The 64,695-nt window shown below is 54.4% G+C and overlaps 13 protein-coding genes across 13 annotated transcripts; 5 read left to right on the forward strand and 8 right to left on the reverse strand.

Annotated features, from left to right (window-relative positions):
* Positions 1-1,799: 1,799 nt before the first annotated feature.
* On the forward strand, positions 1,800-4,489 carry CORC01_13500 (uncharacterized protein; the record flags this gene model as incomplete). Its single annotated transcript, XM_022625117.1, has 5 exons — positions 1,800-2,356; positions 2,416-2,688; positions 2,738-3,586; positions 3,687-4,275; positions 4,340-4,489. 5 exons carry the CDS (start codon positions 1,800-1,802, stop codon positions 4,487-4,489), a joined length of 2,418 nt encoding a protein of 805 aa, XP_022468362.1.
* A 7,241-nt stretch (positions 4,490-11,730) lies between these two features.
* On the forward strand, positions 11,731-13,545 carry CORC01_13501 (uncharacterized protein; the record flags this gene model as incomplete). The annotated part of the gene is made up of 1 exon (XM_022625118.1): positions 11,731-13,545. One exon carries the CDS (start codon positions 11,731-11,733, stop codon positions 13,543-13,545), a length of 1,815 nt encoding a protein of 604 aa, XP_022468363.1.
* A 4,177-nt stretch (positions 13,546-17,722) lies between these two features.
* On the forward strand, positions 17,723-19,483 carry CORC01_13502 (kelch domain-containing protein; the record flags this gene model as incomplete). The annotated part of the gene is made up of 1 exon (XM_022625119.1): positions 17,723-19,483. One exon carries the CDS (start codon positions 17,723-17,725, stop codon positions 19,481-19,483), a length of 1,761 nt encoding a protein of 586 aa, XP_022468364.1.
* A 377-nt stretch (positions 19,484-19,860) lies between these two features.
* On the reverse strand, positions 19,861-20,971 carry CORC01_13503 (NADH-ubiquinone oxidoreductase 24 kDa subunit; the record flags this gene model as incomplete). The annotated part of the gene is made up of 3 exons (XM_022625120.1): positions 19,861-20,235; positions 20,418-20,708; positions 20,846-20,971. 3 exons carry the CDS (start codon positions 20,969-20,971, stop codon positions 19,861-19,863), a joined length of 792 nt encoding a protein of 263 aa, XP_022468365.1.
* A 1,936-nt stretch (positions 20,972-22,907) lies between these two features.
* CORC01_13504 (AMP-binding enzyme) lies at positions 22,908-24,665 on the forward strand (the record flags this gene model as incomplete). Its single annotated transcript, XM_022625121.1, has 2 exons — positions 22,908-24,533; positions 24,588-24,665. 2 exons carry the CDS (start codon positions 22,908-22,910, stop codon positions 24,663-24,665), a joined length of 1,704 nt encoding a protein of 567 aa, XP_022468366.1.
* A 668-nt stretch (positions 24,666-25,333) lies between these two features.
* CORC01_13505 (uncharacterized protein) lies at positions 25,334-26,858 on the reverse strand (the record flags this gene model as incomplete). The annotated part of the gene is made up of 4 exons (XM_022625122.1): positions 25,334-26,052; positions 26,108-26,219; positions 26,277-26,566; positions 26,624-26,858. 4 exons carry the CDS (start codon positions 26,856-26,858, stop codon positions 25,334-25,336), a joined length of 1,356 nt encoding a protein of 451 aa, XP_022468367.1.
* A 717-nt stretch (positions 26,859-27,575) lies between these two features.
* CORC01_13506 (Spc97/Spc98 family protein) lies at positions 27,576-30,343 on the forward strand (the record flags this gene model as incomplete). The annotated part of the gene is made up of 2 exons (XM_022625123.1): positions 27,576-27,721; positions 27,799-30,343. The coding sequence occupies 2 exons, from the start codon at positions 27,576-27,578 to the stop codon at positions 30,341-30,343; spliced, it is 2,691 nt and encodes an 896-aa protein (XP_022468368.1).
* Positions 30,344-32,129: 1,786 nt separating this feature from the next.
* On the reverse strand, positions 32,130-35,809 carry CORC01_13507 (uncharacterized protein; the record flags this gene model as incomplete). Its single annotated transcript, XM_022625124.1, has 2 exons — positions 32,130-32,894; positions 32,948-35,809. 2 exons carry the CDS (start codon positions 35,807-35,809, stop codon positions 32,130-32,132), a joined length of 3,627 nt encoding a protein of 1,208 aa, XP_022468369.1.
* A 5,878-nt stretch (positions 35,810-41,687) lies between these two features.
* Positions 41,688-43,784, reverse strand: CORC01_13508 (uncharacterized protein; the record flags this gene model as incomplete). Its single annotated transcript, XM_022625125.1, has 2 exons — positions 41,688-43,343; positions 43,401-43,784. The coding sequence occupies 2 exons, from the start codon at positions 43,782-43,784 to the stop codon at positions 41,688-41,690; spliced, it is 2,040 nt and encodes a 679-aa protein (XP_022468370.1).
* A 1,572-nt stretch (positions 43,785-45,356) lies between these two features.
* Positions 45,357-47,697, reverse strand: CORC01_13509 (KilA-N domain-containing protein; the record flags this gene model as incomplete). Its single annotated transcript, XM_022625126.1, has 3 exons — positions 45,357-46,683; positions 46,746-46,878; positions 46,935-47,697. Coding segments are annotated over 3 exons (2,223 nt in total), but the record flags the coding sequence as incomplete, so codon positions are not given.
* Positions 47,698-48,020: 323 nt separating this feature from the next.
* CORC01_13510 (uncharacterized protein) lies at positions 48,021-49,391 on the reverse strand (the record flags this gene model as incomplete). The annotated part of the gene is made up of 4 exons (XM_022625127.1): positions 48,021-48,265; positions 48,340-48,420; positions 48,591-48,612; positions 48,843-49,391. The coding sequence occupies 4 exons, from the start codon at positions 49,389-49,391 to the stop codon at positions 48,021-48,023; spliced, it is 897 nt and encodes a 298-aa protein (XP_022468372.1).
* A 4,873-nt stretch (positions 49,392-54,264) lies between these two features.
* On the reverse strand, positions 54,265-54,480 carry CORC01_13511 (uncharacterized protein; the record flags this gene model as incomplete). Its single annotated transcript, XM_022625128.1, has 1 exon — positions 54,265-54,480. One exon carries the CDS (start codon positions 54,478-54,480, stop codon positions 54,265-54,267), a length of 216 nt encoding a protein of 71 aa, XP_022468373.1.
* A 9,241-nt stretch (positions 54,481-63,721) lies between these two features.
* CORC01_13512 (uncharacterized protein) lies at positions 63,722-64,054 on the reverse strand (the record flags this gene model as incomplete). The annotated part of the gene is made up of 1 exon (XM_022625129.1): positions 63,722-64,054. The coding sequence occupies one exon, from the start codon at positions 64,052-64,054 to the stop codon at positions 63,722-63,724; it is 333 nt and encodes a 110-aa protein (XP_022468374.1).
* Positions 64,055-64,695: the final 641 nt, after the last annotated feature.

Below are 64,695 nucleotides of genomic sequence, written 5' to 3' on the forward strand. Positions count from 1 at the left end.
GGGTGGTGGGGGGGGGGGGGGGGGGGGGGGGGGTAAAGTGTCGTGGCCAACATGTCGCACGTAAAACTGTGCTACAAGGGACAAGACCGCGCTCAGCAGAGCGTCCAGTAGTCGCATATGTAGCCTTCCATGACTACCGGTCTTCGAGTGAATGGTTGGTCATTGGAAGTGAATATGCGAGCTTCGAAAGATGTACTTGGTGAAGGATTGTACCATCGGAAAACGACATAATAGTGACATATCACATCCATCCCGAAGCGCACACTTGTTTTCTCTAATGTCCGTCCAGTCTCGGATTCGTTCCCTCAAGTGAGAAGTCGCGGCCCAGTATACTGTGCAGTTTGCTCGACGAAAAGCAGAAAACAGACATACGGGGAAGTCGGAACTTGCTGTGAGGGAGGGAGTCTGAGCAAGGCCGTGTATACGGGCATTGTGGTGCTCGTGGTCGTCAACATGACTGTACTGGAGACATTGCGGCGGCGTCATGGATAAGGGAGTGCGCACTTGCGCAAAACTTTTCGAGCAGCTTGGTCAGCTTCAACGCTGGATAAAGCGGCAATCGAAAGCGCAGCAAAAGTGTTGCAACAGCGGGAGGCTCCGGTTGGCGGACTACATCAAGCAGCCAATAGTCCGCCGAGTAGTAGATGCGATGATGCCCAAGACGGCTGTTCGGGTTCGTGAAGCTCGCTCACCTACCTAGGTACTTTCATAGCTATGCAAGCGGAGGCTGCCGGGCGAGAGACCAACATTGACATCCTCGATGCCGCAGAAGGACGAGTATGTAGTCCATATCCTAGCCGTGGTATTCCAAGCTTACATAGTAGGTACTTTAGGTGCTTCTGTCATGGTCGGTTGTGGCCGTGGTGGAAGTGGAAAAATGGCGAACCATTTGCTTGGGACGCCTGCTGGTTGCCTTACTGGTTGCCTCGTGTGGTTGCCTGCATTTTCCTGGCTGCTGATTGGATGGAATGAGGCGACGGCGTGGTCTGCTCACCGAGAATTACCCAAAAAGCAGGGCGGACAAGCGAACGACTGCGCCCTCACGGGTGCCTCATTGGCCCAGTCCCCCAAGCGATCCCCCAAGCCGCGACTTCCTCACATCAGGCACGCCCTTCATCCGTCCTTTGCCTTTCCCTCTTGTTTGAATGACTACAAGTTGTCTCCTACCCGTGTCCATGTCGCCTGATTGAAACCTTCGGTTCTCTTCCATCTTGTCGTCCTTCACCCAGCGATTTGCATCCTGCGAAACTTCGCCCGCTCAGTCGCCCAGCTACCCATGTCTTTCTAGGTAGTCCGGCAGTGCTGTCCTCTCCCGGCTCCGACCGACCCACTACGGACCGGTAATTGAACTGCATCAACCTGCCCCCTTCGCTCGGTCGTCTGGATTCCTCTTCGTCCAAGAACGTCATCCCAGACGTCAACGTCCCCATCTGCGCTGACGTCGGGCCTTCACGGTCGAGTCACGCCTTATACTTGGTGGACCCGATCGAGTCAAGTGCCTGTTCGCCAGGCCTTGAACATCGTAAAGGCTGTTAGGTATCATTTGGACCGTCCTTGGTTCTGACTCGAGTTAGTCACCCTCCTCTCCTTGTCCATCAAGTTCTACCTCGCTCCAAGATTGCAATGAATTCGGGCCAGTGCCCCTTGACTTGATAAACATACCCACACGTTCATCTAGTCAATACATCATGGTCTGACGTACGAGTAGTTGCTAGCAGTAGTCACTAAGTCGAGCCGGCTTCTTCACATTCTCTTCCGACCTCCGATTGGTGAAGAACTGCCTCAGACTACCTACAGTTATGGATCCTACGAAACAGAGCCAGATGGCTTCTGTGCATGGTTCAGAGACCCGAGCCAGTGTAGGAAAGTCGACCAGTCAAGGCTTTGCTCCTCAAAAGACGCCAGTGCCATGGGCGTTGATGAATTTCTACGGGAATGACACTTCCTCGCCTTGGGTTCCTCAGGGAATTTTTGTAGAGTCTCAACAAGGTCAACAGGTGAATGTTCCAGGCGATTCGCGGCGACGCAACCAGGCTGTCTTGAATGGCCCATGGAGAAGCCCCCTGCCTTCAGACTGCGGTACCATTCCACAAGGCTATTTGCCTTCAGACTCTGGTTATGAGAGTAGGACCAAGCACAGTGTTGAGAACGCATCTGTCTTTAACGATGTGGATCGAAGCCAGGATACTCACAGTATCTCGGGCCAACTGATGGACATTCAATTTAGCGGAACGCCTACCGAGTCTCAATGGAACTTGGCGACTCCGTCAATGTCAGTGACTCATCATGGCGCAGTCGATAACAAGCTGGTTTGTCAGAACTGCGGTGCTTCTTGCAAGACCAAGTCGGAGTTGAAGTGAGTATTGAACCTATCTGCTTCATTTGAGCCACGCAACGCTAACCTTCCTTGTGAAGCAAACATCATCAACGTCATCGCAAGGCCTTCAAGTGTGAAGTTGAAGGATGTAGCCGTACAGAGGGTTTTGGCACCACGAATGACCTCGAACGGCACAAGGGAAGCGTGCATCCCGAGATCTTCAACCCAAGTCTGCGATACCGCTGCCATATTGGATCATGCCAAACTAAGGACAAAAAATGGCCTAGAGCTGACAACTTCAGGCAACACCTGAAGCGCGTGCATCATCAAAATGTCAACTCCGAGGATGACCTCAGCGATTTCGTCTTCCAGTGAGTGAACAATTGTGTGCAATTGGTCAATGCGCCTAACAGATTGCAGACCTCCTGCCCAACGGTCATCAGGGCCAACTTATACCCAAGATGCACAAAACGTCCTCGAAGGTGTGGGCGTGGGATCAGAGTTCTATCAGGCCAACTCCATGACTTGGGATGGCCCATCGCCAATTTTTGAGGATGTTCAGCTCTCCCCTCAGGAATCAGTCGGCGGCATGGAGATTGTACTCGTCGATCCGTCCCTGGCGCGAATGAACGGCGCAGTGTCCGGTGCCTGTCTCGAATCGCCCATTGCCGACAAGGTTATTTCCAACGCCCAATTGCACGACAATGATTGCCACCCGGTGTGCGACAGCTCTCAACCCCGTCAGCAATACGTACAGCCCGGGGAAATTTCGAAAGCGCCATCTCCAAGGGCCATGACTGGAACACGAAGGGGCCAAAAATCTAGTGTCATTCGCGAAGCCCAATCCGCGAGTGCTCCTGCCGCCGTGAGCTTGAACATCGATCCCAATGCCAACAAATTAAACAGCACCCGCAATGATACATTCGAGGCCTCCCCAACAGATGTTATGGATTGTGAGGTCACTAGCACTACCCCGATCCCTCGCGCGTCGGACGATACAAGTACTGGCAGCCAACCTGCCAACGAAGATCCAGCTCAGGGGGAGAAAATTTTCCACCATCCTATTCTCTTGTCTCCAAGCAAGGGTCCGAGTGAGAAGACCATGCTTGAATGTCTTTCGAAGATGCCTAGGAGTATCATCGAAAGATTCATGAAGACTCAGAAGGAATCAAACCTCGAGGGATCTACACCAACGGCAAACAGCAGTGCTGACAGCCAGCATCAGTGCTCCAGCTGTGCGAAAGTCTTCAACCGCAAGTGTGAACTCAAGTATGTATTGCTACTCTTATCTCATATATTCAGTCCGTTAACCAAGAGATAGGAAGCATATGAAGCGTCACGAAAAACCATATGGATGCACGTTTGCCAGTTGTAAGAAGAAGTTTGGCAGCAAAAACGATTGGAAACGTCACGAGAACAGCCAGCATTTCCAGCTTGAGGTGTGGAAATGTCACGAAAAACGGTCTGAAGATGACAGTGAGAATTGTGGCAAGGTCTGCCATCGCCGAGAAACTTTCCGAAGCCACCTTAAAAATGAACACAAGATGGACAACATGTCCAATATTGAGCAGACCCTCGAGAAGTGCCGCGTCGGTCGGAACGGAGAACCGAAGTTCTGGTGCGGCTTCTGTGGCGAGATAGTCGAAATCACACGCAAGGGTGCCAACGCCTGGGCCGAAAGATTCGATCACATCGATAACCACTACGCTGGACGTGGCGGCTTGACCAAGAAGGACCACTCCGAGTGGGCAGCTGTCGATCCCGACACGGCAGACGTGGACCCCACCGGGTCTCAAGATGACTTGAGCGATGCAGAATCAGCTGATGATGTAATTGTTTCCGGCTCGCGGAAGTCGACGAACAACGGCAAACTTGTCAATGGCCAGTCGAGAAAGAGAAGCTTGGATGACGGCGCCGAACCTGACCATAAGCGGATGAAGACATACATGTGGTCCTGCGTGAGTTGCTCATAATCACCCACGCTTTGACTTGCTTAGGAATGCTAACATGGCACCTGGCCAGTGCTCGTGTGAGTGTTTTGCAGACTATACAGTGCATTCGACCTGTGTGGGCTGCTATCACAGGCGTTGTCCTCAATGCAGTGGAGAGTGGGTTCAGATTCAGGAAGATAGGGACGCCAAAAGCACCGGCGGCAACTTGAACCACGTATAGAGGTATTCGCTTGCCAGGAATGCAATTGCCGAAGATATTCCGTTGAAAGCATCCTCTGTACCCACGTTTCGCTAAGGAGGACATGGAGTTATGATGGACGGGCGAAAGATGACATGATGGAAGTGCTCCACGAAGGGACGATGATCCCCCTTTGCTTGTTTGGATTTATCTTTGCTACAGAATTTGCGGCTAGTCCTTGCCTATATTCCGATTTCAATATTCCTCATCAAAGTAGAGCAAAGAAAGAGAAAGGCGGGCGTCTCGGGCAGCGCCTGTCAACAATGATATCCTTCCCACAATGCAAGTCCGAGATCCACACCCTCGGTGAAAGCAGTTCCCTCATTACCCCTGTCAAGTGTTGCGCCCATCAACACCGTTTATGTGTCTTTAGGGAGTGCCTGACATCTCTTGATATGATATCCACGTGGGTGACGACGGCGTGTGTGTGTGTGTGTGTATCCCTGGCAAGAACTCATAACCATGTGTGTAAGAACCCCCGGAACCAGACATTGGCTCCTTTCCACGATGCCCTCCTTGGGTCTCTTCCGGACCCGAATCGCACGAAAGAAGCGCAAACAACTCTATAGCCACCCTCATCCCGCATCGGGGTAGAACAACTCATGGGCTAATAGGCTGGGAACCAGTAAAAGAAGAGATCCCGTAGAAGGCGTCGGCTCTTTGACAAGCACATTTCTTCGACGGCAACCGTCCCAGGACCTGGGCATTGGGTAAATGGTGTTTGCTTCCCTTCTGGAAGCCGCTTCAGAAGAGTTGCGCCATTGACGTGGGCGCCACGGATATCGGGAGCCACTCATGAGTCTGCTCCGATTCCGTAGGACTGGTCGGTCACCCACCATCGGATCAAGTTCACAGGCACCCCCTCCATCTTTGTAAATGATACGCTTCTTCATCTGCGTATTCTCCCAACTCTTCTTCGCCGTCTCCTTTCGCCTCCCTCAACCTTCCAGGCATCCGTTCCAGCTCCTGGGCCTCCATCTATTTTGGGGTCGCAAGACATGCCGGGCCAGCCACAGCGGAAGCAAACAACACAGTATTGGCCCATAACCCGAAAGTCGAACCATTACCCTGTACAGAGGGGTGGTCCACGTTGTGTAACGTGTGGAAGCCGGGGGGGGAAGGTAGGCGAGGCATGGCTAGGCAGAACAGGGCAGGGCAGTGCAAGGTTGGGCAGGCGCAGGAAGCAGGAAGCAGCAAACAACGAGGCAGGAAGGTAACGCAATGATGTGCATGCAACACGCCTCGTGGAAGATATGTGCATACTTTCTTTCTCATCTCCTTCGAATCTTCTCAGCCCTCGGCTTGTATCCAGAGGGGGTGTGCGTGGTTGTGTGTGTGTGTGTGTGTGTGTGGGCGTGTCATCTCTATGCTTCGAGGTGGCTCGAGGGTCTTGTGGGAAAAGGAGCCGCGGAATTTGAGTCGACGGAGAATGTTGCGTGTGGGAAAACGTATTGTCAGGGTTCGCGTCCTGCATCATTGCGGCGAGTTGGATCCGACGGCTCACCTTCTCTCTGGGGACGGGTAGCTGCTGGGAAATTGGTCGGTCATGGGAACAGCTCCGGGTTATGAAATGGACCAACCATGATCGCGGTGATGTTTCGGAGAGCCAGACAACAGCTGGAAATGAGTGAACAGAGTCTTTGCAGGAGCTTCAAGTAGTAGACCAGGCTACGGATTAATTAGCAAGATGAATACGCATGCCGGTCGACCTCCTAGACCAAAATTGCAACCCTGAGACAATATGTGATCGGGGTATTCAATATCATGCGAGGCTTGGTACTGATTTATTGCTTCAAAACCGGTCCAAGGCGGTCTCAGGAAATCTCATTCTCCAACCCATTAATATCATATGTACGCTCTTGTCATGGGTTCCGCCGATTCACATCCAACAAACTCAAACGATGACGACGATGATGGCTCTCCTCTCGCTAATGTCCCATTGCTGGGTCAATGAGCAAACTACCCTTACTCTGTATTCCGTTATCTACTGATCGTTCTTCTTTAGCCATAAAAAGAACCAGACGAATCTCAATCCCGTCAGCAACGCGAATTCCGAATGTCACGGGGGTCTTGCTTTTGATGGGCCTTGAGGGAAACACCACAAGGTCAACTTCGGTCAGGCCATCTACAGGGTGCCAAAAGGAAGGGAACCATAAGGCGATGAATTACCCTTGAGAACGGCGATGCAGAGTAAACACGAAGGTCTCGATCTGGATCATCTGTTGAAGCTGTTGTGGACCAACAAGCTGGAACCACCGCGGGCGTGTTGTCTCTTTTGGGAGAATCCTTCTCCGAAGATGCTTGCAGATCGTTTCATGGTGGAATATTTGATGCAATGTGACTCCGCCTTGCCGAGGAGAAGTGACTAGAGTTATCCAAGATCTATCTCAATTCCGATCTGCCGATTCTATGGGCAAGGGATTGTTGAATCGAAGAAGCAGGTCTCAGAATCCAGATGCCTAATTAGCGAGAGCCCCTGGAGAGGGCTTTGGCGTTATTGGCGTGAAAAAAAAAAAGAGCACGTTCAGAAATAGAACTGCCGCGCACTCCGCGCGGGTTCTACATTTGTCTCCGCGCGAGTTGCGCGGTCCTCTAAACTCACGTGGGCAACGCTGCTAGACCCGCAGACATTGGGGACGTGAGACACGTTTTCGTGATCCGCAACCTGATAGACCTGCGGAGACAAACCCTGGGTGGACCGCGAGCCCTCCAAGGATCCATTCATCCAACAGTCGCAGAACTTGACAGAGTTGGCTGTCCATGCTTGCCTCTCGTCTTGCGAGCGTCGAGGTCGAAGAATGATGCGTGCTCGATTTTGAGATTTAGCAATCTGTGCAACGATCCGAAAGCAAGGGTTCAGCGGAGTTGGCTCCCGGCTGGCGTGGTTGGGACTCGAAATGGTTGCTGTCTGGGTCGGATTTCAGCGGTTTAGTGATTTCTTGTTCAGCTTTGGCTTGGCCAGCCAATGAAGTCTGTGCCGTGTCATACCTGTTCTAGATGTTGGGGTCTGGATTCTGGGAAAGGAACCCTTGAGCCCCGGGAAGAGAGATGAAGCCACTAACAACAGAGACCCCTAACCTGGCATTTCCCTGTTGCCGTCCCGGCAGGCAAGTACTAAACTTTTACGGTGCTCGTTCCGGGCCACACCTACTACGTACGAGGAAGTTGCGAGCAAGTGGTCGCCTGGGAAGGCCATGATTGAAATTGCGCGACGGAGCTGGAAACCGGCAAAGTACCTAGTAAATATGGCAAAAGTCACATTGATTGGCTGGCTTCTGTTGCTGAGATAGCACGTCCGGGCTAATTAAGGAGGAAACGAGCATCGGCGCGCCATCGTGCAGATAAGTCCGAGAAGAAGCGCTCTGAATTCGATCGAGTCTCAAGTGTAGCAACCTACTCACTCTCGGCGATGTCTGTCGAGTCCCCACGAGTGATCGACAGGCGAGTCCGAAGGAGCCAGGGTTCTCGATCCCCCGACGCTTCGCACATTGCCCAGTCGGTACCGGGTGTGTGCTACTCATGTCCAGAGGGGTGTGTATGCTATAACGGACTGTCTTCAGATAATCGGCGTCCTAGGTGCGCGGATGCGCGTGTACTGTACCCACAAATGGTAGCAAACCAATTGACTGGGTGAAGAAGGCGGGACGAGGGCGGGAAAAAGAGCGAAGGAACGATCGTTGGACGGGCCTTTGGACCTTGCGAAATGCCAAGATTTGCTATTGCTGAAAGGAGGAGAGGCTTGCTGGTGCGTAAATGGATTCACGCCATCATTGCAGTGAATGGGTGTGTGAGCGCTTCCCCAAAGGGGTTCGAAGCCGTAGTGGATGTGACGCGTTGGGATACTGAAGCCGGAACGGAGACACGGCCAACGACGTTCTCTTACTGGGTCGTAACGGCTTGTTGGCAAGGAGGAGCCAGTGACCGGGGGTGATATCGGGGGGTTCCATTTGCTGTGATTCCAAGTACAGATAGTGCAGCGTATGGATATTCCGAGGTGTATCGATGGAGGAATCCATCAGCCAGCGCGCAGGGTTATTGGCAATATCAATATTCGGGGGCCATCGGGGTTTGTGGAGCATAAAGTAAGTCCGAATATGTGCGTCTCGCTCTGTTTTAGCGTGGCTCCGTCCATCTGTCAGTTCGTCCGGTTTGCTATATCCGGGCAGATACCTGGACCGCGTGGGACGTGGAGACGGCTTCAAGGCGCAAGCCAAGGGCAGCCGGCACAGGGGTACCATGGCCTGGGAGTAGTCCCAGTGTAAGCCCGTTGGCCGAATGGCTTGCCTTAGACGGCAAAAGCCGCTGGGCGTGGTGACATTGTGCATGGCAAGGTAGTTATGGGCCGTGGCACGGAGCTTGTTGCGGGACGGTCCCGTCCTCGATAGCGAAGTACCTACCTACCTGGTGCTCCGCCGTAGAAGTCGAGGGAGTGGACGGGAGGCGTGTCGATGACAGGACGTTACACAAGCACCTACCCATCCTTGGCAAGATGTCGGATTTGTGTTGCGAGGACGGGAAGTGAGGGGGAGTCAAGTCGGAATTTGATTTTTCTGCCCAGTGGCTGACCACCTTACATTGCTGGCCCGCGCCTCCTGTCAAGCTGTCACGCTGTGTAGCATTTGCTGAGCTTACCTTAGCTCGCCTACCTTGCCTTATAGGTGAAGCCCACCGCGGGACTTCTCACGGTACCTACAATGTAAGCCAACACTGCAGGCAATGAACAAACTTGGAGTCAAGTTGCATCGAGGAGGGCGCCATCTTTTACAGCCCTGGAGGTGGGAAGGTACTGATACAATTAGATACCTCCCAAGGTACCTGGCCGGTCGAGGTTGTTGGTGCCTTTTCCCCCTTGCTGATGCTCCTGCACCCGCGCTTGTTGCTCGATGATGGTTGACGCTTCATGTTCCATGTCCCTGGAGCCGTCGACCGGACTGGTGGGGTCGGTCCGTAAGGTAATATCTGGAATTCTGCTCGACCGGGAGTCTCTTCTGAGTCTTCTCTCGAATCTCTCCTATCTGGCTCCCCACCTCACCAGTCGATACTAACCTTAGGTATCATGCCCAGTCCTTTTGCGACTTGCGCTAGTCAGCCTGTGGCTGCCTTATTCGGGAGTACGCCTCGTGGGCCGACGAACCAATAGCAAGAAAAGACGTCGAGCTGCATTTGCTGTACCTGCTATACTTGCTGCGCAGATGCGCGATGCGATACGTCGTTTTCCCTTCCTCTGATACCTTGCCTGGGTACCTCAAGGTAGGTATAGATACGTACCTGTCCAAGATTCGGCTTCCAAGCTGGTGTCTTTCCTTCTCTCTGTCTCTCCCGGGTCCCTCTCTCTTCATCTCTCGCAACCAGCTCCGTCCGTCCCACCGTCCCTCTCCGTCTCTCCTCCCTCCTCCACCCATCAACTTCATGGTGCTCTTGGGGTCCTGTCCGCTCCTCTCCACCACAACGGAGCCCCAGCACTGCGTGATCAAGTCTGCCAACCGCGGCCTTACGTCCTCACATTCTCCGATCTGCGCGAGTGCGCGCTCCCTTCTTCGCCCACCGTCTAAACCCCGGACGATCATTTAGGCTTGTGTCAATGTACCTTTGCCTTCTGCCTTTGTCACTGTCAAGGGAAATAGGCACATGGCATGCCTCCATGCCGTGTTGAGACCTTAGCTCGGCTTTCATTTGACCGTCCACCTACTCAGTCAGGGATGTATTCCAGTTGCAGAGGAGCCAAGTATCTCGGCCGACTCCTCATTCCTCATTCCTCAGCGGAGTACCCGGCGCACACCTTCTTCGCACGTCTTCCTTGTTGAACCCCTTGGACGCCATTCAAGCAAGCCAAGCAGCTTGTCGGCCTGGGCTGTGGAATCGAGAGGGTCTGACGCTACGTGGTACGGATGGATATCTTACTCGACACGACCCAAACCCTGGCTCGGTCTTGCTGAAATGGATCAACTATCTGGATTGCAGAGGTCCGACTTATCACGTTCAATTGCCAACGTCAAAACCCATAGCTGGCCAGCATCCCCAGCAAGGATCATCAGCGACGTCTGCAGTGCGTTCTTGACAGACATCACATCTTTGTGGCGGCGGCTGAAGCAGCCAAGAGAAGGGGTAGACAGCATGTCTCTCCTCCGTCGACGCACCTGTCGACTGCCGCGTCGTCGAGTTGATTCGACTCGCATGCACCGACACAGCAACTCGATGATGAGCCTTCGTGATGACCTTTGAGGTCATTGCCCATTCGTCAGAGACAAGGCAACCCGGGTAAGGCAACCCATCGGTATCTGCCTAGAGGCGACGGGAGCCACGTCTAAGCCAACCCATCAGAGGCTACCTCAGAAGCTGTCCGTCCCGTCGGCCGTGGAGTAGAAAGACGGACCAGCCGCAGCCGCAGCCCTAGCGCCTCCTCTCGTCTGCCCTCACCCACCACCACCCTCCAATTGCCCCCCTGACCAGACAGTGGTGCGCGAACCGGCCCCCAACAGAGTTGACCAGCCAGAGCAGACCTGTATAATTTTATACAGAAATACACATCTGCTGTAGCCACTAGAGACTAGGCCCTGATGGTGTGCCAGCCCACACCACACATGTTCCCTGCCACAGTCTTGAGGCTTCAGGGGTGTGCATATGCGCCTGATGATGATGGCCCTCCACCGCACATCCTTGCCTCTTCCTTCTCACCTCTCAATCTGCGCTCGCTGGTCCTCTGTGCCCACATGAGGCTCTGCAAAAAGTACGTACCCGCGCTGATGGGGGTTCTCTTCTGTCCCCCAGAGCAGAGAGCTCTGGGGAACGCCTGGGCGACTGCCCTGGCGCATTCCATGTACTACCAGTATGTTCATACACCTCATGGGTTTATATACACCAGGCTCCGCCTCTTTGGTAGGTGTTCGATGACATTGTCGTGTCTCTTGCTATTCAGACCAAGTATGAAGACAGCGAGTCTCTATATTCGTACACTTGTCAGATTGTCCGCTCTCTTATAACTGCCTCGTCTTTTTGTTTAAGTCTAGAGCACATCCTCCAGCTTTCCAACATCAACAGCCCTTTGGTTTGGTCCTCGATGAAGCCCTCATAACTGGTCGGATCAGTACTACGACGCCTTTCCACCCGGACAAAAGCTACCAGTTACCCTTTCCAAGGAGACTTACATTCGGGGTGCTCCCCTGACCCGTTGGAGCAGACTACCACCACTTTATCGAGCCTTCTACCTTGAGCAAGCACACAGCATGGCCTACTACTATGAGGGTGTCCAAGGAGGGCATTTCTCCAATGATCAGGTGTATTATGAACAGCAGAGTTACGGCCAGATGCCCATGGCCTACCTCGAAAGTTCAACAACCTCGAGTTCCCCGGCACCAGTCGATCCCAGTCTTGGACCCTTCTCCCATTCGCAATGCCAAACCCCATGGCCGGCGCACCAAACCCACCAGATTCAGCAATACATGGACGGACCACGGACAGCCTTCTTCGTTCCTGACCATGCCCAAGGATTGCACAGTCTGAGCCGACCTGCCAAGGAATCAAACCTACTTCCTCCAGCTTCGCAGAGGAGACACGGTTCTCCGTGTTCTCAGCAGACGCTATCCAGCAGTGATTCCCACAGCCCACCCACGGAGAGTGATGTTCTCCCTGCAACTCCCCCGGACTATTCGGCCACTTCTCCTTTCTTGCAGCAAAAGCAGTACACCGGAGATTGGGAAGCCCAGTTCCAGTCTCACACGCTGCTTGGCCTCGACATGCGGAATGCTTGCGTCAACCCCCACGAGGTGAACGACATGTTTGAGAACGAGATAGTCCCAACAACCTTTGACAGCACGGCAACCTTTAGTAACTTCTGCTGCTCAGAGTCTGATGATGCAAGTGTTGTCCAGCACTCGGCTTTCTCGTCACGGCAAATCACCCCAGAGCCTGTTATCAAACAGGAGGCGTCCTTCGTCGAACTCCCTTTGGAACCAAACTACCCTGACCCTGAAACGGGCGATACAAGCATCTTCGAACCTGAGATCAAGGCCGAGCCTCTCGCCATTGACGACGACAAGGACTTAGACTACAAGCCCAAGCATTCGAGGAAACGCTTCCGCAACACCACGACGAAATCACAGGCTCGCCCCTCCGGTTCGTCTCATGAACGAAAGCGATCGAAAATCAACAACAATTCTGGCGGCCTTTCGTCAGCTAGACTGAATGCGACACTTTCGTCGATCAGGACTCCCAAGATCCTTTGCAAAGAGTGCAACACCCCCTTTTCAGACGAGAGCACCCACCAGAAGCATATGAAGCAACATCATACCCGCCCCTTCGTTTGCGTCTTCAACTATGCTGGCTGTCCATCCACCTTCGCCAGCAAGAACGAATGGAAGCGTCATGTAAGCTCACAGCACCTGGCTCTCCAGTACTGGCTCTGCATTCAGGACGGCTGCTGCAAGACAACCAATCCTCCAACCAATCGACGTTCCTCCTCCTCTTCCTCCTGCTCTGCCACGCCGACACCCCCGGCCCTGCCAAACGGCGCCATTTTCAACCGCAAAGACCTCTACACGCAACACGTCCGCCGCATGCACGTCCCACCCGACGTCCGCAAGGCCCAGAAGCAGAAGAAGTCTACCCCTGAATGGGACGATCATCTCAAGATTCTCCAGATCAAGGCAGAGAAAATTCGCTGCAATCTGCCGCGTTACATGCGCTGCCCAGCTATCAACTGCGGGCACGACTTCACCGGACCCCAAGCCTGGGACGAACGCATGGAGCACGTTGCGCGACATCTCGAGCGCGCCGCCGAAGGAAAAGAGCCCATGGTTCACTTTGGCGGAGAACACGACCCAACCCTCACACAATGGGCCTCCAGCGCTGATGTTTACGTTGTCCGCCGGACAAGGAACATGACTGTTCAATGGGAGCTCATTAATCCGCTTAAAGGAGAGGTTGGACCTTCCGCGGGGAACGGGAAGGGGGGTAGCAGCAGCAGTAACAACTCAGTTCAAAAGGAGATTGTCGTTGCAGTCTGCTCCGACGAGGATGCTGAGGGTGAGGATGAAGAGTGATTAACTCCATGACTCAGTCTCCATGATTGATATTGGTCATATATACGTTACTTTGTCGAGCTGTCTCTTCTGACATCTCGGGAGTTGAAGGCTTGTCCTTGCAGTTTGCCTTTCACTTTATTAGATACCTCTTCTTTTGCAGTCTCTCAACTCGGTTCTTCGAACGTCTCTCATGGCTGGAGTTTATGCTTCTGCAATTTGGTTGATCGCGAAGGAGTAATGCGGCTTAGGGAAAAGACTTTCATTTTTGGGCGGAGATGCAGTTGGTAGAACGGAGCGGAAACGAGAACAGGATATAATTCATAGTCATGATCTGATACATATTGATAGTCCTCTGCATTGATACCAACTTGCTACGCTGAACTTCCAGTTTAAGTGCCTACCTTTGAGTGATAGCACTGTGATGTATCCTTTCATCTATGAAAGGACGCCAGCCTCAGGCCTGCCTCGGCACCAAGCTCTGAATAACATACTACAATCCCGCATGGGGACGAAGCGAATGGGAATAGGAGAGGTATGACCCTTTCTCCTCGTACCATGTACCAAATGTCATACCGGTACAGTTCCGCGCAGTGCAACTCCCAGTCATGCTGCCCCTCCCGAGTCCTCCAACGCGGCCAAGCAGTCAAACTGAGCGCGCTTTCAGACAGGCGAGCCGCCAGATACCTTCTCTTCCGCGCGCCATGTGGCTGATTTAAGATGGCTCGGCTGGCGTTTGAGCTTCATCTTTGCAGGGGCAGCGGCAGCAAAGAGCCGTCCGACTTACGCGACAGCGACCACCACTTACACCACTTACACGTTCACCACTGAAAACCTAGTCCCCGCACCAACAGCAGCGGCCGTCACTGGAGGCGACCTCACCTCGAGCCTTGGGGTGTGGGCAGCCCGCGAAACCCTGAGTAATGCGGCTCCAGAGGTACCGCCCTGGCGTTAATCGATACGTCCGCCGTAAGGGATGGGAGGAAACGAGTGGACGGGGCGCTCAGAGAGAGAATGCTGACCTGGTTGGTTGGTTGGTTGGTGGTGGTGGTGGTGGTGGTGGACACTCGCGCTCTTGCATAAGGGAAGTGTTTTCGGATTCTTCTCCCGTTCTGATGAGTGGCTTCGACGAAGGGGGTATGCCTAGCTAGCTGTGAGGTACAGATAGGAAACCGTACCCGCGTGTCGCCCATCGTTCTGAGTTCTGACACGCATTCCTTCGATTCCTTCATCCCATATTCCGTAGGGCGAGGTAGTGGGGAGACGTACGGGGGATGAGGGAATCGAAGGGGTGTGAGTGGTGTAAGACACGAGACAAATACATCGCATGTCGAGGTTGCCTTTCCGGCGGCCCTCCGAATATGGAAAGAAAGAGGGTTAAAACCTGATTTGCTCTATGTCTTTTTTTTTTTTCTTACCCCCTCTCTGCGCTTTGCATGTTCGATTAGACACCATAGGGTGGCGATGGTGGGTGTTGGTCGCGGAGGCGCGGCCCAGACAAAAAAAAAAAGAAAGACTCGGATCGAGAGACAAGAGAATCGATGGGCTGAGGCGCAACCGAACCCGTCAGCACTAGTACGCGTTGGACACCGGCCGGCCGGCCAGCCAGCTCTCGTCCTGCAAGCTGAACATGAACATGAACAGAGTAATTACTTACCTATCCACACTTTTACCTTTTCCCACCACCACCACCACCCCCCGCACGCCGCAGGTGGAGAGGCTCAGCCACGCAACGCAGCTCGCATGCCGCCAACGGTTCTCCGGCCGGGGGCTGGGACGCAGATTAGCCCAGCAGACCATCCACGGGTTTGCCCACACACACTCTCCGTCCCGCGCGCGAGGGCGGCAGCGAAAAGAACATATCCCAATTCCAACAGGGCTCCATCGGATTGTGTGCTGCAACTTATTGGACTGCGCCGCGGCGGCGGCTGGTGGGTGGACACATTAGCCGACGGTGCAGCTTGGAGGAGATGGAAGGGGGTGGGGTTGCTTGCGTCTGCCTGCGTCTGCCTGCGTCTGCAGCGTTTATCTAGATGTGCTTTTCGTGGCAGTGCCGCGAATGTGTTTCTTCTTGAGGCAGCTTTCGCGATGGGACGTTGCAATCGTGCGTGATCATGGCCCCCAAAAACATGTGGTGCCAACAGGCTGGATCTATGACGACGAAGGTTTGGCGGCAAGCGTCATTTTACCGCGCCTGCTTCAGATTGGAAAGCCCGGTAAGTGTGTTTCACGGCTGAGGTTGATCAGAGGCTCCCGAGTTGTCAGTCAGTGGCCTCAGCATTGCACTTTTGTTGCGCTACTGTACGCCGCCTCGTGTTCGAGCGTAGGAAGCAGCTCTCGTTATTCCTCTCCTCTTGGCCCTCAGCGACGACGGCATTCGCTAGTAGCTATTTCCAATCGAAAAAAAGTCGATCTTAGATGCTATTCTAGATAACAGCCCAGCAGGCTTATGCGTATGACGGTTCGTATTTCGCTACAGCTGAGTGCTAGCTTCTTCTCCAACAAGCCGTAGCCTGAAGAACCACAACGAGATCGTGGTGACCTAGGATTGTGGACGGAGAAGCTGAAAATAACTCAAAAAATTCTCTGCACATTTGAAGGAAGTGGTAAAAACGCCTACGCAGGTAGTCACGCGTCGTTGAGACAGCAGGGGGTTAAATCCAGCAGGATCCTTTCCGAGGGGAGAACGCGATAGTGAGCAGTTACTCAAGCTGGTGCCCTTGGTCCATCGGGTGGCTTCTGACGCTTGCTTCCTGGAATGGTATGCTGGCCGTTGCCACGGCATGCGGTCGCCGTTGTATTCATCGACTCCGTGAGTAGTACGGCGCCGGATTGCGGACTCGGGCCCGATGTGGGGCCACGGGGCGCTGGATTCGCGGGGCCGAAGTCGCCCCGACTGGAGGACCGATTAACAGGCAGTCTTCAGTCGTCACTGCCTAGGTATTAAGAAGGTAGTAGCCATTGTGTGAATGAGGCGCCTAGCCGATAATCGCCTAAAGTAAATTACCACCTCCATCAAGGACTTCTTTGTAGCTCCCCAAAGAACAAGTGCTGAGATCATGGCCAAACGTTGAGAGGCACAAGGCGACAGACAGGTGAGGCCAATGCCCGATGGCTCGGCGGCTTCGGTATCAAGTGCCCTGCAAGTCTCGAAAGCGAATGCAACGAACGGGTAACACAAGGATTTTGCATCTACAAGGCATCTTGTCGCCTTTATCAACGGGATCGGCTCGTGATTGGGCATCATCGACTCCAATGTACAGTTTTGGAGGGGCCAAAGTGGGATCATGCTGAGTCGTGTCCGAAGGGGGATGCTGTGGCACCATCGTTGTCTGCCAGCCTGTTGTGCCGCTGTCAGTTGGCGATCAAATCATTGCCCTGGCCCCTTAGCTATAAAGCTTGCGAAGCGTGATTTGATAATCGTGTTCCCCCGGCGACGAAGGCCAAGAATCGCTGGGTCGGAGCAGGTTGTTGGCGGACTGTATCCATACAGTCTGCAGGTTGGCTTCACGGCAACAAAACCAGGGTCCTCTCCTCTCCTGACAGTGCATCCCAAATACGGGAGGTCCCTGCTAAGAAATCCGGCGACTAAACTCCACCGACAGCACCGCCGACCACTAAGTGCCTGGCCCCGTCCACTAAGGTATTCCGCAGGCGTGCATTCTACATCCCTGATAGGATGAACAGGACGGGAGCTCTAGGGAGCCTGCGCCCGCCCCCGCTTCCCTCTGCAAGCTGAGCCATCCTCATTGTACACAGCCGGCGCCGCTGGCAACAAGCGTCTATGTGATACGAGAGATCGAGACGACAGAGAAATTTAAGGAAGGGGAAAACTTCCTTTGCCAATTGGCTATCTATCTGGTCAAAAGCTGACATATTACCCGTGGGACTAGTCTATGCCCTGCTTTCCATTGCCTTCATTGCTCTCTCCTTCACCCATTCATCGCCGTTTGGTTCGCATCCGGAGCTTGTTATACTGCCCGCTTACAACCCACCAAAGAAACACACCCCCGAGCTGAGCTGAGGGTCCCTTCGCTACGTCATATCATCGAGGCCCATCCCAAACATCACATCAGCAACGCAGTCAGCATACAAACTTGACTTCGTATTAACCCAATTGCGCCCACCTCTTCCCTCCTTCTCCTCTTCTAACTGGCATTCGACATTCCATACCGTGAAACAGCGTTCAGCAGCAATCATGGAGTCTTTCGGAGCTCTCAAACGGCGGACGACCGAGATCCTCCAATCTCTCCCGCAGAATCTACCCAATATGCCCAATATGCCTAATGTGAAGAGGCCGTCTCTTTCCAGCGGCGCTGGCCCCAAGCCCATGAAGGGCACGTGGGAACGAATCGATGTCCCACCCCTCGCTCGCTCCTCCCATACCGTCAACGTTGTCAACGGCTCCGCCTACGTCTTTGGCGGCGAGGTGAAGCCCCGCGAACCCGTCGACAACGACGTCCACGTCATTAGGCTTCCCTACAACAGCGCCGGTGCCGACTACTACAAGATCAAGTCCGCCCCCGCGAAGCAGTACTCCCCGCCCGCCGACGCCGAGCCCGCCGCGGAAAAGACGGAGGAGAAGATCGACGAGCAGCCCGAACCAGCCGGCGACATCGAGGACAAGGCCGCCTTGAAGGAACAGCTCCTCGACGAAGTATCTCTCGCCTCACCAGGCGTCACGGGAGAAGAAGGAGAAGATTACGCGCCCCTCGGAGGAGCCGGCGAGCAAAGCACAAGCGCAGCCACCGCCGTGGGCAAAGGCAAAGGCAAAGGCCCAGCCCTCCCTGAGCCCCTCGCCGCCCTCGGCGACGTCCCGAGTCCCCGCGTCGGCCACGCCACCGCAGTCATCGGCAGCCGCATCTTCCTCTACGGCGGCCGCGGCGGCCCGGACATGACGCCCGTCGAGGAGGCCGGCCGCGTCTGGGTCTTTGACACCCGAACCAACTCCTGGTCCTTCCTCGACCCCGTACCCCCCGCCCCCGGCGTCACCAACCTGCCGATGCCCTCCCCGCGCAGCTACCACTCCGCCGCCGCGACCGACCGCCCGCGCGACTTCGCCCCCAAACACACCCGCGGCAAGCAGACCTGGAGAGCCTGGGCCCAGGGAGATAGCGCCGACGTCGGCATCCCCCAGGCGCCCATCGTCGGCCACGCCGCGGCCAACGCGACGGACGAGGAGGACGACGGGTACGGCACCTTCTTCGTCCACGCCGGCTGCCTCACCAGCGGGGAGCGCACCAACGACCTCTGGGCCTTTGACGTGCGAAGCAGAGTGTGGAGCCAGCTCCCGTCCGCACCCGGCCCCGCGCGCGGCGGCGCCGCCATCACCGTCAGCAAGAGCCGGCTGTTCCGTTTCGGCGGGTATGACGGCAAGGGCGAAATCGGCGGACAGCTCGACTTCATTCATCTCGAGATGGACACCTTTGACGACGGCGTCTCCAAGGGCGAAATCGCCGTTCACGGCCGCGGCGGCTGGCAGAGCATCGCCCAGGGTGCAAGCAGCGCCGGCGAGCAAGAGATCCACCTCGTTCCCGGCCAGACGTGGCCCGGCCACCGCAGCGTAGCGGGTCTAGAGGCCGTCACCGTCGGCGCCGGCCGCGAGTACCTGCTCCTCATCATGGGCGAGCGCGACCCCAGCCCGGACGGCCACTCGGGCGCCGGTGCAATGTGGGACGACGTGTGGGCGTTCCAGGTCCCGCCGCTGGGGATGACGGCCGCCAGCGTGCGCGATGCCATGTTGCAGGCCCTCGGCCGTCCCACGGGCGAAGGCAAGTGGACGAGACTGTCGATGGAGCCGTATGACGACGATAACGATGATGGCGAGCCCGCGCCGCGCGGTTGGTTCGCGGCGGCGGCTATGGGAGACGTGGAAGAGGCCGGTGTCGTTGTCTTGGGGGGATTGAGCTCCGAAAACAAGAGACTGCCAGATGGCTGGATCCTGAGGATCCCCGAGTGAGACGGCGCATTAAAAGCTGCATACAGTGAATATTTTTCCTTCATGTCCCAGGTTTATATCAAACAAAACATATTTCGAGCGGCAATTCATTCACAAGTTTTTAAAACAAAACAAAACAAAAGATCATCACGTTGAACCAAAAAAAAAAGGGAATTAGGCAGATATCCGCCGTCTCGGGGTAGGAACAGAAGACCATGAATCTCTAAACCGATATCCCATGCATTCCGAATACAGCACATTGTGTTTTATATACAAGCCGGACTCCCACCGGCTCTGTTCCATTTCGCTTGGGCCCTTTCGTGGGCTTATCCCGACTTCTGCGCGTGCGCTAATGTTCTCCTCGCCTTCCTCCGCTGTCCTCTCTCGCCACCAAATTCTTACAAATCGCTCCGCGTCGTCTCGGGGCCCCACGGCTCGGAAGTGAGGTTCGTCAGGCCATTGGAGTTTTCGCAGGTTTGACGACCGCTCTTGATTGGGCCGGGCTTTGGGACCTGGGCGGCGGAGGCACCACCGGTGGCAGAAGCAGTAGCCTTGAAGGCGTCGAGGAGCTGGATGGTCGTCTCGGGAGTGAGGTCCTCGTAGTAGTCGTCGTTGATCTGGATCATGGGGGCGTTGACGCAGGCACCGAGGCATTCGACTTCGAGGAGGGTGAACAGGCCGTCCTTTGTGGTCTCGCCCTGCTTAATGCCGAGGTGGTCGGTGATGGCCTTGACGATTACGTCGGAGCCGACGCCGCCAAGTTGGCAGGGGGTCTGTATTTAACATATTAGCTATACTGCCCAATTCTAGAAGATGTCGTATTGGTTTGCATGTTCCCGCAGGCACGGCGTGTATCAAAGACATCGCTTCCCTACTATAGTGTGGCCACGGGAACTTCGGAGAGTGCTTATTGTACAGATCGAATGGATATATCGCAGCAAAATGACGGACTCACAGTTGTGCAGGCCTGGATGAAGTACTTTCCGACAGGGGTGCGGTTGTACATGGTGTAGAAAGATGCGACTTCGTAGACGCGCTGAGGGGGCATCTCGAGCATGCGGGCGACTTCGTTCATGACGCTGATGCTGGTGAAGCCGTGCTGGCGCTGACCAAGGTCGAGGATGGGCATGACAGCGGCCTTCTTATATTGCGGCGGGTAGCGCTTCAGAATTTCGTTGATGACGGCCTCATTCTCCTTGGTGAACTTGAAGGGAATATCGGTGTTGTTTTTCGGGGTGTCGCGGTGCTGTCGGACAGGAGAGGATTAGCGATTGACTTGGGGAAGACATGTCCCAACGACGATTTATGAGTATCGGGGAGCCCTTGTAGTCGTGCTACAAGTGCAATTGATGTTGGGCGAAGGGCGAAAGCGAGGCTGCTTACCACTTGGAGAGTGTCGCTGGGGCGGACGGCTGTGAGGGAGAAAGCGCGGAACTGAGGCCTCGCCGCCCGACACGTTGCCGAGCGGAGGGCTGATCTGAAGAGGAGAGGTGAGAGTCTAGAAGCCATGGCGAGGGACGTGTTGACGGCTCAATTGGCGATGGCGGCGAGGGGTGAGGGGACGGCGGCGCTGGGCTCTGGAATATTGCGGATATGTGCTGTTCGTTTAGATTCGGGAGGTTCAAAAGTCGTGAGCTCTGCTTGGAATATGGATCATTGTGATTGGTCGAGCCGGCTACTGCGTGATTAGGTAATGTTCTGGGTCGGTGGACGCATAAGAGGCGATGTGGACGAGTAAGCGTTATTGAGACTTGCATAACTCGCACCCAATTATTATTATGCAGGGGACGCGCATCTATTCAACGCCGACGGGCCGCTTGATCGATCCTTGGGAAGCAGCGCCAAACTCACTACCTTACCTCTAAGGGAGCCAGGAGCTGGATACTAAGTTCCGTAACAAGCAACAATGCGATACCATATTCAGTACGGCTTACGGCACATGACACGATAATCAGGTGCAATGCCGCCCTCGATCGACGTTTCTCTGGCCATATTGACCCAAAGACACGGCTTGACTGTCTACAGGTGCAATCTCATCGGTCCAAATACACCGATATTGGGACAGACTTCTGCAATGGGTGATGCTACTCTGGTAGAGTTGACTCAATCTCAGCCTTAATTGTCACCAATGCCGCCGATACAGTTTAATACGTCTATCTCAGCAGAGTTGCAAATTGACTCACTTGATTTCCCCTGTGGATTTCGTAAGTAACAAGGTACTCAGACCATTTGCAACGATCTGGCTTAGGCCATTGATCGAAAGACTGGAGAAAACACGCTTGAACAAGCGAGTCGACGCCGACGAAAGGCTAAGATGAACAGCAGAGAGAATAAGCACCTAACTTCGACACCATTTCTGGCGCGCGTGGTTATTCAACCACGACGGAGCCTCAACCTCGGGGAGAGGCGGCTCCAAAGCGGGACATTGGCCGTCTCCGGATTGGTCTGCTCACAAAGATGGAGAAGCTGTCAATCACCCAGCTTGTCGATTGGAACGGCGGCGATTGGTCAATGCAGGTTTGATTCAAGCCTCCAACCTCGTGCGACCACGATAATGGATTACTTGTAAATCTAGTTATACAATTGCGAATACCCTGTTTCACAAAGCGTCCAGGTTTTAGCTTGCGAAGAAATATACGATAGGGCGATAGGGCAGAATGCTGGCCGCTTCTGCCCTCTTACACATCCGCTGGGACGACATCAAGTGGAATACAAGGTGGTAGACATTCGCTGGCAACCCAATCGCAAGTTGAACGAAATGCAAACCCTTTCAGGAAATGGTGTGTCGTCGTCGGTCCGGTCCCTACTCCTCCTCCTCCTCCCCCAACTTTTCCGGTAGCTCGTTTTTACCGCCATGCCTCGGTTCTTATTCCATCTTCCCCAGCTTTGCCCAGTCGCAGAGCTCCGAACCCCCGCATCGACAGGGGTATGATGCGGAGATCTAGCGTCACGAAGTTGCTTCCCCCCAGGTTTGGATGCATCAATTGCGAGCCATAGTCTCGCCGGAAGGACGTGGCCATTGGCCGATAGGAGCACGGGGGGCTCTGGGGTTTCGTCTGGAGCTCATTGCCAAGGTAGGCCTGCAGTGATAATGTGACTAGGAAAAATCCACTTTGGAGGAATTGCCGTCTTCCCCGTTCTCCCCGTTCTCCCCATGATTGCTGGTATATATTTCGACTGGGCTCTGTCGGCTGCTACCAGTCTCGATCCCTCCTGCCTCGTAGGCAAAAGTCGAATCCCTGTACGATAAGGCGCAGCGTAACTTGCGGATCCTGCCCTTTTGACAGAAACACCATCGTGGTTACTAACTCAAGCTCAGTAATATATCATATTCTTGTCTAACCCGAAGAGCCGCGGTCAAGAGCAAGACTGGGATCATAAGAGACGCTCGAAACCTTATTGCGGCAGGCTACCGTTCAAACACACCACACATCTATACTTCAACATGCCTATCGAATCACGGTGGTCGGAGCCCCTTCCGAACTGCTCGTTGCAGACATGGATCTTTGGTTCTTCCAATGCTCCTCTCTCTAATCGAAAAGCATTTTATGACGCCGACAGACCAGATACTCACTTCATCACCTTCTCCGACTACCGCCTCGTGGCGAAGCAAATCGCTCTCGGTCTCCAAGCGGCGGGCCTCAAGCCAGGCGATCGCGTGCTCCTATTCTCGGGCAACAACCTCTTCTTCCCTGTCGTCTTCCTCGGCATCCTGATGGCCGGCGGCATCTTCACAGGCGCCAACCCGACCTTTGTCACCCGCGAGCTGGCGTACCAGCTAAAGGACAGCGGCGCGACCTTCATGATCGCCGCCGAAGGCAGTCTCGAAATCGCCCTGGAGGCAGCCAAGGAGGTTTCCATCCCCGCCAACAACGTCTTCGTCTTCGACACCACAGTTCCCGGATCGGGCAGACCCGAGAAGCCCGCGCAGGGCGGCGCCCGTCACTGGACGGAGCTCATCGCCCCAAAGGCGCAGGCCGAGAAGTTCCAGTGGGTCGAGCCGGCCGACGCGCGCACGACGACGTGCTGCCTCAACTACAGCTCCGGCACGACGGGCGTGCCCAAGGGCGTCGAGATCTCTCACTACAGCTACGTCGCCAACGGTGCCGGTGTCGTCAAGGTAGCGGCGCTGGAGCCGGATCATGAGGCCTCCATTGCCCGTTCCGTTGGTCTCTGCTTCCTACCCCTCTACCATGCCTATGCGCAGACATACTTCGTCGCCAACTTCGCCAAGCAGGGGATCCCAGTCTATATCATGAACGGATTCGACTTTGTCAAAATGCTCACCTACATCCAAAAGTACCGCGTCACGCAGCTCGTCAGTGTGCCCCCGATTCTCGTCGCCCTGACAAAGCATCCCATCACCGCAAAGTTTGACCTCAGCAGTCTTGAGACCGTCGGCTCGGGTGCCGCGCCCTTGGCGGCGGACGTGGCTCGTCAGGCCGAACGCATTCTTAAGAAGCAGGACCTCATCGTTCGGCAGGGCTGGGGAATGACTGAAGTCACCTGTACAGCCATGACGTGGGACCCGAACCGTCTGCTCCGCAGCGCTTCCGTTGGAGAGCTCATGCCCAACTGCCGAGGCAAGCTCGTCGATCCCGAGACCGGCAAAGAGGTCACCGAGGCCAAGGTTCCTGGCGAGCTCTTGATTTCAGGCCCGACCGTCATGCGCGGCTACTGGCGTAACCTCAAAGCCACGAACGAGACCATCGTCGTAGATGATCAAGGCAGCCGCTGGCTGCGGACTGGTGACATTGCTTATATTGAAGAGTATAGCACAGGCGGCCTCTTCCACATTGTTGACCGCATGAAGGAGCTCATCAAAGTGAAGGGCAACCAGGTTGCCCCGGCCGAGCTGGAGGCCTTGCTCCTCGAACGTCAAGATGTGGCTGACGTTGCTGTCATTGGGGTCACCATCAACGGGGAAGAGTTACCAAGGGCGTATATCGTTCGGTCACCCGGCACCAACGCTTCCGGGGAGGATATTGCCAAGTGGTTAGAGGGCCGGGTCGCCAAGCATAAGCGTCTTCGAGGCGGTGTGTCTTTCACTGATGTGATCCCCAAGAACCCAGTAAGTCTTGTTCCTCTGTGTATTGTGTGAACAATAAGTTGACGATGTTCCCAGTCCGGCAAGATCTTGCGAAAGATTCTTAGAGAAAAGGCCAAGCAAGAAGTCGGCGACTCAGTTGCTGCCAAGCTGTAGACAGAGGATGAAAGAGGGATGAAGAGTCTTGTATTCATTTAGTGTATGCAACCAAGAGGAAAGAGTGATTTACATAGCTTCAAAGTGAAATAGCAACTCAGAAAGAACAAAGTCACCAACCTAAAAGTAAATCCCTTCCAGAACTTCCGTTAAAGTTGCATGAATTCGTCTATAACGTTCCTGACTAAAACTACCATTCGCCACCTTCCAAACATGTGGCTCACATGAAGCGAGCCATAGGGTATCGTCCATACTGTACAGAACCCTTCCGTTGCTAAACAACCGAGAACGCCCTGCCCCCTTGTTGCTTTGACGAGAGCATGCACAAATCACGCCGCCCTCCTCTGTCCCTCAATCCAGTATAAAGCACGATGTTAAAATCGACCGAACTTGCCAAATGGCGAAACCCAATGACGCCTTGCCTGATGCCAATGCTTATGCAGTTTGATGCAGGAAAATCTGGTCTTCGACGGTGTTGATGATAACACCTCGATTAGCCCTTTCCAGCCCTTTCCGCCTCTTCAGCTTCGATGCGGCCGACCCGGCCTCTTTGTCCAGCCCCACAAGCGTTCCCAATCTCTGTGAACCGGATAGATACCCTGAAGAAAGCGCTTGGAGTAGACCTTGTCTCTCTTGGAAACCCATGATCGTGTCGGTGGTTGTCCATACTATGATCCAACTGCAAGACAAGAGTCAAGAACAGAGTCAAGGGAGCTCATATCTTGAGGATCTGCACCTTCCCACCAGGCCTCAGAGTCAATTTCCATTGCGTCGACGTGTCCGTTGGGTAGCTGCTCTGTAACCGCCGGTTTGATATCGGAGGTTTCAGTCTTGGTTCCAGGAGGTTCGAGACCCGGGAGCCAGGTGTAGTCGTGCCAGTTCTCAAGTTCTCCTTCACGATAGCCGTATGATATCGCCGTGCTTATGATGGGGAACTGGGCCAAGCCGCTGTCGGCCATCTGCAGGGCAATCCGTACATCCGCCATACCAAGGGGTCCACGCTCACTTGCTGCCTTCGACTCAATAGGTAGAAGGCCACTTTTGTCGCGTGTAAGGTCACCTCGTAGGGCCGCATCCTCCTCCTTGACGAGCTGGTGTCGGTACTTGTGGGTCTGAATCCATTGGGTTCCCGCGCCGAACCCAGCGGTAGCACCTTCTCCTGGGCCATTGCTCTTTGTCTTGGCGAATATGGCGGCCAGCGATTCCTTGATGAATGTTTCAGTCGCAACTGTCATGAAGTGCGGTGCATCCTGGACATGGCCGCTGGTGAGCCCTGCATCGTAGCAGAACGGTAACATCCTGCCTTCGACTACGGGGGCATCGGGAAACTCGCCAGACTCTCCGGCCAAGGGTTGCGCAAAGCGCTTGCGAATTTCCAAATCGAAATCTGCATTTCAATTAGCACTCAGCCTTGATCCATAACAGGCCGGGGTTCCACGCACTCATCTTATTTATACCACCAATGCCTCCTGCACTAGGTGGTACATCGGCCGGCTTGGGCTGTCGTCGGTGGTTGTCGAGGAAGATATTGGAAAGGCTTTCGTAGGGATCAAACTGATGAACCTTGACATTAGCATATCAAACTTCAACAAGCTTCAGGCAAAGACTAACGTCATTTGAAACCAAATCCTTGATACGCCGACGGTCCTTGGTGGGCAACTGCATCACGTCGCCCTTTAGACGACGCTCCGCCGCATCCCCCGATACAGGCTTACTGCCAACGGGAGCGGTGGGCTTGTCATTGGCGCTGACCCAAGGGGCAAGGCCCTGGTCGGGCATCTCCCTTGTGACATTGCCGTATATCGCAGCAATTAGCTGATTATGGAGGTGTTCCTTTTCGCCATTGGGAGATGTGAGGATGGGGTCGATTCGTTCTGAGTACTCGGTCTGATTCAATCGACCTAGACGCAGATGTCAGCTTCCGAAGGATGATTGCGCGGATATCCGGAGTTGCTTACCGATGAGAAACTCTGTGGTTGACTCCTTGTAGATGACCCATGCTTCTGGGCCGATAGCCTGCTTCAAGGCGGTATAAAGCGGTTCTAGGTCAATGCGGGCCGGTATGATCTGACTTGTTTTGGCGGCTTTGAGGGAGCCGGGAGGTTGTACGGTGATGGATTTGGTCGAGAGTGTCGGCGTGGAGAGATTTACTGATGGGCGGCTGCTCAGGGCCGCGGGGTCGATGTCGGGCATTGCGACACGGGATGCCAGACAGGCAGATCACGTCGTCAAGCGTATTAGTGGAGCTGAGCGACAGTCGCGTGCAGCAGCAGCGGCGGCAGGCAGGACTCGGCGCAGGACGGAATATATGTTCATGAGTAGCATAGAACGATAGAGGGCGACAATGCGATCGCAAATCCGGTACTATCTCGATGAACGGGGCATGTTGTGGGCGCAGGCGTGATGGCGAAGGTCGGGAGTGAGGTCCAGTGGTTGGGTCCGGTTCGGTCTCGTACAGTGGAGGAAGACGGGATGCGATTGAGAGGTGCTGCACTGCTTTGTCGATGGAAATTTTGCCGAACTGTCTGACGACAAATGCCAGGGGGAGGGTCGAGCCTGGGGAAGAAGTATCGACAACTAGAGAAATATATGTGAGTTGGCCGGTCGCAAGGGTCGACAGTACCTCTACGGACGCTCTGACCACTTCCCCAATGTGCCCCTGTAGGCTGCTTGCAATTGGCATCAGCAACACTGTGAGGTCGCGTCCGGCGCGTCTCTCACAGCGGGTTGCAATGCTGCGAATACACCACCGAAATCAATACGATACATGACAACAACGGCGCATATTACGTTGATCTCTTTCGAGCCGGACCTCTTTTTCCCCGCCCGCTCTGGCATCTCGTTCGAGGAGGTTGAATCAACGCTGTCTTTGAACCTTGAGGTGGTCAGTGCAAATTTGGCAATGCCATCATGTCGGCCAACCGCGAGCATCGCATTGCTGGTGCCGTCGACAGCCTAATAGCACACTTGGTACCCAACGACCCTCATGAGGACGATGCCGCAGCCCATGAGAGACACGACAACTGTTTCGAGCTGGTGAAGTCAATCTTGGATGCGTAAGTCTCAGCCCAACTCCGTGTTCACGCAGTTCCCGACCACTTGTATGCTATGTCGCTGACTAGTCAACCTACAGCCCCGCGTCCCCCGCCATTTCCTCAGATGTCAACCACGCCTCAGACCTGATCAAGCGGAAGCTCATACAGAGTAATCCAAGCCAGGCGCTGCGCTTCTCGAATCTTTACACTCGTCTTCTCTCTTTACCAGTCTTGGGCCAGAAATGGGCTATCCTCTACCTCCTTTACCAGCTTGGCGACTCGCCAGATCCAAGCGAGCCGCTGCCCCTCGTCCCACCGAAACCTCCTCCACAAACGCAGCGCGACCCATTCAGAAAACATGAAAGAGAACGGTCGTCTAAGAATTCTACGCCGATATCAAGGCAAGAGGAAGAGCAGTTCGACGACGCCTTTGCGCCAGAAGGACTGAAGAACTTCCCCCCGAACCACACCAAGAACAACAAGTCCATTAACGAAAGAGAGAAGGACCCGGAAAAGGAGAAGGAGAAGGAGAAGGAGATAGATGGCGCTGAAATGGATAAGCGACAAGTGAACTTGAAATCCACCCTGCTTGCCGATAATTACGTCGAGATCGACCCTTCTGAGACCGTGCTCTTGCGAGATCTTCCCTTTACTCTACAAGGACTATCTTCGACTACGCTGCCCTTCTCGAGACCAGACACCATCACCTTACCCCCGACTTTACCATCTCCAATCATCTCTCTTCTACACACAGTCGCCGAACCGTCTCTATTATACCGGCGTCTCGATGTCTTTGTGAAGTCCCCCGCCCAGGGCTTGCTAAGACAAAGTATTCGAGCTGCCATAGGCGGTGAGCTACGGTCTTATCTCAGCCTAGTCGCAACCCTTGAGGGTCAAATCCGCAAAGCATTGTCTTCATTGGAAGAGTCTGCCCCAAGAGGTGGGATGGGGAAGGCAGGCGTCACATTGAAGAGATGTGTGGTATGGACGCGGGAAGCTACCATGGGGCTGAGGCTCATGAGCCTCATTGCCGAAGAATCAGAGAGTAAACGAGGTGGACAACTCATCTCGCTCGTACACGGATTCTCCTCTTCGCATGGTGACCCGATGGTTGCAGCTTTTGCCGAACGTCTGCTCGTGCACGTCACCCGCCCGTTTTACGATATTCTTCGTCGGTGGATATACGATGGCGAGCTACTCGACCCGTTCTGCGAGTTCTTTGTCAAAGAACAGAAACAGACGGACGAGCCAAAGACGGGTGGAAACAGTGTATGGGAAGATAAATACGAAATCGACAAGGACATGGTTCCGAGCATTATCACTCAAGACTTTGCGCAAAAGGTTTTCCTCATTGGCAAGTCTCTCAACTTTATCAGACACAGTTGCGGTGATTCGCAATGGGTTGAAGACTACTCCAAGGCCGCCTCGAAGGAATTGCGCTACGGCGACACTGCAACCCTCGAGGCTTGGATTGACGAGGCGTACAAGACGACAATGAAGCGTCTCATAGACCTCATGGCCAACAAATTCCATCTCTTCGAGCACCTCCAGGCGTTGAAGAATTACATTCTACTGGGACAGGGCGACTTTATCGCTCTTCTCATGGAATCCCTTGCTGCGAACCTCGATCGTCCCGCCGGCGCACAATACCGACATACTTTGACAGCTCAGTTGGAGCACGCTATTCGCGGGTCCAATGCGCAGTATGACTCGCCTGAAGTCCTCCGCCGCCTTGACGCCCGGATGCTCCAACTATCCCACGGCGATATCGGCTGGGATTGTTTTACGCTGGAATACAAGGTCGATGCTCCAGTAGACGTTGTCGTCACCGACTGGGGCAACCGCCAGTATCTCAAGGTGTTCAACTTTCTGTGGCGCATCAAGCGTGTCGAGTTTGCCCTCGCCTCTACTTGGCGCAAGTGTATGACGGGCTCACGCGGTGTGCTCCAGAATTCCGACCCCATCGTTGTGCAAACCTGGAAATCAACCCGCGGCATTCTTGCGGAGATGATTCACTTCATCGGCCAGCTTCAATACTATATCTTGTTCGAAGTAATCGAGTCGTCCTGGAACGAGCTCCAGAAACGGATACACCGGGAAGGCTGTACCCTAGACGACCTCATTAAAGCACATACCCGGTACCTCAACGACATCACACACAAGGGCCTCCTCGGCGCGCGGCGCAGCGTCCGACACGTCGATGTAGCTACGGGCGAAGACGACCGCACCTCGTACCTGTCTCAGCTCGGCGACCTCCTGCGCGCCATGCTCAGCTATCGCGATTCCGTCGACGGCCTCTACAGCTGGAGCGTGTCCGACTTCACCCGCCGACAGGAGGCCGACGTGATGCGCATCTCCACACGCGGGCCCCGTCACCAAAAGAAGGAATCCATGCCGGGACCCGACGGCGAGGACGAGAACCTGGCCGTCGCATCAGAGTTCCCGGTCCTCCAGGATCGTCTGCGCCAGCTCGGCACCACGTTTCGCACCCGCCTTCAGATCCTGCTGGGCGACCTCGCGTACCAGCCCGACGTTGACATGCGTTTCCTCGGCGTCGCCATGAATTTCAACGATGTCTATCAGCCCTCGAGGAGGAAGACAAAGACAAACTCGACAGCCTCTGCAAACACTTCGAGAGCTTGAGTGAGACGAGACAAGGAAAAGCTGAACCCAAAGGTTGGGGCCAAGAAGCTGGCATTGGAGTTGAATTAAAGCTGAAAATTCAAAAGATGGTGCAGCTGGAATGAACGCAACTGCTGTGGATAGGCACCACGGGCAAAACGTGATCTCGATCCGCATAGGAAACCTCGGAATTCCCTCGACGAGAGCCAGTCGTGTTCTCCGGGGTGGGGGGCTTTGGGGGCCAAGCGAGGCATTGGAGGCTGAGACACATGGCCATGCGATTTGACGGAACTCCGAGGAGCGTGTTGATGCCTCCTTTAATCGCCAATGGAAAGAGAATCACGTGCTACGGAGTAGAGACATTTAGAATTAGGCGTTTGCAACTTTGCATACCTGGATAGCGGATGGGAAGGCGGAAAACACTTGATTGGAGCTTGTACGCAGAAGAATCCGGAGAGCCTCTCATGAATGACGAACTACCTTACCTACCCATCACCACAACCTTTTCTTACTTTGCAGTGAATCCATCTCCCCTTGCATGATTGTTATTTCTAGTAAGATTTGTATGAGAAAAGCATGATGGCAGCCATGAGATACATACTACCTTAACCTTACTCTTTGAGCATAGAAACGATTTCCCATGTTAAGTAGATTGAAACATGGTCAGACTACAATCACTCTTGGACATGGGGGGATCTTGGATGAATTTTTTAATGAGGAGTTCATAACTATCATGCCATTTCGTCATGGAATCATGAGCCGAGAAAGATTGCAACCTTCCCAATGACAAAGGGAACAGGCGCAGTCTGGCCAGGAGATGATCTATCTGATCCTTGGGTAAACCCGTATGATACGGTCACCATGCAGTATTCTTCACAAGAGAAGAAATATAAAAAACAACAACCATACCCAGGGCTATGAATGCGCTCGAAGGCACATAACAAAAGAAAAGCCCGTTTCCTTCCCTCCTCTCCCAGTCGCCAGCCGATACTCTGACAAAATTACTCATATGTACATGTTGTGATGCTCGCGCAATGCAGCCCGGAGCCTCCGTTTCTTATCGACGCCTTCTTGGTGCCTTCATTTCCCTGCGATGCTTTGACCCAGAAACCTACACGGAACCGCGTGTTTTGAGTCTCTCTAAAGCCCAATTTTCCCCTTAGTTTCCGTTTTTGTTTTCGCACTTGACGACGAGGTTGTTGTGGAGCCGGTGTCTTCTCAGACACCCCTCTCAGAATCCAGATCTAGTTTATACACGAAAGTCTCGCAGCGGCCGCTGCCATGGCAGAAGACCAAGCTCAACAGTTGATGAACCATGCCAACAAGCCGTCAGACTTTCCAACCATCTTCTTCGAAATTTCTCTGGGGATGCTTTGCTAGCGGTGCCAACCGATACACATGCCGAGAGTACCGAGGTTCGCCGCCAAAACTCGTTCGCGGAGTCGTACAGTTCGAAATCGTGATATGCCGCTAAGCGTATGACCTAAGAGGAAGACAAACATAGTCTTCGCAGAAGATATTGCTGAACTCGCCACAAGGATGAACCGTAGCATCGTCATTTCGTTAATGGAACGCCGCCGCAATAAAGTAGTCTTCGATGGCTACCAAAGACTTGGAGACACGAGCTCGCCTTCCAACGCCATCTTTCAGAGTTCCAATTCGATTTCGCTGCATCCACTGCAAGAGCGATCCAGCCAAAATCGATTAATCCAGACAATTTGTCAAGGGCTCTACGCACTCCTTATATCCGGAGCCGTGAGCAAACTTCCAAGCCGACTGGGGCGGCATGTGTATGTGTCGGACGTGTTTAGACGTCCATCATTTCGGTGTCTTCGTCCACAGAGGTGGGAAGGGCGGTGGACTCGCTAGGTCCCCAGACACCTTCGAAGACAGTCGCAGCTGATCTGCGACGTTCCGCGACCCACATCATGGCCGTGGTGGTCAGTAGTTGTTGAATGGTGGGTCGCTCGCCAGGCTCAGGTCTAACCATCCAGCGGACAATTTGATCCAATGAGCTAGGGTGAAAAGGGTCGCTCATGAAATCCGGAGGGGACCTGAGCTCGGTGCGCTTACGCGTGATGAAAGGGCTGCTCTCGTCGTCCATGACCACGCTCACCCGAGTAGGGGCGATTCCCGAGTGTAGGCTGATATCCGGAGCACTGGTCTGACCGAGGAGCGGGTCATCTAGCGATTGCATGGTGGGAACACCAGCTGCATCTCGGTAAGAGGTTGTAGTAGTGGTAGCGCTGAAGGTCAAGCTAGGGACTTCAGAGAGGTCACCAGAACGAAGAGCAACCCAAGTAGGGCCGTTGTCGGGGAGGACGACGTTGGCGGCCATCTCGATCAGGATGAGACCGAGCGAGAAGATGTCTGCAGGCTTGTTGAAATCACCACGAAGAATTTCAGGGCCAATGTACTCTCTATCTCCCTCGGCGTCGACGCCCTTGGCGGCAGGCCACTCAGTAGCCAGACCAAAGTCACCAATCTTGAGGATACCCTCAAAAGTAATGAGAATATTTGCCGGCTTCAAGTCGAGATGAATGAAACCAGCTTCATGAATGCTTTGAAGACCCTGTCTCGAAGTTAGTCATCAGTCCTCACAAGCATAAGGTAAAGTTTACTCACCAAGCCAATGTCGTGGATGACCTTCCAAATACGGAAGTCATCCAGCCGGCCTTTGCGACCCACATTGCTCAAGAACTTGTCCAATGTGCCTTCGTCGCAGTATTCCGTTTGAATGTAAAGATACTGGTTGTATTCCCAGCTGTCGACATAATGAATGACGTGGTCTGCGTGTGTCAGGGCCTGAAGCGCGTGTACTTCTCTGAGCTTGGCCAGACGATCCTTGGGTCCAGTGAATTGGCGGCGGGCCTTCTTTACCGCATAGATGCGATCGGGCTCAGGACTCTCGCGAGGGTTCTTCGTCGGTGTTCCACTAAAAACAGAGAGGAATGAAGCGCGGGAGTATCCGTTCTTGACCACGCGGTAGACAGAGGAGAATTCTCCCTTGCCAATCATCTCTACCTTGTCGAAACGGGAGTAGAGGGAGTCTTCGACATCGCCACCACCACGGCCGACATTGACGGGGGTCATGAGATGAGTCGAGGTGCTTTGGAAGGACTCACGCCCAGATGGAGTGACCGGAGTAGTTGTACCCCGCGTTGACTCAGCCGGGTTCGAGATTGATAGGCAGCTGGCGTCGGGAAGAACAACATGAGAGGAGGGAGTTCGCGGAGAGCGTTGTTCCACAGGGCTAGCTATATGGTGAGGAGCAATCTTAGCCAACGTGTCCATTTGAAGATCACAATTCGCTGTACTGGTACAGAGTCGGGTCCGCAATGGTGAAGGAGCACTAAACCCCCTGCCAGACCTCGAACGACTAAATGATGGCAAAGAAAGACGCTGCATAGGAGACGGCCCGCCGGTAAGAGAGCTAGTAGGACCGAGCGGAGAACTCGGCAGGGGGCCACTGGCACTCTTGTCGTCAGACCGCTCCTCAGCGGTATACATACCAGTAGATTCTCTAGAGATCATCGGCCGCACAGCTGACATGGGAGGGGGAAATGACCTCTTAGCGCTGGGGCTTTCGATGCTCTGCTCGCTCAAGTTGCTCAAGCTGGGGGTGAGACCCTTGCTCGGTGTGAGTCCATGTTTCGTGGGAGTAGGAGGGGCATCGTTTTCAGCCCCAAGGCCAATGTTGAAGTTTGTGTCGAGGGAGAATTTCTTATCATCATCCAAGCTCAAGACACTGCCTCGGCGTGCATGGCGTGATCCGAGTCGCTGGAAGATGCCGAGACCCTTTCCGGGATTGCCACCAAAAGTGCTGCGTGACGGAGCGCCCGGGGCGACAAACGGTGTTGAAGGCATACCGCCAAAAGAATAGCGGTTGCTCTTCTTGATCGCGCTCCCAGGCGGAGGCGGGAAAGTAGCGAAGCCGTTGGTGGGCTTCTTGCAGGGTGTATCGGGCATCGTGAGCTTATTGTCTTCCTCAGGGTTGCGGTTAACCTTCGAAACGAGGCCGGTGGACATAAAAGCACCCGCCCATGGCTTAGCTGCCTTGAAAGGTGTGACGTTCTCATTCTCCTCCTGCATGAACAGTGACCGAGAGGAACCATAAGGCATCGACTTGGCGAAGTTGAGCGGAGCTCGTGGCCTCTCAAAGACGTAAGGGGGAGGCATGCTGTTGTTCTGCTCCTCGAGGCTGTTGCCAGACGTCGAGGTCACCAATGTCTTGGACAGCGGGTGAGGCTGGTGAGAAGACCGCTCAACAGGATGAGCAGAAGGGTTGGGCAAAGGCCCATTGGAATTGAAGGGGCTATCGCGAGGAAGCTGAGGGGGGAGGAACTGATCCATCGATAGGCGGGGTCGGTTCTTGACGTTGGGGGTCGAGAAATCTCCGCTCATTTGAGCCAAGTGATTCGCGCCAGATTTGCGTCCCCACGAGCTTCGATCGTGCTGTCTCTGCTGTAGGGTTGAGCGTCGTAGAGAGCCGGTTCTTCTCGGAATTTGAGGAGGTGGTGTAGGAGAGGGGAGGGGCTCTCTGGGAACGGGAGGACTTGGCGAGCCAAAGAGCTCGTACTCTCGCTCGCGGTTCGCCTCGTCGTGGATGTCAAAGTTGGTCTTGCTGGGTGTGCTGCTGCTGGTATTGTCGAAAATGGTGAAATCAGATGTGTTTTGACCAAAACTGGAAATACCGTGTAGACTTCTTCGCTTCGCAACGGGGCTGCCCAGCGACGCCTGATCCAGATTCATAATCGCGTCGCTGCGCTTGAGAGCGCCCGATCCCGGTGCTCCCTGCGAATCGCCCTGGCCTTCCAGATGCTTGAAAATATTTGATTGCTGAGCGTGACCGGATACGTCGAGATGGAGGCTGTGCCGCGATGATTTTTGGAGGGACGATCGGGAGTGTGGACTCTGTTGTGCAGAAGACTGGTTATTTTCCTGGCCCGAGGCCTCCGAGCTTGAAGATGAGGAAGGAGTGGAATTTACCCCCAATTCTGTTGTAGCGTTGAGCGCGCGTTTGAGGGGGGATTTAGGCGACGTCTTCAATCGAGTCCCCGGCCTCGAGGGGCTGCCGGTTGCTTTTGAGGTCTTTGCCGAGCGAAGAGAGAGTCGGACACTGGGCCGAAAAGGTGTAGCAAGAGTTGGTGGAGAGCTGAAGGGCGTCGTCGAAGTCATAGAGGGAGGAAGCCCTGCTGGTGTTTGGCTCTGGAAGTCTCCAAAGTTGATATTGTTGTGGCTACTGCTGGGAGGCGTAGGAGTAGGAGTGTATCGTCGGCAAGGCGATTGCTCTTGCACAGGAGTGTGAGATCCGCTGTGTGAGCTCTCGGAGCTAGGGGAATTCGTACGCGCCAGGCTGAACTTTGAGGGCGATCGGGAAAGGGACCTTCGCAAGCTCCTAACTGATGATGCGAGCACATCGACATGATGGACGTGTGTGGGGCTGGGAACAGTGAGTGTTCCGCCACTGCTATTGGAGAACGACATGGTGAATGGTGTTTCTTTGTGTCGTAATGATTGGCTGACTTTCTTCTGGTGTTGTTGTTCGCTGTCGAAATACAAAGAGCTGATCCACCTGCAGGATGTGATGTGATTGTAGGCAGTAGGCGTGCTCAACAAGCAATGAATCAATCCTTGTTCCAAACAATCTGTCGCTGTTATTGGTCGTCGTATACTGTTCCGCTGATGACCCTAGGTTGTAAGTAGGTAGGTGGTAGAGCAAAGTGCAGTCGATGGTGATATGCCGTAGGTCTTGAGGGTAGAGTGCGTGATGTTCTGCCGTTCCGTTGACAGTCGGAGGGATGCTGACTACGAGAGGGCAGCGTTCCCAAGGCGCGCAGGGTGGTGTCGTCGTTGTTTTCGGGGGGAAATCCCGAGATGGTGAGAGTACTGGACTTGTGTTTGAGGTCCAAGGTCCCAGGACAGTTTACACGTGGACGAGGCGAAGTGGCCTGGTCAGCCGGAAAGGGCGCCCTCTTTCTTGGTGTGGTGATGGGGGTGGACGCGATGTTGCAGAAGAGAAGGCTGAAAGAAAAGGAGGAAGAGAGGGTCCAGGCAGGAGGACAAGACGAGGCGAGGCCAGAGTAGGTAGGCAGAGAAAGAAGGGACGGGACGGGAGCGCAAGTGCATCTACTGCATGGCGCTAAGGTCTGAGGGGGTTTGGTCAAGCAGGAACGTTCAGGTATGCGTCTTGCTTCGCATCTTCATTCCCCTTCAGTCGCGATTCGTGATCGGCAGACAACTTTCTCAAGTCATCGCATGAAGGGACGGTAGATGGCTTCTTGTTGCGTCGTCTGACAAGAGGCGCGCGCGCGGGTGGCGAAAGACCCTGGGGGAGGTAGGGTGGTTTTTTTCGGGAAGAGGACCAAAAACTTGGAAACGCGGCAAGGAGATGGACGCAACACACAAGACTGGAAGGGGATGGAAGGAGTTGTGAGGGTAGGGAAGAGGTAGGCGCAAATAGGAATCGTAGAAGAATAGGATGCGCGGTGAGTGTGCGTGGGTGAAGTGGGTGGCGGTTGGGTGCGGGAGCGGGTGCGGGTGTAAGTGCGAAAGGTGCAGCGCAGCGCAGCGCGAGCCGGTGGATGGTGGGTGGGCGCGCGGGAGAAAGATGGGCAACAAGAGATCACGACTGGGCAGGTAATAATGAATAAGTGGTAAGTGCAGGCAGGCAGGCAGGTGGGCGGGCAGCAATGGCACGCACAAGCCGGGGGATCGTAGTCAGAATGGGGTCTTTTTTGCAGGCGAAGGCGAGACCTGACTGGGCGCTCTGGAACCGACTGAGAGGGCGTGCAGATGTGGACAGTGGACGTCGCTGCTGCTGCTGCTTTTCGCGATGGCGCGCGTGGCGTGTGTTGTTTACAATATTTCCCAAACAAGCTAGATCAGCACGTGACCACGCGCTTCAAAGTGGACCTGGTCTGTTAGAGCAAGACCGCAGCTCAGGCTGTTCAAGAGCGACAATGTTGCAGATGCAGGCCCGGATGTAGGAAAAACAAATCTCATCACCCAGGTCTAGACATGCAGCGTCTCAACTGAAGAATCCCCAGGCTGCGAATTGTCTTGCTTCTTCGTGACGAAAGCCAACCTGAGCCCGAGTCTTTGTTGTCCTTCATTATCAACAAGCCAACAAATTCACAGATCCACGACCTCTTTCCAACCCTGACATCACTCAGTTCTAACCCAACGGTCTGGCATCCAAATAGACCAGGGGACACCCCAAGACCGAGCCGGGGGGGATGCCTTTTGGAGGTCTGCCAGCACCGCCCATTGGCTGCATCCTTCCATCTACCTGCAGGGTCCCGCACTCGCGTCTGAAGTCTCCTGCAGCCCGAACCTCACCAGAGAGGAAAATATGGGCAAGACAACGAGGGAGATCAACACGCTCTGGAGACGTATTGGACAATGAAGACTGGCAGACTGGGAAAATGCACAATGTGCGGGACTGGTCCATCTCGTCTCCTGTTCTGTGCGTCAAGCGACGTACTATGTACAGCTAGCGTCCGCACCACATGGTCCAACCAAGACCAGACGAGGCTTGCGCTTCGAAGTTTGAAGTTCTCCTACAGACTTAGACTCGTCTGAGAGCACAGGCGCCTGTCCCACCGTGCCACCCCAGAAAGCTTCCAGGATACCCATCTCTTCCCGCAGGACAGCCTCACGCCCATTCGCCTTGACCAAGATCCAGCTTGCCAGGTCCAACATGCAGTCACACGCTCCTCTGCAGTAGTCGCTGCAGTGCCAAAAGCCCCCCTTCCTTGATCTCATAGGTAGCCGCGACTCGACTGCCACTTGTTCACTCTCCAAGGACTCCATCAAGACACAGCAAGGACGCTTCTTTTTCTTTGCTTCTTTTTCCTTCCAACTCGTCATTCCCGGGCTGTACGGTACAGCATCTGCGTCTCGCACATGAGTGGCCACCTTGGTGAACCGCCTGTCGGGCAGCGAGAAAATGTGGGCTCATCATCAAAATAGAAAAGACGGCTGATCTGTGGCCGATGGAGCCAGGCCACTAAACAAACGCGACAAGCCACAGCCGGGAACCAAAACAAAACAAAAACACCAAAACAAATACTTCGTCAACATAACCTTGCGGTACATCGCCTTAGGTACCTTACACACACGCTCCTCTACCTGTGGTCACTACTCTTCGTCACCACTGTTATGACTACCGCACAGGGCGGCAACCATCAACCTTGTCTCACCAATAATTCCCTTCCCAGCTGTCCGGTCCGTTCATCATGCAGCATACCTATAGTTCAATATTCCCAACATATCGACCAGGCTCTCCGCAGCATCGTTCGCAGGTTCCGATCTGAACGGGGAAAGCGGCAGGGTCAGCGATTAATTGCACCTGATATTACGAATTCATGCCCGTGACCGCGTCATCTCGCTTCACTGAAAGTCTGGAGAGAATACGAGGGAGGGAGAGAGTACCACAAGCTGCCCAAAGCCCTCGTTGACGATGACTAGAGATGCTGGAGGGCATCTCGGGGAGTCGAGTGCACGCCGCACGGTCGAGCTTGCCAGGCTAGCGAATCTGGGACACCCTGGAGCCTCCTCCCCGGCCCCTCGTCTGCATCAAATCTCTTTTTTTTTCTGCCCACCAGCCAACGTTGAAGCTCCTGAAGTGTGTGGGAAAGGTCAAACACATTGGTGTGCGGCAGCGGCTTGCAAGGTTTCCTCTAAAAAGAAACTGGTGTTTCTCTCTATTCTTCGTTCTTGCCTCTTATCAGTAAGCCCAACCTGGAGCTCTTCAACGGGCCGCTTTTCAAAATAAAACAGGCGCCCGTGAAGAGAGTCAAGACCACGCACGCCTTCTCTCACCCGGCCCGCAGCCCACCTCAGTCAGTAGTGTACTAAGTAGGGCGGGGGAGGGTCCTGGTCTCTCCCAGACTCCCGCGTGTCGTGGGACCGGCGGCAACTCTGGAACAGAGACAGGAAGGGAGGGCACTCTTCCAAGGACGGGAACAACTCGCCGCTGCAACACAAAGGGACGGGAATGTAATCAAAAAAATCGAGGTAAGGGGGAAGGGAAAGTGTCAGCTCAGGTAACACCAATACTTGGTCTTCCCACAGGAGCCTGAACACACGCAGAACGAAAGAAAAGATGGGATGACTTTTCTTGGGGGGGGGGATTGGGTCAAACCTCTGGTTACGGTGCAGCATCGCAGATTCCGCAGCCGCCATGGTAAAAGCAAGTTGACGACAAGGACCAGCAGACACCCGAATTGCCCGTTGGCGGTGCTGTTTGGCGGCCGCCAAAGCACTATGGGTAAAGATGGCACCCAAACCTTCCCTCAGATCGTCTGAGACGGCTCCTCTTTTTGACAATCTGCAATCTGCGTGGGCACTTCGCGGAGCCATCTAGGTATCCGTACGGATACCTTGGATACCTTGCCCTTCCATCTATCTAATCAAGCAGGCGATACCCGTACCCGCCATGCCTGTCTCCGCCAATTTCCCCCTCCGTCTCCAGATTAATCCGATCTCCCGTCCTTGTTTTGTTTGGGGAACCCGATTTGTTGACTTTCCCATTGTTTATTGACTTGCGTCAACAACAATAATGTCAAATCTCCTATCGATTGGAATCCTCCCCTCCAATGACCCTCTCTAGGGCCCCCCGCCTCCTTCTCGCCTCGCCTCGCCTCCTCTGATCCTCTGCAGCAGCCCAGCAGGCACAGCACAGACTCCCGAAACACTGAAGCAGAAAGAAGAAGAAAAAAATGTGGCGAATGAGGGAATGGGCAGGAAGGGGTTGTGTCAGACATGAGGCTTCCGAGCGGTAGTGGTAAAGACATCACAAGAGAAAAGAAACAGCTAAACATACAATACTCGAAAATTCGACTCTAACCGCCGCAGAAGGCGCCCAATTAGGATAATTGGCAATAGAAAAACTCGAACAATGAGGTAACTTGGTAACCACACTACCGGGTAAGGTAGCCTAAGGTAGCAGGAGAGCGGGGGGAGAAAGCGAAGCCAACCTCCGTTGGCCCCGTCAAGGCAACAAAGCCCCCACCCGGGTTGCTGTGGGTCGTCGACGGCGCCGCCGCCACCCGAGGAAACGTCCCGGATCACCCGTCTCATCCGCCTTGCTTCTTTGATCTCCAAATTCTCCTCCGGTCCGGTCAATTGAGACTTCTTGGGTGTGTATTCATCTTTTTTCCTGTTTGTCTTGACGACCTCTTCTCAGTGTAAGTCCGTATTTCGGGACGAGAGGTTACAACTCTCCTTACAATAGGGTAAGCAAGGCAAAGGATCCTGCATTGTAAGTCAAAGGGAACGAAATAGAAATTGTCGACTCTTCCAGCCCTCCCAGTTTCCTCAAATATCCCCCCTTAATTTTTTTTTTCCCGCCCTATCCTACGATAGCTTACCCCTCGCCCTGCCCTCAAGTCTGATATATTGACTCAACGTCACCCATCCATGTCACTCATACCTCGTACAGTGTAACCAAATCTTGCATCCAAATCATCAAGGGTCTTGCAGTGTCTCGCAAGGCTTTGACGATCCGAACTAGAGTTTACCACTGGCATCCAGTCCATCATCATCGCCCCACCCAGAGCCAAACCAACATGTAAATCCATTGGGAGGAAAGGGCCACCCGGGGGGTTTCGGCACTAGTGTAAAAAACAAACGTCACAGCAGGGCTCTCGGTAAGGCAGCAAGACCCGTCGACCCTGTCAACAGATCACCAAGAACAACAATAACAACAACCACCGCAGCCCGCGCTTAAGGGACTCCCGCCGGGAAGCCCTGTGGCTCTCTCTCTCCACTCGGGATCTCGCAGGCATCACTACCGGCGCACTAAGAGAACAAACGTCATTCTAATCAACCTTTTCTTCTTTCAGCCCTTCTTCATGCATCTCGTGTGAGGTGACTTGAGGACTAAGTGGGCAAACCACTTTAAACTGGTCCATTACACCAAAGCGCTGGTTTCTTCGTCGTTCCCTTTGTTTGGGCCCAACACTATCCTCTTGACGTCGGGCGGCCTAACCAAGGGGCGAAGCCAACCCCGCCGTCGAAATACGACCGACCCAAAGAAACCCAAGACCCAAAGCCTCGGAACCGAACCAACCCAAATCCTGCGTGAAGCTGCATCGTTTCTTTTCCCCCTCTAGCCTGCCTGCCCTTTCCAAAGGTTCCGTGACCATGAAGATACTTGAAGCTCGCTTCCCTGTTCCTTGTCCGCGAGAAATGACGGGTTCAACTTGGGCCACCGTTGATCCCGCCTGGGTATCAATTATACAGAACAAAACAAAAACCCAAAACATGTCCAGACGTCATATGCATCTCCACGTTCGTGGTCTTTTGATCCATCTTTCCCCTCCATCGATCGGATCGATCGTCCATCCGGCAGAGCAGCTTACGACAGGTTCTTTCGGATCCATTCTGCCCAGGAGCAGAGGTCCTCCATCACCTCGAGCAACCTGCCCAAGTCCTGCGGGGTAAGCTGCTTGCCCTTGCCTTTACCTGTCTCCGCCGCGTCGCTGCCGTCGACCGGCACGATGTTTTGTGACACGACGTGTACCACTCCATTATGTTGAATTTGCAAGTCTACGTTGGCCGTTGCATTGCGGAAGGGAAAGACTATATGCAGACCAGCGGAGGGGTGGACCGTCAGCACCACGTCGAGGGTAAGCTCCTGCTCGTCACCATCGTAATTCTTGGACATGAATCTCTCGTACTCGGCCTGCGTCGTCCTCGTATCACTCATCGTAATGTTTTCATGGACTTCTGGTAATGTCTCGCCCGAGATATCAGAGCTGAAGCTCCTCTCTAGTAACGTCGAGATTAGTGCATACTGGCGAAGGATGGGTAGCATTGCGACTAGTTGTCGCGGGTGCGAGAACGACAGTTCGGTCACTGTCTGTCCATACACAGGTTTGTAAATGAGTAGTGTATTCTTGTGTTTCCGGGACGAGACGGCGTTGTCGTCGCTCGGAATCGGAACTCTTCTCTCGCAAGAAATAACTCTGAGCTCGCTTGCGTCATGGTGGCTTCCTTCGGGTATCGGGAAGGATATGCTATCAAACGTGTAGGTCGGCAGAGGCATGGGCTGAGCCTGGGCTCCTGTGAGGGTGTGTAGTGTGTTCCATACCGACTGCGGCACGATTACTGAAGGGGTGAGTGTCGCGACAAACTTGACATTCGGGTACTTGTGCGTCGTGCCATCCGCCTGCACCACGTCGATGCCCGAATCCTTATTGTCGTCTGTCTGTGGCAGCGTCGTAGGCTCCGGTTCCAGCCAATCAAGAGCCGGCCCAGAAGCTGCGACAAGAAGATCCTCGGGTCCAGGCTCGGTCTTCTCGACCTTTTGGGAGATCCAGTCCTCAGACACCCGGACGGGAGGGAACATGTCACCATCTAAAGCCTTGCAGCCTATGAGAATCGACCAGGCCTTCTCCATGTTCTCGCAGTAGCGCGTCGTCTCTGGTGCTTTGGGAATGACATGGCGTCTCTCCGTCCAATACTCGATGCTTAGGCCCACCATACCCCTCGAGTGCATCCTCGGACGACCGCTCTTGGTGCACATGACAGTCGTTTCGAGGAAACGTTCGGGCTTGCCGCTCATGGCAGGATCCTCCCGCAGCTTCGACAGTTCCCACTTGTGGAGTCTTTCAAGACTCTCAAAGATGCCAGCTAGAGCTTCTTGGCAATCAAATCCCGGAACGACGCTCAGCTTGTCGAGAGTTGCCAGGCGTTCAAGATTCGCAGAAAATGCTTTCAAAGTCTTGGTCAGCGGACTCTGGTCCGGGCGGAGTTGCAGATCCTTGAGCAAGATGTTGCCAGCCTGATCCTTGTGTCTTGTGACAATCGGGCCAGATTCCGGAAAGCCCAGCGAAACATTCTCCACGATGTTGTTGTTCAGCTCGATATCAATCGTCAAGGCCTGTCCGGCAATGACCAGCATTCTTGTTTTCCTGCCGTCGGGCGACCGATGCTCGTCCCACATACTGGTAAGACCTGTTCGGAGCGTAAGTCGCTCGAGACCGGCTTCACTCACTCGGCCTGTTGCCTTCTACAAACATATTGATCAGCATCCAGTCACTTTGAGTCACAAATTGCCCTGACTTACTCCAAGAATCTCAATGACAGCATCAAACCTCTTGAGCTTGTCGTCCTCGCTGCCCAATGCCCCCAAGCCACCAAATCCCGCGATCCCGGCATGGTCTAGTCCCATGTCCAGTCCGCCACTGATCCCAAGCGCCCCCATAGCAGCTGCGGCAGAGGGGCTGTCGAAGTTCAGCGCGCCATTAGCTGGGTGGCCCATCAGGGTGGTCGAGGTCGCCGGCGATTTCTTAAACTGCTGAGGTGACGACTTAGGTCCTCTCGGCGAGAAAGCTATATGCGCTTGCGATGCCGAGAACGGCGTCGACACCGGCGGGGTCGCTGCTGTAAGCTGCGAAGGGGTTCTACCCTGTTGAGAAGCCGCATGCTTCATCTGCGTCGGAGTCGCCATGCTGCAAATCGGTCGGTTGATTTCGGAGGTAGGAGTCGTAGAAGAATGCCGTCGCACCGTAATACTATGCCAACACCTTTACGGTCATCAATTGAGCATGCCAATATTTCGTCTCCAGGTTCGGTGGTCGATCGAGAAAAAAATGAGTGCCGCAGATTAAATTGGGAGTTGAAGATAGAACTGTAGCTGCAAGCTCTAGCTGAGCCGCAGATTTCCTGAGCTAAGCTTAGCCAGACGAAAAACCGCGACCGACCGTGTACGTAGCTACCGCTTGGGGTGAGGGGAGGTAAGGTACGGTGCCTTAGCACCAGGGCTGGTGGATTGTTCTGTGATCCGGGTTTTAGCCGAGCTCGAAGGATGACACCGACTCCTTCTTACATACGGATAGTATTACAGCACTCAAATGCTGGCCGCCACAGCCGATGCTTGGACCTAATCTTCTTAACAGCGCAGGCCAAATCCTATTTCTTGAAGTGTCCGTATTTATCCATAACACCTCTCCAAGTACGACGGGTATTGAGCCATATCTTTATCCTCCTAGCTTCCGGTTTGCGATTCCCTGAACTGTATGTACTACCCCTTTTCACGTAGTTATGGGGGCAGAGGGGAGGGGGTTTTCTCATCATACATAGTCCCATTCCGAATTCCGAGTCACCACTACGGGCTTTTTTTTTTTGTGAAAGACTGAGGAGCCGGGAGGCGTCAGACGTCAGATGGCCAACATGAAAGCTATACTCTGCTTGTTAAACCGACATCTATGCCGTTCTCGTACCTGCACCAGCACAATCGTCGCTCAACCTTATTTCCAGTGCTTGGCGTCGTCTCGACTACTTTACTTGTCATATCAGCATAAATTCGGGAAGAATCCTTCTTAATCACAACCAAGGCAATGTCGCTGGATTCTGTAGTTCTGAAGCAGCAGCAGCTTTTTTTATTTCCATTCATCAAGTCATTACCTAAAGAGACAGTTTCCAACACACGTCTCACACTTTTGTGAAAGGAACAAGGGTCGTCATAAGGTCATCATCCTTTCCCCCATCCCTGGCACATATCAGTACCAGATGATCCTCCACTGTATTCGAAACCAAAGCAAAGAAAAAGATGTTGGTGATGTTGATGGTCCGTCCTCCAATGTGGTGTTCGCATGCCGCATTACCCGAGTGTCATAACGGGTTAGCAGGCCGTAGTTTCAAACCGCACCGTGCTCTTTTCGTGTATGTTGTCCCGAAGCTCCGGAAAAAGAAGAATGGTCGAGTCTTTAGGATTACGTCCTCCCCCATGCAAGGCGTCATTCATCAGCATCTACAGCCGTGATGGGCGTTTAAAAAACAGTGAATGAGAAGTCGTCACCTCGTCAGCGTCGTCTCCAAATGGTCCTCGATGCCGAAAAGTCGTCTCGCGAATAAAAGGACAAATAAGAAATTGGTGTGCAAAGAATGTCAAGAAACCTCTCGTAAGAGACTTCAAGATCATCATCAGATGGTTATCATCCCTCGCACCGGGTGTGGCCACAACGCCCACTAATGAAGTGACCTAAGTTTGGGGATGTTATAGTATGGCCGAAAGGCGCTACTACCTTCCTTGCTGCTGAGCCATTACGGGAGGAGCGCGTGCCATCGTATCATACGTGGGAACGGCTGAATTCATGAGCGTCTTTCTCCGCTTCAAGTCCATACCGCCGCCGCTCAGCGGGCGCTGGAGGTCGTCGTCGTCATCACGGCCACGCTTGATCCCACTCGAGGCGCCGTTCATCTGGGAAGGATACCCGTTAGACATGGAGTTCATGTCAGACTGAGGCTGGTAGACATTGTTGCCACCGGCGGCTGCAGAATTGCGGTCATTGCTCATTACATTATAGAGATTGCTTGAAGATTGCTGAGCGACACGCGGGGGCGTACTGTAGCCAGCTTGCTGGGAATAGTAGGGCTGAGGCGCGGCGGCGGTGCGGGGGGTGGCACGACCAGATGCGGGAGGGTGGCTAGGCGAGCCTGTCATCTCAGGCGAAAGGTGTTGGTGTTCGGTAGGAAGCGATCCGACGGCAGGAGCGGAGTAGTTGTATGATCCACGGTTAGCATCGTAGGCACCGCTGTCGTGCGTGTATTCAGCGTCGTGCTCGTGGTCTGCCTCTTCCTCACCGGCAGGCTGAGGCGCATTTGGATCAGGGTGCATGATGCCGTTTGAAGGCTTCTGATCCTGAGAGGCGCTGGAGGCAGCGGGCCGTGCTGACGGAGGACCCATGTCGTTCTTAGCGTACGAATCATTTTGCCCGTATACGGAGCGGTCTTGCGAACCCTGGCTGGTTTGATAAGGGGACTGCTGAGCAGACTGGTTGTACATGGCCCTCGAGTTGTCGTATTGCTGCGTGCCGGTCTGGTACGACTGCATGTTCTGAATAGAGGAGCCGGGTGGTGTCGAGGCAGGAGTTGCAGGCATGGAGCGGGCATTGCTGAGACCAGTGTCAATGGACATCGGGTTCTGGGGTTGCGCGCTGCCCATTCCTTGGGATTGAGCCCACTGGAATCCGTTGTCTGAGGCACCCATGCTGCCACCCATCACGCTAGAAGCGCTAGTTGGGGGGGTAGGAAACGTGTGGGCACGGTCGAGAGTGGGACGTCCCATATTAGCATGAGATGGAAGAGGCTGCTGAGGTCCAGGCAAGCCCATGGAATGGTGATGGTGCTGTTGGATAGATGGTAGTCCGGGGCCGCCGTTTTGGGGAGCACCACGCATCTGGCTCTGCTCTGCCTTGCGGCGTTCAGCGGCAGCCATGACTTGATTGGTGCGTGTTTGATTCGTAGGGTGATAGAGCAAGGCGCCGATGTTGTGGACGAAGAGAGGATAGAGCAGCTCGGTGATCTTCTCCTTGTTCGCGAAGTCCAAAGCCCTCTCAAAAGGGATCCTGTTTTTGTCTCGTTAGACCGTGTACGGCGGCGGGTTCGTCTGGGGATACGTGAAACTTACCACACACCCTTCAGATGCATAGGGCCAATCTTGACGACGTGTCTCACTTTCTCACTCTTGAGAATTCCATCGCGGCGACCGCGGGTCATTCCCGCGACATTCAACAGCTTGGTGCCGTTGATCATGTGATTGTCTAGTAAACCTGTTAGCATGCTTCGGCAACCCTTTTTTTGTGCCAGTTGAACCTACCCTCGCGGCGCGCGACGCAAATGCCCCGGGCCTCGACCTGGAAGCACAAGCTTCCTTCGTCCTCCCACAAAGTGGCTGTTACTCTGGGTTTCATGCCAGGCGGGGCGACTTGGCCGGTGGTGTCAAAACCCTGGAAGCCTCCCGTGTTGACACCCGGGAGAGGCAGGACGTTCTGACCACCCATGCCGTTGTTTACAGGAGCGCTTTGAGGCGAAGTCAGGCCATTGGCATAGCCGTACGGCTGACTATATTGAGTCTGCTGATACTGAGGTAGATGGCTTGGCTGTAACGGCGGTGGCTGGGAGTGGTAAGACATTGCGCCGGAAGTCACGGTCTGAGGCGGTGGCGCTTGACCGGCAGAGATATGTTGCGAATAATACATGTCTGCCGCAGGTTGATTCATGGCGGGGTAATGCTCGTATCCACCAATTGACTGGTTTGAAGATCCAGGAATCGCCGCGTTGATGGGTAGTGTGGGAGAGGGTGTCTTGGGTCCGTTGGAGGATGCGGCCGACGTGAAGGACGACTGCGAGCCTGCGTGAGAACTCGAAACGGAGCCAATGGAGCTGACCCGGGGTGACGAGGTACCCGACGAGTACGCCTGATGGAGAGTAGGTAATGGGAGAGACGGCACTCTCTCGCTGTTCATGTACGACGGCCTCTGAGCCGCGTGAGCGTTGTAATACGACACGTCGGTCGGTCCCCGGGTTTGCACTGAAGAAATCGACGGTAAATCCAGCTTCACGGTTGTTGCCCCGAAGGTTCTACCACCAAACACCAGAGGTTAGTGAAGTCCGGGTCGCCTAGCGAACCTCAGAACTACAGTAGCTGGAGGATTTTAGACGTGCAGAAAGAGACTGAAATCTCTTTCGAAGAGTCTAGTCGTGATCCCGGCTTGAATTTCCAGAGAAGCTTGGAGCAAGAGCAATTGGGAGCAGCGGACAAGGCTCGGCGGCGCAAAGACTGCAATTGCTTCGAGCGGTGAGGATGCAAAAGAGTAGGAACGGGACAATCCGTATAGCACAATGATCTTTTTGAGAAGAAACAGATCAGGACGGTCGTGGTCGTCGTAGACAGTCGTTAAAATCAGACGCTTCTATGTTCGTAGCATCTGGAGTTGGTGTAGATGGCAGTAGGTGGGTGGGTAGTTGTGTCTTGTCGAATTGGCAGCAGCAGTGGGTGCAGGCTGACCGATGGAGAAGCCGTTTGTCGAGGTGGCAGAAGAGGAGACTGTGATGGGTCTCCCTCGATTGCAAGACGGGTTGCACGAAAGGAGCCGAGGATGGTGACGATGCGAAGCGAGGGAATGCCCTTTTCTTCAGAAATCGGGGCTGAGTAACAAGCGGTGGAGGGCCGTTTGTATAGAGGTCTCTATTCAGGCAGGTACCAGACACAGCACACAAACACTCGTGGAGAGCAGGTGGATCGTCTTGGTCGTCCTTGATCTTTGCTTCTCTTTTTTCTTCGTCGAACTCACCCAACTCTTCTAATGCAGGTACATTAGCTGGGAGTTTGGCGTATAAGATGGGGGCGGGTGTGCAGGAGGAGGTGCAGCAGAGGAATGAGAGCGTAGGTAGAGGTTAGGCGGATTGAGGTGAGGAGGAGGAAGAAGAAGGTTGAGAAGGCATTGGAAGCGTAAAAGAAGTTCTAACTTACCGTCCTCGCCTCTTTGGCTATCCTAGGTGGAATATTGGAGGTGGTTGGTGGAGTCGTGAGAGGTAGAAAGAAAAGAAAGAAGACGGGCGTGGGAAGGTTTTGTTTTTGGTGGTGAGAAAAGAAGAGGAGGCAGGTCGAAGTCCATCCATCCACAATACACACCACACACACCCACGCCCATGTCCACGCCCACCCCGGCCGGCGCAAGTGCAAGGTGCAGGCAGGTGCGGGTTGAGAGTAAAGGTACCTTACTGGGGTACTGCGGTATCCGCACTTTGCTCGATGCTGGTTGTGGTACGGCGGTAGCGGTACGGACATGGCAGAGCTCAAGAGAGCATGGGGCAGGGTCCATGGGGCACCGAGAGGTCGAAGCAGAGCGCAGACTCCAGAGCGAGAGGTGCAGATGCGGAGAGGCAGAAGGCAGAAGAGCGGTAGGGTTCTCTCCTCCATCTGTCGCCCGCTCGCTCGCTCGCTCTCCTCGTCTTCCTGACCCGTACCATATGGCGCAAGGTTGTGTGGTGTTGGAAGGCAAGTATAGCGGCGAGGACTGAGGTACCTCACGGCCAGATGATACGGAGTCTGGTAGCGGCGCTCGACAGGGTAGGCGGGCTTGGATTGGAAATGGCACAGGCCAAGGGCCTGCCCCCCTCCCCCAAGGAGCTCAGAGAGTGGTGGGTTTGACCGTTCATTGCTGCTGCTAAGTGGACAGTCCGGCCGACCGGGGGTCGAAGATGAGGGGGCCCCTGGGGGAGGGTGAAGGACGAGCATGCTGGAGGGCGAGGATAAGGCCGAAAGTACCATGGTACGGAGACCGGGGCGGTTTCTACCCAGTGGGAGGGGGAGGAATTGAATGGGATGAGAGGATGGGAGGAGGATGGTGAGCGGAGAAGGGGGGGTGTGGGAAAAGACCGAGTTACCTACCGTAAGGTAGTCCACGGGCAGTAGAGCCACGACTGGCGAAAAGGGTACGTACCCGGGTTTTCTTCCCGCAAGGTATCGGCGGACAGATGAGTGAAAGGTGGAGGTGCGAAGTATCCCGCTACTTCGGTCGATGAAGCACACACACCTACACACATACACACACACACACACACTCTCACCCACGGCACACAGAGAGACTCATACAGCCAGCGCACACGCTCTCCAAAGGAGCGAGCAGAGCAGAATCATGGGCCGACCTACCTATTCTATTTGCACTCGCAGTCGACAATATCGAGCTGGGAGAGCTCATTGTCAAGTCTCGTGTCTAGAACCAAGGTACGGACCAACTGTCTGTGTTTCTTGTCTTGGTTCCCAACCATCATCAGCTCGTTCAACTTCTCCCTTTGCGTTTACTTCCTTTTTGCTCGTATGCCTATTTTACAACGTCTGTCTAGATGGCCATGGGACGTGCACAGTGGTATGCAATGTAGTCGGTACCGACAACTTCTTCGGGGTCTATGTAGTGTGGCCCTGTCTCCTGCTCACACGGCTTGGTATCTTTTGCTGTTTATCGTTTCTTTTTCCCGTCCCCAAATCCCAGGTGGGCTCTGCTTCTCGTGTGTGGACGGAACTGACAATACTCCCCAGTCTGTCGACTTATCCTCAGCTTCTGGATGGAGAACAAGAAGCCTCTGAGAAAAGTGGGGTTATTGACTCGTACCTTGTGTGTTCGCAATTGCCTAGCTCCTCTCTCTTTCTCTCTCTCTCCCTCCCTCTCCCTCCCTCTTTTCCAACAAGCCGTACGGCTACTGCGTCTTGCCCTGTCTTGCGTTCCTCTATCCATGTGGGAACCTCAACAGCAAATCACCTCACCTCACATTGCCTTTCCGTACCTTACCTTAGCTGGCAGCGGGCCTTTTTACTCTGCTTCTGCGTCCGCACCCCAAAAGTCGTTTCTCCCCTCGATAACAGTTCCGACTCCATCTGTCTGTCCCTGTCAGTTTGATCCGCCACTGCATCGGTAAGCGACTCGCCCGCCGGCACTCAACTTTTTTTCGTCTCTTCTTCGGCCTTGACCACTGGGTCGGGCTGGGGCGCAGAGAGTATTCTCAGCCAGCTACCCGAGCCCTGGAAGGGTGGTACCGCCAGGCTGAGCTAACCGTCGCCGTTCGGTGGGTGTAGGGTGGTCGAAATAGCAGGGAAGAGCAGCGGCAAGAATCGAGAAGGGGGGCGTGCTACAAGAGCAAAGGCGTCGAGGACCTCGTTGAACGTGGGCTTCGTTGTTGTTTCCCGGGGCCTAGTCGCTCGAGGGGCGTGGCTGGAGTAGGGTAACACCAGGAGGGGTCTGTTGCCCATGGCCGGGGTGGCCCATGGCCTGAGTTCAAGCCCCAGTCTGTCACGGTCGGTCTGTCGGCCTTTCAGAAGGAATACTCAACACACTGGCCTAGACACACTGAAGCGGACGGACATCGTGGAGGAGCTGGCGTATTGGCGGTGATGGATGTCCATCCAGACATCCAGACTACGCAGTCAAACGCAATCCCGCAGGCCACTGTAGATAATGCCAGGGCATTGCATTGGTATGGCAGCCCGCTAGGCCTAGGGGTTACCGCAAGTCCAAGGGCTCTCACAAGATAAGGTACCAATATCTGTGCGAACATCCTACCTCACCCGACCGCAACTGCGACTGAGAAAGATGGGGGCGTGGAAGTTGACTGCAACAGGCCAAACAACCTCCATCGACCCTACTGTTCCCGCGCTACGGGTCGATGAGACCAGAGCAACTCATCCCCCGGCGAACTGAGAGCGAGGAACGCTGGATGGACGGTGTGTAACTTGCAGAAGCATCAATACCAGACACTCTGTATCCGTACCTCACTTCAATAGAGGTTCCCGACGGAACATCGACGAAGCCTGGCCCCGGGCGAGAGACGAGTCGAGAGAGATGGGAGGAAGTGAAGTGGATCCGATCTTGAGCCTTTCAATCTGTGCTTGCCAGCCCGAGGTGACGACGGCCAGAGACTGATTTCGATTCTATCTATTGTCGCCCCTGCGCTCATGCTCGCGTTGCTTCGTCTTTTCTTTCTCGTCCTTTTGTGATTTGAAGAGTGGCGTCTCGAGTACCTCTCTGCACAAACGCACAAAGCATGACGGCTCAAGAAACTGTCAGCTTTTGTTTGAAAAAGTTTGAAGCCCTTTTCCGTCTCCAGAATCCAATCCGAAGGCAACGGTCGGCTCTGTCCGCTGGCTGACTTGTCTCGTCGATGTGTAGTTGGCTTCTCGTCTCAGTGGCGAGGCTGGCTGTTTTCGAACCGCTCTTGAACCCCCTTCCCGGCACAGCCCCGGGCATGTGGACGGAGGTTGGCGATTCCAAGTCTCCAGCGGCGCAGTGACCACCACTCTTGTCAGCTACCCCAAGCACCACCGCCATAGCTCCAAAGCTCGCTTGAGTCGTCCTCGTCAAGACGAGAGTATGGAAAACTGATTTTCAAGTCCTAGACCTGAGCTTTCGGGACATCCATTTCCTCAGTAACGAACAATACCGGCTTCAACTCACGTCACTCGGACCGGATGGTCAAACCAAGATGAGAGGCTGTAGTGAGGTCCGGCAAATTAGCAAGGTGACCCGAGCGGCTCAGCAATGTAGACGGGGGCCGCAGCGGCAATAGCGGTTGACACCACTGCAACAAGGCGGGCTTAACTGCTGGTTGACACAGTGTTCCACCGGCCGTGCTCCTCGTTCCGTCCTTTTTATCTGCTGAGCCTTGGGCCTCGGACTTGGCGTTGCCTCTGCTTTCTCCTTGACTCATTGGCCGTGTCATTGTTGTGACCTTTGTTGTTCGACCGAACCTCGAAAGCCGTCGGACAGTGGACTGTGCGTTTGGATGTTGAATGTTTCCGCCGCAGCTGCCAATGGAGTACGGCATCTTCAGGGCCCGTTTTGTCCCGGACTTGAGTTCCGTCGCAAAGTGCCGTTCCAGCAAAAATGTCATGTCATCCGGTAAGCGCATGTAGGGTTCGGGTGTCCATTGCTTCGAGGGAAAAGTTTAATGCACCCGACAGCAAGGTAAGGCACATATGTTATTGGAGGCCAATGCCATCATCTTAAGGCGGCTCAGTGTCTCCAAGGGAGGGTAGCAAGCGGCTATTGCTCAAGGCTGGACGCGAGAGCCTCAATAGAAGACGATTGACAACAATGGCCCTACTAGAAGCACCGTTGCTAGTTTCGGACCCGAGGCAAGGGGTAACAAAAGACGAGGGCGAAGGAAGGAAAAAGAAGAAGCAAGCCAATGGCGCATCGTCGTCTTCTCGACGCTTCCGCTGGCCACCAAGCACAACGCCGTCAGTTTAGCGCGGCGCGCAGCGAACCAGGACACAGGAAAGGGTCGTTCGCTATCGATTGCCGAGCCTAAAAACGACTCTGGGCCGGCTTGGGTATATGACCATGCCGCAGTCGGCCCTCCCATGCCCCCCCGCCCCCCATCGTCCGTTTACAATGTACTACGTAGACCAAGGGTTAAGGGTTGGCTTGCCGCTTGATGCATCTCTGATCTTAGTGCGCTGGCTGGGGTTCCCGACGCTCGAGAGCACAGACATGCTGCACTGTGCGGCAGAGGGCCATGCGCATGTCAAATGGCAGATCTTGTAACGCTATCTTGGCTGGCCCTGCTGCTGTCGTTCCTCTCCAATGTCTCCATGTATTCGTACGGAGTGCAGCGTATGGAGCACAGGTGCTGACTCTCCACAGGTCCGTCGTCCAGGTCGTCGCCGGCTTGCCGACGGGGAAGGATCAGGCTGACTGGCTGGTCTGATGAGGTCTGGGTCGGCGGGTTTTGTCGCGTCCTCGAGTCCTGTGATGTCTTGCCTTGCCTTGCGTTTCCTCATCTCGCAGGAAACCCGCTTTGCTCGTCTGTCTCTCGCATGCGGCATGCGGTGTGCGGCGTGCGGCGTGCGGCGTGCGGCGTGCGTCGTGTTGCTTGCTCAATTGCTTGCTTGCCCTCTGTCTTCTCTCGACCCCCCACCAGACCTGCTTTGCGGCCCCTGCCGGCTTGACTGAGTGCACCTACATTGTATGCCTTCTCCGCGCCAGCCCCGCTGCGAACCCTATGTGCTTTGCCTTGCCCTGCTCTCCCTTTGCGGAGCTGGAGTACCTAGTGTAGATGGCGACTGGGGTGTAGAAAACTAACATGTGCAGATGGGCAGGAACCCCCATCGCGGTCGCGGCAAGGTGGTGGCTGGCAGGTGGGCACTGCAACTTCCAAATTGGTCTTTGGAGCAACAAGTGGAGGACGCCAGGGCAGGAAGAACCATGAATGGTTTGTAAGAAACAAAGCCGAGTCCTTAATACCTCAGTTTCCCGCTTACCACCTTATCTACACAGTGAGAAGGCAGGTATACATTTTGCGGTTGTCGTTGGAATCCCTCTTGTTGATTGACCGTCTTGACTTCACGACGACAACAACAACAACTCGTCATCTTGCGACATATTTCTGTGATCAGACTACAATAAGCGTCAGTGTTCTAGTTATGTAAGGCACCTCGGGCATCGTCAGCATTTACCTACTTTTGGAAGTCACCCATCATCCACTCAAGGACTCTATCAGGTAAGGTATCTGGGGTACCTACCTACCCAAGGTGCCTTCCTTCCCGTGTAAGGTTCCTTATGTTACGTGTACGGATATTTCAGGAAAGCACAAAAAGGCCACCTCGGGTTCGAGGCAGCTTCCTGAGGAACCTAAGAAACCTTGAGTCTTTAGCAAGTCCACAGTCCATACCCTTCTTCCCCGGCACCCGATGTGATGAGATTCTTTGCCTCAGGTTCACAACGAGGCCAGTTTTGTCTACAATTTCGCTCCAGTTTCCGTTCGTGACATGGACGACCGCCGGGTCCATCCAGCCCAGGAAGAAGTCGTCGGCAAACCATGTTCCTCCTAGGGTAGTACCACAGATTATACCTCCTGCCTGTCATGGGTAGTTGAAGTATCACAAGAAGCCCGCTGTGGTAAGCAGATGCCCGTCAACGCCTCGACTCTCGAGGATACCTTTGGTGCTGGGTGCTGCGCGTGCATCGCACTCCCCCAGGTATGATCCCTTCCCTTCATTTCAAGCAAGTGCCCTGCTCTGCTCCTCCACCACCCACCGAGAGAGGAGGGGAGAAGGGGAGGGATAATTCCATATACGTACACAATCTAGGCTTACCAGGGTGGCCCACCCCTCTGCTTCTTGATCCTACCATTGTACAATGTAGAGCGGGCTGCAGGCTGGGAGAGTACTCCGTAACAACGACAGCATTGGCATTCAGCCGGCCAGTTCATCAACCACATTTCTTTTTTCCTCGTCGTTTCATTGTCTCGTGCTGCCGACCCTTCTCCAGCCTATCGCACGCCACCACGCTCTTCTGCTTATTAGCTAGACCTTGTGCCTGTCCGTCTCCCGAGCAGTCCAAGACGCGCCTTCTGCATAACGACAACGACAACCACGGCCAGACCAGCCAGACCAGCCAGAACAGCCATACTTGAATCGATTGCCAGAGAATCGAACCAAAGATGGGTCGGTCTACAAAGTACGCGACTTTGGTGCAAGAAATTTGGACGACCGTGGCTCCCTTCACTCTACAGCAGTCCGTCTATCCGTACATTAACCCGACGCCTACCATGTAGACTCCATCCTCGGATGTTTGCAGCGACCTGTCTACGTAGTATTGTCCCCTGCAAGCAACAAGGCAGGCTTGCGTTACAGGGCTCAACTCAAATGAAGATCAACTGCCAGAGCTGCCAGGCATATTGGGGAGCCTCGCTCGATGCCTTCCCGAGCTTCCCGTGGAACGCACTCGGGGCCGCCCCGTTACACAGACGCACCGTGTTCTGGCGCACCCAAGATTAGTTCTGGTCTCAATTTACTTGGACCTATCCGCAAACTGCAAAGCTGAATGAACGTTGTCTAGTTCCGCGGCAAAACACTTACGGATACGCACCTTCAACTGCGTCAATCTCGAACGGCTTGCCCTCCCCAGCGTGGGCCAGCTTGTCTCTGTTTCCCGGCTTGGAGGTCGCTCTCACAATTTTGGCGCATCCGGACGCTCGAGTCCCGTCCTGGCCAAACCCAAGAGAGCGGACTACTCTCAACCCTGTCAGAGTCCCGGGTGCAGGTACGGAAGCACCTGTTACCTCCAGAGCTCCGGTGCCGGGTCGCTCCCAGCCTCCTTGTTCATCCTACCCGGCCCTGCTCCTCAGGCCCCAGCTAGTTCTCACGGATCTCCGTTGTGCCCGAGCTTTCCATCCATTCCTCCCCCGTGACCATACCATAGTACACGCCATGGCGATGACCAAGGAGCAACAAGCTGGTTGCGAATGCCGGCTTAGCCTTTGGCCGGCGAGACATTGTCGTTAGACGGTTAGGCTCAGAAAACACCCACCACTGGTCAACGGATACTTGCGGACGACCGCCGCCGACGACAACCAACGGCTGCCAAGACCTGGAAAAGAAATACCGTCAAGCCTACCCATTCCTTCAGTTCCACTCCCCCACTCTCCATCCGAGGTCGAGACTTCTGGCGCCTGGACCAGGTCTGACGCTTCATGAAAGAAAGCCAATCAGGACTGCCTGGCGATCCACTGTATTTGGCTTGACCGAACAGAGTCGGCCGTAGAGCCACCCTGATTGTCCGTACTTCGTATCTAACCCACCGGAAGTGATTCAAGTATTCCCAGTGCCGACAGCACGAACGAGGTGATGTGTAGGCCCGGCTGCGCGTGGTGAAGTGGATGGCTTGGACAAAAGAAAGCAACCCCAAAGGCATCATCTGGATAGTGAGACCATTGGCCATGAAAAAGTGAGAAAGACTTGACCACCCTGCCTTGCCTGCCAAAGTGTCTTGGCAGAAACTATGTACACAATCTCTCACAAACACCCCACTCTCGAATCATCTCCCACTAGTACCCCCGTCCTCTTTTACGGCATCGTTAGTAATGTTCAGAGAGATCAAATCCTTCGGCAAGGATTTTTCTCTCACACGGAGGTCCACAACTCCATGATTCTCCAATGGCATGTTGAGTCTGCTATCTGGATCAAGTCCAAGGCCGCGGCAAGGGTCGAGTCGGGGCTCGGGGAGGATCCAGACGCCAGACATCGAGAGCCTCCACTGCGTCTGGCAGGGCTGTGAGGAGGCACGAGTCCACGACTAGATGGCTAAAGATGCCCTTCACCCCAATGCCTACCCGGCAACTTGACTCACACAGTACACAATGAAAGCAAATAGGCCAAACAAGGCGATGCTGGAAACTTGGATCAATTGCCGGATTTTGACACCGTTGTAGCAGCTCATCGAATTGAGTTCCCATCGTTGCTTACCCAGGTCTACCTGCATATGAGCATAACTATGAGGTTCGAAGCTTTCTTCCTGGTGGCGCTTCAAGCCATCCACTCCCAGAATTGTTCTGCTTGCGCAGTGTTGGGAAGATTATCTTCTCATCACCCCCGTATCCGAGATGATTGTGGCTGTGATGGTGCACAGCGGCTGCGGCTGCGGCAGCGACACCTCGATTGCAAACTCTATAAGCGCAAGTTGCTCTGACCTGGCAGCGTCACGTTTGCAGTAGTCTTAAGCCGCATCATTGTTGAAGCAATCTACCAATCGGCCAGCTCGCTCCAAAATTCGTAGATAGGTTGCAACGGCGGGCACACTGGCTGTGATTTGTTTCGCTTTGGAAAAATGTTCCGAAGGTCCAGTCTGCAAGGCAAGATTCCTGCAGATGAGGAAACTTTGGGCTTGGTAACGGCTCCCGAGTGTCAAGGTATCCGACGCCCTTTTCGTCGACTCTCTTGTCCGGCCTACGGCTTGCGAGCTCGTATGTTCAGCCTGGCAACCTCGGCGGCCGTTCCCGACGCAACGCTGGCGGGGGCTTTTGGTACGCTACTACTTTGATGACTCTGCTCGCTGATAATGCACATGAAAAGAGCTGGATAGTGCAACGCGCATCCGCCTGTCAAGGCGTACAAAGTTCATGCCCTGCTTCCTGCAGTGGAAGAAGGACGACGGCCGAAGCATTGCAGTAGGGCATTCTACCCATCGTATGCGGTTTGAAGATTGAACGCACGCGAGTATCTCGACTACTTCCAGACACTGCGTATCAAGGGATCAAGAATTTGTATCACTCTGGCTGAATGTGACTGACAAGACCCTCTAAGCTATCCTTCCTCATTACTGGATTTTGCAGACTCTTTCATTACGAGCCATGTGTCTAGTGGTACCGCTCACATTCATCTCCAGGGATGAGCCTCTCCCGAAGCGATCGGCGTTCGTGTCGGAAGTCCAACAAGAATCAATGAGAGAGCTCAGATCTCCGACACAGGCGACAAGGTGGAGGTCGTTCATCCCCGTGGGTGCATGTCGGGCAATGCATGCAGCTGCGTCTATGTGGGTGGTATACTAGACGCTCTTTCCGCAGCAGGGGCTCTTCAGGCATTGCCTTGCCCTTCAACTCATGGTAACTGCTGGGAAGAATCGGATACGATGTATCTGCATTGCGGACCGACTTAGGTGCAAATTGGAGGTGCCACGAAAGCACAAGAGATGTGTGGGTTATCCAGCGATCAATCTCAAGTCTCCCCAGCGACCAAGGGCACTTCCAAAGAGGAACATCTTTCTCTCAAAAGGAGAGACATGATGAGGACCGACACACGCAGGCACGAAGGCGCGCAGCAATGGGACACGCCGGTGCGGGGCAGGCCGCATTAGGAGGGACGATGGATGTGTGTTCCGGTGTTGCTTCTAGCCCGGTGTGGTGCAGAAGCTTGTGTGGGGGGCATGTGCAATCCAATGCAAGATTCCGTCCTGTACGCTGCGGCCCGTACATGAGGTACCGACACTCTTTGCAGGGTCACTGCCACCAAATCGCCTTCTCTAGCAGCGCCATGATTCTCTTCCTTGGAGTTGTCATCGAGGCGGTTCCTCATGCTGGACTCAACTCACAGCCGTGCACCACAGTTAGCCGTTGTTTTCGGCTTACCATGGATTTGGTTTCGATAATACCTCGAAAGCCAGTCAGGAGTGTCGTCGGTGACGCTGGTCTCTGGCCGACCCCTGGCCCCTGATCACCACCCTGCTCAGAAAAGCATCAACAATACGGACACTTCGTACGGATACAAGGACTCGTAAATCGGTCCGTTGGGAGGAAACAGGCAGCCAATCCCCGACTTGTTTCGTTTGAGTCTGCAACCCTGGTAGGGATTTTCGCCAATCCAATAGCTTAGCCACTGCGGGCATCATTGAAAGAGAGAAGCGCAGTCAATGACTACTCACATGTATCGCTGGCGAGCGTTATCGACTCCGGGACAGTTCGTAGTTCTATTTCCCTCTTTGAACTTGAAGCGATACGCCGGAATAAGCGTCGGCCTGCTGGGGCGCCAAAATCCCAACGTTGGCCAAGTTGGGTTTCATCAGTGCGCAGAGGCCATCGTCATTGCTGGCTGGAACCCTGGCCATTGGGAAGTCGTGAGCGCCACTTCCGCGATTTTGGGGCTTGACAGCGTGGCCGGTTTATTCCTCGTTTGGTTGTCGCTTTCGTGGCCGATCCAGACTGGCCAGAGGCGCTACGTGTCACAGCCGTGTGGTGGTCTCATCCGAAAGAAGAGTAAACGGGACTCGGGAGAAGAGCAACGAGTCGCCGTTCAGAACAACCCCACTCAGTTGATTCCCATCCATGCCTCATGGACGGCATAGCCAGCCATGTTTTCAATGGCTTTCCTTCATTGCAGGTCTTTCTTGAGAAAGCTCTTTGTTTCCATCATTGAATCCCTGTATCTGTCTCACTTCAACAGCTTCGAGAGGGAGGGGTGAGACCCGGCAGTGGGGGCGGCGGCGACAACCGTGTTCGAGCCTTAATTAGTGGTGGCAGGTCCTTCGACATCGCACTGGCCCCTCGACCACCTGTCAGACATAACATCAACACCTTTGCTCAGCAGTTGAAGGCCGTTGATTGGATGAAAATGCCACCGTTGCAGCGTCAAATTCTCCAAGAGGGGGGCGCGCGTTTCCCTTGGACACAGCAAGACGGACAGATCCAGCCAGCTAACTTCAGGCACCTTCTTCTACTATCACCTACAGTTCGAATTTCATCATGAAAGTTCATGAACGCTCTCGGCTCTTACTCGATCGGATCCAGCGCGCCGAAACGAGCTGCGACGAGCACTCGGTATCAGTCGGGTTACGACATGGCAGACCTTCTTTTTCTTCTTCCTGTCCTACTGCACCGCGCTTGAGGCACGGCATGCGAGGAGTTGCGGCGTTCCGAAGCCAATGTGTCTTGTGAGAATCACTCAATTCGGCTGGAAGTTGGCAAAGGAAATCCCAACGACGTCTCGAAAGGGTTTCTCGACGGCGTATCAACATCGCCCATGCGGCTTCTCTTAGCTTGGCCTCGGGGCTCGCACCAACGTAGTTTGTACAGGGTATGCAGACCACTGCGTCTTGGCTCGTGAATGCAAACTCCTTTCCGGGGAGCGGAATTGTCGTTCTTCTCGCACACTATTTCCTGTGCCAAGATGCGGTCCAGTGAGCGAGGACTGTGGGGATTCCACCAGCATCTTTATGTACGGATGCTCTGTCTGGGGGCACAGTATCCGCATGGTGGCATTGCGCCCGATAGCAATCAGCACCGCAGCTGACGGAACCCCCCCTGGTCCTCATGTCGTCCAGACCCTGCAGACATCTTAAATTCTGGATGCCAATGATGGTAGATTCAACAGGGGTTAGGGTGTGATGCTGATGTTGGCTTGAGCACTTGCATGACCCAGCTGCGAGGCGGCTAAGCATCTCTAAAACATGGCCAATCAACGACTTTATCTACCGTTGAGGAGGGAGGGGTGCGTTTCAGTGCTTGGGGAGAGCATCCCAGTCCTCTAGCAGCCCTTGCTTTCTTGCTTGTACCGAGATACATTGGTAGCGCTGAAAGAGCCCTCCTAGACGAGTAGAGAGGCACACTCACACACACACTCACACGCGACTAATGCTCTTCAAGGTCCTCTCTTGCTACGTGAGGAAATGGGGAGTTGCTCGCTGAGAAGATCCCCACTCCCTTTCAACTTTGCACCTAGCATGGATTCCGACTCCATTCGCGGCGAAGGACGGGTCCGCGGGCCCGATGTCGTGTTCCGTCACGAAACCATCAACCATGAAGACACAGACAAAGACATAAACGTCGGATCTTGAGTAAGGTTTCTCTATGCTTGAGAAGAGAAGACTGAGAATTCGGCGCAGAACCCCGGGAACATATCCCGAATATAAACTGTCCGGATCAATCACAACTCGACTCGCCCCAGAGGCTTCTCTCCTCACCAACAACCTACTTCTACAGCGACGGGTACCGTAATTAGGCAGGTAGTTGCAGAGTGGACAGTAATTAGTAGCCGTATCCATTGCGGTGCCTTCCCACTCGCGCAGCACACTGCAGAACGTGCTGCGATCTATCCGTAAGGTAGTATACCTAGATACCTACCGTACCTCCACATCGCTTTCCTACATGCGAACCACTTGCCGCTTTTGAGGCTAGCCCACTGGTTTCCGTGGTCTGGCGGAAGAGAGTAGGTATACGTCCTCCGAGCGACATTAGCCTACCCGTCAACTCTCTTTCTCTCTCTGCAAGGTACTGGGTACGTATCATTCGGTCGTCAACGTCTTTCCATCACGACATATCCCTACTCCATACTTCATGTTCTCCAGCCTTTCTATGGTGGCAGGGAATAATGCAACTGTGATGTGCCATCTTTCGCCAAGCAATGCAATAATTGATCGAATAAGGACGCGCCGATTTGGGCGACCCGGATCAACAAACTTCGCGTTTATACAGCGAAAGTTCCGTCGTTTTTGTCTACACTCGGGTCTCGGGAATTGGACTTGCTTCCACTGACTGGTCCAATACTTCAACCCACACAGCACATAACATTTTTCGTTCCAAGGGTCCAACGCAGATTCAGGTCGGCACAAGACTGCGGGAAGTTGCGATATGTCGGTGCGCATTTCATTTCCGAAAGTCCATCTCCCCGACGCAATTGATGATTTGTGTCAAGTTTGTTGCCATCCCTCAGCTTACATACGGACGTAGCATACATAGTACACGGCACAGAAGGCGAGGATACATTGATGGCGAACGTGTAGTCTGTACTCTGTACCTTTGGGAAGGGGTTTTTTGGTTCCTTTTGGCTACCCGGCCGGGGCCTGCAGCAAATTGGCTTATCAGTCCAGCGCCATCATCGCTTCTTTGGCTGGTATAGGAGAGAGTCCCAGCATTTCGAATTTGGGCGAATCACAGCAATCCACGTCGACGGCAGCCACACCATCCATCTACAACAACGCACTTGAACCTACGCCTACGATCACGCCGCAAGCTCGAAGTACCTGTTCCGGAACTCTTAACCTAATCTGGCAACGCGTTCAGCAATTGAACTCGCAATCTGCTCAGAGACGCAGACAAACCTGGCCAGCCAGCTCAACCGGCCGCAATTCAACGTGCAGAATCTCCTCCATGCTCCGTACTCGACGGGAAAATCCATTTGCTGAGCCTGCCGAGCTCTCATCTTCTCAGCGTTGGACGGAGCAGATTTGCCCATTAATTGCATGTGGACAACGTTATACCTTGGCAAGGATTTCTCAGCTTCGCCCTCCGATATCTGTAGGTATACCTACCAACCGGACCGGCTCTGGTGTACAGCAAATAGGCATTACCTTTCATCGCAGACCACGCTTCCCTGCCAACGTGGAGGCTGCCGGCAGCAGATTCCTTGAGGGGAGAAGCCGTCATGCAAATCATATTGCTAGAAATTTGTCTCTGGCTGCTCTCATTCGCCAATAAGCGTGCATGAGCGGACCGTTTTCCGCCTTACATGAGAAGCACGAGGAGTTCCTCCCGCAGCTGTGAGGAAGCCAGGTCAGGCGGCGTGGCGTTGGGTGAGGTCTGACAGTCCCCGTACCGTTCCAATGGGTTGTTCCACGTCGTCGACGATGCTGGTCCAATGGGAACATGGCCGGAGCTAGGGGGGGGGCTGGAACATACGGTCTGCGCGACATGACGTGGGATTGATGCCAAAGATGGTCAGCGATGATATTTTTTTTCTTTTCAGCTACATCAACGGGTAGGGCAATTGCTTTCCGTTGCCTGCTCGAACAAGAATGCACCAAGCCGACTATTATGTAGACATCGTAGTCACCTGTGCGGCTCTCGTCGCAAAACGGGCACTTCATTGTCAAACACGAGAATCACACGAGGGTCAAGGTACCAAATCATGGCGTCTTTCATTGCGAGTACTGGAAGCCATGATCAGACTCGAATTACCACGCACAAAAAACGACGCCGGTGGAGGCACAAGTCATGTCTCTACAACTGAACCAGGACCAAGTGCCGGCTGACTCTCATCCCGCTCTTTGCGACTGTTATATCCCCGACACTACTCTGTACCCATCCACCCAAACATTCAATCACCGAGACAAGCCTGTGTTCGTAACAGACGACTGACTATAAGCATCGGTTGGAGGCACGGGTTGACGTCTTCTCTCGACAATGTGGCGTTGAGGCGGCTCGGTCGAGGTTGGTGGAGATGATAATGGCTTTACTAATTGGGTTTAGCATCCTCTTCACCGCTACTCTTGTGGCCTCTTTACGGCGACGCCCTCTCCCCTCTACCCGTCCACGCTGGCTCTGGCTGCTCTTGCTGCCGGGATCTGGGTCATGGTGATAGAGGGGCACTCAGCCGAGGGGGAGACAGAGAGAGAGCGCGATCAAGGAGAGAGGAGGAGAGAGACCGAGAGAGAAAGAGAGACCCAAGCCTGAACGGGCCCCCTCCCCTGGTCCACTAACCCATAATCGCTTGCTTCTCCACTGCGGACGAGCCAATAGCCCTATACCCGAACGAGTTGGCTTGCTGACCCCCCACTGGAGCCACGCTGCGCTGGCAGGGCTACCTTGCCCAGTGTTTTTCCCGCCGCCTGCTGAACGTTGAGGTTTTGTGCGCGTACCGGTGGTTTTCACGTGGAGGCGAGTGGCACGATGCGATGGCGTAGACGAGGGAAGGGGGGTGTGAGCCAGTATTGTGTACATGCACCCCCTCCTCTCATTCTCCTCCTCCTCAGTCTCCTCCAGTGCCAGTGCATCTTTCACTCTCCTACTCGCCTCTGCTAGTACCCCTACACTACGAATACTTCGTACCTCAGTTATCAGTCAGTCTTCCGACGGGGCCTCGTTCGTCTGTTCAAGCATCCTCGCAAAAACATCCTGGGAAATCGCGCATCGGCACACCCATGATGAGATGCCGACTGCACTTCTCGCCTTCTTTCGACTTTGGGTGGGACTGATGTTGCCAACACCAACACCACGAGACGTGGGGCGAGCGGAGGACAGCGGCGTCGATTCCAGCCACGGCCTTTTTCTTCTCTTTGGTGTTGGACCTCTTGTTACCACTGGATATCTTTTTTCGTCTCGTCTCGTGTCGTCTTCCAACCCTTGTTGCGTTACATACAGGCACGTCCATCGAATAATGGGTCCATCGGTCATCGGTCATCGGTCGCTTACTAGCTCAGCTCCGTCGTCGTGTTGGTTTTTTTTTTTATGGTTTATTTTTTTCTGACGAGAGCCGCCGTTACCTGGTCCCTTCATCGTCCGGGCTCGGCTTTCCAGATAACGAGAGTGTGAGACATTTTGACGAAAGAACATCTGGATACGGATGACAATCCGCTGTTTGGGAAGAGCCCCGCATTCCAAACGTCCAGACCGTTGAAATTGTCTCGATGATGCGTGGTATGTTGACACCGTCAAGAGGAGGCTCTTTTGACGAGTCCGAAATGGGCCATCGAATGCATCTAACTGAGGCGAGCCTTGCTTGGTGTCGTCCACCCGCAGCGGAGCCTGGTAAGACCACGCTTCTGACCCTGACCATGATATATGCTAGGTAGTTGTGCACCTGGAAGGCATGGGCGGACAGGTATGTACGAAGTATCTCCCCCCCCCCCCCCCCCCCCCCCCACCCCGCCCACCCCCACACACCCCCCCACCCGCACCCACCCCCACGCCCCCCCCGCCCCCCCCGTCCCCCTCCGACCCCGCCCAACCCCCCCACACCCACCCCCCGCCCCACCCCACACCCCCCCCCCCCCCCCCCACCCACCCCGCCGACCACGACCGCACGGCGCATGCGC

Source organism: Colletotrichum orchidophilum (assembly GCF_001831195.1).
Source record: "Colletotrichum orchidophilum strain IMI 309357 chromosome Unknown Scaffold_196.1, whole genome shotgun sequence".
NCBI classification, from domain to species: Eukaryota; Fungi; Ascomycota; class Sordariomycetes; order Glomerellales; family Glomerellaceae; genus Colletotrichum; species Colletotrichum orchidophilum.